General features: G+C 39.2%; 1 protein-coding gene, 1 non-coding gene and 1 pseudogene across 3 annotated transcripts; 1 reads left to right on the forward strand and 2 right to left on the reverse strand.

Annotated features, from left to right (window-relative positions):
• Positions 1 to 15,965: 15,965 nt before the first annotated feature.
• Positions 15,966 to 16,066, reverse strand: LOC119981579 (annotated as a pseudogene).
• An 8,972-nt stretch (positions 16,067 to 25,038) lies between these two features.
• LOC119980510 lies at positions 25,039 to 39,299 on the forward strand. Of its 2 annotated transcripts, none has more exons than XM_038823230.1 (18): positions 25,039 to 25,842; positions 27,393 to 27,641; positions 27,988 to 28,178; positions 28,259 to 28,430; positions 29,767 to 29,904; positions 29,980 to 30,169; positions 31,348 to 31,493; positions 31,924 to 32,100; positions 32,213 to 32,323; positions 33,856 to 33,975; positions 34,094 to 34,250; positions 34,596 to 34,780; positions 34,932 to 35,018; positions 35,858 to 36,186; positions 36,720 to 36,801; positions 37,194 to 37,333; positions 37,732 to 38,005; positions 38,453 to 39,299. In XM_038823230.1, exons 1-18 carry the CDS (start codon positions 25,447 to 25,449, stop codon positions 38,777 to 38,779), a joined length of 3,471 nt encoding a protein of 1,156 aa, XP_038679158.1. In that variant the 5' UTR covers positions 25,039 to 25,446; the 3' UTR covers positions 38,780 to 39,299. The 2 variants fall into 2 exon arrangements, with proteins under 2 accessions (XP_038679158.1, XP_038679159.1); XM_038823231.1 differs by having other exon boundaries at positions 37,756 to 38,005.
• A 3,981-nt stretch (positions 39,300 to 43,280) lies between these two features.
• On the reverse strand, positions 43,281 to 43,385 carry LOC119981591. The gene has a single exon (XR_005464196.1). It is a non-coding gene; the product is annotated as a small nucleolar RNA R71 (small nucleolar RNA).
• Positions 43,386 to 72,089: the final 28,704 nt, after the last annotated feature.

A 72,089-nucleotide genomic window follows, 5' to 3' on the forward strand; every position in this document is an offset into this window, starting at 1 on the left:
AAATGTGGAATGTCGGTGGGCTGTTTAGGGTTCCTATGAGTATGGGAACGTCGGTGGGCCGAGTCAGGAATTCACATGTACTTGAGGCACCATGCGATGATGCAATCTGGCGGTTTAGGCTCCCGATGAGTATAAGGATGCTAGTGGGCCAAGTGAGGATCCCGTATGGTGTTGTTATCTACTTGTGTTTTGGGTGTACATGATGTAAGTTATCATATTGTTGCATTTGTGCTTTTCTATAATATTTTAGCCTTATTATTGATTACTCATTCGTTATTATTCCCTACTGGGCCTTTCGCTCACCCTTTCCTTTCCTTATTCCCTCCTCGCAGGTGAGTCTAGTTCTGATACCAGGGTTGCGGATCAGGAGGAGCGTGCGTGACATGGATAGACCCCTGGAGAGTAATAGGACTAGATGGTTCTAGAATTTGATTTTGTTATTAGTTATTTGTCGTACTTGTTTTCTTGGTTGAGACATGTTATGTGATTCCTCAATTCGATGGTTGGTCGGACGGTTGGAATGGTGCTCCGTGTGATTGGGACTCCCAGACTGGGTTGTGGACTTCGTGTCCTAATGATTGATTATGCAAGCAGGATTGCTCCTTGTGTTGGTTGCTTGATTCCATATGTTATTGTTATGGAGAATTTAAATGTGATTGTTCGGTGGCTTGAGGCCCTGCTTAGATTTGAGAATTTATTGATGATATGATTTGTTAGGTGGCCTGAGGCCCTGCTTAGACTTGAGAACTTATCTATGATATGAATTGTTAGATGGCCTAAGGTCCTGCCTAGGTTGTGAATATATTTGTGATATTGATGTGCGTTTACTCCAGGTTGGCATAGAAGGTGCTGTCGAAGTTTTCGGTGGTTTGATGATTGAATTAATTAGTGGTTTGATTAAAATGGTACCAAAAGTAACGCATTATGAGTCAGGGCGTTACATGCACCCAGCTAAAAAGCCCCTTTTAAGAGCATCTAGGCAGACATAACGCCTTTGAAAGTTGGTTGGTATGTTTCCATAAACCCGTCGTCACTATGCATGTTGAGCCCATGTTGGTATTTATAACCTCTTGACAGTAATCTCTGATCCTGGCATATTGCTCTATGTGACTTCCCTAGCATATTTCCTTACTCTATAAGCTTTTGTCTTAGTGATATCAATCATCAACTTATCTTTCACGCATTGCATCAAAACCTGTAACCTAACATGTGGCTCAGATCTGACCTTATCAACAACTTTGGTAGCCAATCATCTTGAAGAAGCTTGTGAAAGCTTATAAGATCTACCACAAGAATGGTTGTTAGCATAAGTTTTAATATGGTAGGTGGCTTCTTTAGCAATCTTTGAACACCAAATCTTCCATTTGCATCCCATCTGGCATAATACATGACATCATCTAATGGAGTCATTAGTGATAAATCCCTTTCAACCTAAACCTAGCAAGAATGGAGATGGAAAAACAAAGAAGAAATACAGAGAAACATAGAGAGAACACTCACTAAGAAAGCTCTTCATTTGATATCATTTTCATAAAAATTGTTTGATACAAAGCTACTGAGACTAATATTATAACAGCCGCCCCCTTAAGTCCAGTAACACTTTGTCCGCTTTGGGCCTAACTGACCCTCACGACTTTGTCTTCTCAGGAGGTAACTCATCCCAATATTGTTCTTGCAGAAGCATGCTTAACTACGAAGTTTTTATGGAATTTAGTGCCACCACTCCAAGGAAAACCTGTAGTTACTAGTTTGAGAGTTTGGCCTATTATATTTGCACTTCCCCTCAAACATGTTGAATTGGGGATAGTGGACATGCCTCTTGTGCCATGTGCTATACCCCCCCAAGAGCCGCACAAACGTGCTGACATACAGAGCCCACTTCCACCCCTCTTAAAAGGCTCACGTCCCCTTGAGCGCACCCACACAGGACCATGAGTACCATATCGACCCAACTCATCGACTCCGATACCAACTATAACAGCCCGCCCACATAAGTCCAGTAACACTTTGTCCGCTTTAGGCGCAACTGGCCCTCACGGTTTTGTTTTCCCAGGGGAAATGTCATGCCCCGAACCACGGAGCGTGAAAGAAATGACAATTCTAATGAGCACCTCACATGCTATATCACAAGTCATTATGATCACACTCAAAGTTTTGACAGCATCTCCCCAGAAATTAGGGAACCCAACCAATAAACAAAACACATAAGCCAAATAGCATCTGACATTAGCAAAAGTCAACCGACCCTCAGGGTCCATAATCAAGCATGTGTCCATCATAGTCATCAGACACATAGTAGTCATAAGACACCAGTCCCAGCTAACCAAACATAATCCACATCCAAAGCATAAACAGAACTCCCCGTACAATAACTTATTCACACAATTGTGGCATGCAACCAACAAGTCATACATATACATCCATATTTATATATATATATATATATATATATATATATATATATACATATTCAGATACACACATCAAAATAGTAATCCGGGCCACCACTATTACTCGCCCTTCTGTTGATCTGCATCATGTCCACTAGATCCTGTCTTACCTGTGGGGACGGAAAGTAGATAGGGTGAGTAGAAGGCTCAGTAGGGACAAAACAGTAGAGGGCAAGTAAAGATTAATAAGGCTGAAAGAGTAACAACATGTAATCGATGCAACAATATGTAATACAATATAACAAATACTCGATCAACCTAACCGAACCTCCATACACGCCTCCAATGACACCCAAACTGACGCATTAGATTCTCGCCCGTGATGATAAGCCAATGAGAATCCACCCGCTCTACCTCTCTTTATAGCATCCAACCAAATACCAAGAAACAAACACCAATCATCCCATCAACATCAATCTCAAATCGCTAGAAAGAAGGTCGGCACATATGTGGTCGCAACCACTCACTGTTGACCCAACAGTGATATATCAGCCTGTCACGCCAGGCCTAGCATCAGATAACTAGCCAGCATGCAGAAATAAATATCGCTATGGGAATCCTATGGACTAGGACCATCACAAGGCTCATATCCATCATCCACGCACGTGCCCAAATAACATGCATCACCTAACGTGAGCCCGGGTCCATCGTCAGGTTCCATCTAATGTAAATTCTTAAAATTCATGTCATTCATTCAATATACATATACAGAAACACCTATTCATCATGATGCATAAAGAATCAGACAATGCCTGATTTATGACCAAGCATTTCAAGTGTTATATATTCACCAAATTAAATCACCAATAACATTGTCATTGACAAGAATACAAAGAAACAATGGTAAGCCTTCAAGACTTGTTTCCCCTCAGAAAGGATCAAGACGGAAACCAAAGCTTACCATTCAAGCAATTTGGTGGCTTGAAAGTGTTTCAAAATAAAAAGGGTAAGAAATCCTTACCTCGAAGTGAGCTCACAATTTTCACCAAGAAAACAACGTCTACTCTCCAACAATTCACTAACCTATTCAATAAAATAAACTCCATTAAATGTCCATACTCAACAATATACCCGTTTCCACAAAATCCATATTCTACCTTAATTCTCTAAGGTTAAACAATCAAAATCCTATCACAATATTATTTTTCATCCCAACCCAACCTTAATTATAATAATTTGAGTCAATAAACCTTACCTTGAAACTTGCTAGTACCACCAAATCAAGAAAGCAAAGTCTCCTCTTTGATTGGTTCAAGAACCACACTAGAATCTAATAATATAAGAATATTAGAACCTAATTTTGAGTTATTGGACAAATAAAACTCTCCTTGAATCAAAATCCCCAAAACCCATTTAACTTCTAACCCTAGAGCCAAGAATTTATCTTAATCCTTTTTTTTCTTTAAGCAAATGAAGTGGGGGTGTAGGCTCCAACTAAAGAAGAAGACCTTTGGCCGGCCGGAATGCCATTTCAGGTGAAGGTATGCATCAAACCTTCACCCACTTTACTATCTCTCTTTTTTAAATTTTTTTTTAAGAATCCTAATCTTTCTTTATTCTATACCTTTAGCCCCACAACTATTCAAACATTCCTCTAAGCCATTCTAAGTTTTTTTATTCTTCTTTTATAGAGACGGGGTATTACAAATATGTGAGAGTTAACCCCTAGTTAACCAACTTAACCCTATATTATAATAGAATTTACCACGTCAGATAGGTAGGTTTCTATCAAGTACCCTCCCTTCAACATAATCTTTGTTCTCAAGGTTCAAAGAATCATAATTTTCCCAAATTGACTACATAACAAGCAAGATAAATTTCCCACTTGAGTAGTGACGAGGTGCTTTCCTCTAGTCTGTTCCAGTCAAACTACTACTAGCCAACATCTTTAACAAAGGAACAAAATTTCTTGATATAAGTGGCAGTCCCACTACTCTAAACCATGATACTAATTCTGCATGCCTGAAACCCAATTGACTTGCAATGTACTTGCCAACCATATTCATCTTTGGAGTTAAGATCTCTCTAACAGGAGATGGATTGTTGTGTAGATCATAGGAAAGCAAAACCTCCATTTCAATTGCCATTTTTAGCAAAGTATATATGGCCACAAGATAAAGAATACTCATATGCCATTCCTTTCCATTCCAAGCCATGGAAAGCTCGGCACCACTTCCAGTCAATTCAAGTGACTCGACAGAAAGAGAAAAGTTACTTGCAGATTTATACAATACCCACACAAGACAATTCACCCGATTATTTTTTGTTTTAATACCATAAGCTCTGACGACATAAGCTTCATTACTCTTGCCTAGTTGGAAGAAAATAGATAGCCTAAAATCAGTGACTTTCAAAGGTGAATTCTCCTTCTTGTTTGCCTCAATAATATGTAGCTCCTTCATCTTCTTCACTATAACACACACAGGATCTGATGGTGAATAAATTACAGGTTTAGTATGCACATCAATTTTTGTTGACAATGAAGGCTTGAACATCCACTCCCTCAAGGTCTCCATGAAGGCATAACAAGCAGAAAAAATTTCTTCCCCATTGGTGTACCCCTTCAACTACAGCAACAATGACATTACCCTACTCAGTAGCCTTCTCCATTTTGGATATAGCATTATAGAGGCAATTTGTGATATCAAGCAATGCAATAACTTCACCATTCTCCATCATAAGAAGATGTTTGAATTTTACTTGGACTATCTTCTGGAGAGCTTTAATGGCTAAGGAATCTGAAGTAACAAAAAATAAGATTTTGAGTCATGACTTTCGACACTATCGCATGTTCTGGTCTCAATCCCTCTGCTATCATCCTAGTGATAATGTCCTTGTCAATAATAATCTCATAAAGCAAAGCATTGGCATAAGTCAACAACACAACATTTATACCAGATAGTTGTTGTAAAGAAAAGAGGGTTGATTATATAAAACAACTCGTAATTTCGTAAATGGCAACCATGAAATAGTTTTAAGAACTTCACATGTAATGCCCCTAACAACCTATCAAATTCAGCTTCAACTTCAAAACTACTACCTCTCTTATGTAGCCAATGTGGACTCCCAACAGAAAATATAATGACAAGAGCAAGCACTACATCAAGAATTATGAAAGCCCTAAAACAAATGTACCACCACCCTGAAATTTCTTAACAATGATGCTGACAAACATAGCCCCACGAATCTAAGACACGTAGCAATCTAGACAAAGCCTTCATAAATGCCTCTCATTGAAGAAGGATAAAACTCTATTATGCAAAGAGCCATAACAGGTGGTCAAGACCCATTCCAGTCCCAACTAACATTCTTCCCAGAAGCATACAAACGAGGTTTTTGGTTATTGCACTATAAAGCACCATCACCGTGTTATTATCGGCATTCCTGGGTTTTTTTTTGGAAATCCAATAGCAATATATTGAACAATAAGGCTCACCTAATCGGTTATGTCCTTCCCAGTCAGAAACCAAAAAACCCTCAAAACCTAGCTTATCTTGCAAAAATTTTGTCAAGAAAGAATGATCGCCTTGCAGTTTTCATCCATAATAGCTAGAATATGATGCCATAAAATTGGAAACATGCCAAAATAAGCAGTCCATCTTACTCAATTTCTTACAATTAAAATTCTTTCCCAATGACTTGTAGCCACCAGGATCAAACATGACGAGTACAAATCGCCTTTCGCCCTCTTGTTGTACAGATGTGATAAAGAAGATTGTAAAAGATGCCATTCCTAGTTATGGATATACAACAAACATCATGTGTGCACCTGCTTGAGGAATTTCCTCAAACACTTTGATGACAATATACTTCTGCCACTCTTGTTTCGTTACGCTTATGAGATAGCTCGAGAATTGTTGATTGTGAATCAAATGGTCGATATCCTATCTTCTATGTCTCATAAACTCAACAGTCTCCTCTGTCATGATTCTTTTTATAATTGCGTCGACCGCGTGCCCTATCACAAAAATCTTCTTCATGCTCTTCCTCACTAGAAATCCTCTAAACACCTTTTGAATCGTCAACTCTGAATCAAATCTGAGTTATTGTGACTCCATGAATTGGACCAGATTTGAAATTACATTCGGATTCGGAGACCACGATTGTCGTGCTTCACCGATAACAATTTCTTGTTTTCTTGGTAAATTGGAAATCTTGGCTATGGATCTTGATCATTTCGCACCAAATCACAACACACTAGTTCACATCGAATTTTTGCAAAACCAGCAGCCAAACGCATATCTATTTTTTATTCCAAAGAAGCTGATAAATTTATGATAAGAACATGATGCTTTCCTTTAAATTCATCACCAAACTTCTCAACATCGACAATAAGTTTTCTAACTTTTGCTTCAAGAACTGAAACTCTATTTTCAAGATTTGATTCTTGATTGTCCATGGCTGTAAAATGGGTGAAGATAATTATGCAAGAAGGGAATAGTAATAATATCAAATGAAATCAAGATCAAATCAACCTTCTTTCGACCTTAACGTATCTTCGAAAGGGAAACGTAGGAATCACATGAATCTATCAAATGAAAACCTCTTTTGAACCTTAACCTATCATAGGAAGGGGAAACATAGCAATCACTAGCTCTAATAACAATTGATAAACCCCTTTCAACCTAAACCTAGCAAGAATGGGGATGGAAGAACAAAGAAGAAATACATAGAGATGCAAAGAGAATACACACTGAGGAAAGCTCTTCATTTGATATCATTTTCGTAAAAATTGTTTGATACAAAACTACTAAAACTAATATATCAGAGCTAACCCTTAGTTAACCAACTTAACCCTATATTATAATAGAATTTTCCATGTTAGATAGGTAGGTTCTTATCAACTAGTGGTTGGTATACGAATGTATAGGCCTGTTAGGTGTGTGTATGGACGCGCACCTGCCTAGTTCTTAACAATGGTATCAGAGCTGTTCGATCTCTACATATGTAGGTATTTGGATCTCCCTTTGTCCAGGTATAAGACGAGACTAGGCCGCCACGAAAAGGGCTACCATTGGATCTTATGGTACGGGTAAGCACCTACCCAGTGAAAGACCCCCATTGAGTGCAGCCAACATGGGCATCGACTTCGTCTGGGTGTGGGACTGAATTGGGTCACCACGGAAAGGCTACTAATGGATTTGGTGGTGCGTGTAAGGGCCAGCCCAGTGAAAGACCCCCACTGAGTACAGCCGACGTGAGCGTCGGCTCAGTAAAGCGGGGATATTGATACGAATGTCCCACATTGCTTAGATATGAGACTTGTGATCTATTGATAAGGAGGAAAAATGTCTTCCTCAATCAGCCAACAAGTTTTCTAAGGTAGTGGCTTATTGGGCTAATTGGGTTACAACCAGCCCATGTGTGGATAGTGGTTGGGCTTTGGTTGAGGAGTGTATGGCCCTGCTGAGTGTGTGTGTGAGTGTGCACCTGGCCGGGTTCTTGACAATTAGTTACATACCTAAATTGGTAACCTCCATCCATAGGTAGTCTTTAATTGCTTGCTTGAACACCTTCAATATAGCAAATTTCATCCTCACCTCAAATTGAACATCATTCATGGCAGCATTAGTGTTAAATTGAGGCTAAGGTCCATCCCTCCTATTATTTTGCCTCACTGAATATCTTTCCCCATCAAAACCATCAGTTTCAGTATTACCAAGATCTTCTAATATTTCTCATTCCAATCAGGGTCATTGTTATGAATATTCATCTCCAGATTATCTTGTACTCCTACATCAATATGGATTTCTGGCACATTTCCTTCAAGGTTTTCTGGATTTTCTTCTATGCTCTCATATAAAATTTCTGTGTTTACTTCTTCATCCTTATCAAAATTATCCTCTATTATAGAAACCTCATAATAGTCATCATCATTCTGAACTGCATTATCCTTTAAATCTACTACGGTAAACCCAATACTAGGTAGTACTGGAACTTCTACCAATTTAGGTTGTTGGTCATCATGATCCGTCTAAAAAAACAATCTCAAAATTAATACGAGTCGAGCACAATAACCAGATCGAGTCACAAGTTAAGTGAAGCCAAAGAAATTGTGCAAGATTTGTAGTGAAGCAAAGTGAAGCTAGAGAGTATCGAATCGAAGCCACAACAACCAGATCGAACACTATGCAAGATTTATAAATAGCCTCCAAAACCCTACTTCCAAGAGATTTGTGCGAGGGAATAAGACTCTTAAAAAATGATTTGTGACTTCTCAATTTAGGTATGACTTTTTTTGTTATTTTTTAATTTTAATTATATTACATGTTAAAAATTTTATCCACGTCAGATATGCCACGTAAGCCAAATTGGTCAAAATTGAAAGTCAAATGCCACATAAGCAATTTCCGGTAGGTGTCTCATCGAAATTGACCAATTGAAACTAATATGAAAACTGAGTGATGAAATTGAAAATTTTCAAAATGCAGTCACTAAATTGACTTGAGCATGATATTAGAAAGTGTAGGACCTCGATATTAAAGAGGTTGGTAGTTTCTAAACCTTCTTGATGCCATGTTTGTGTGCTTGATAGTTTTAATATTGTTTAGATATAAACTTAGAAGCATGCTAAGATTATTTACAAAAGATTAAAACTTGATCTTGTATGTTTGTATTCCATGTTAAAGTATTGTTTGTAATCAAATAAATTTTTAGACGCATTCTAGGCAAACATACTTGGGTCGTGGTTAAATAGGTGTTGTAGAGCATCGTTCCATTAAATTTTTGATTTGTACCTATGCTAAACCGAACCAAGGACGAATCCACTGCGCGTCTAAAATTGTTTTTCATAACCAACATTATAGTGTATGTGTTTTGATTCATCAATGAGTGAAACACGCACTATTGTTGATATACTCGATCGATTGGGTGTATGCCACTAGGGTGTGGGAGGACACCTATAATATGGTCATTCATGTACTTTCAGGTTACGGAAGTGTAAGCATCCACCTGAGAGGTTTAAATTAATCCACCAAGAAACTATGCATAGTGATCCTTATGGATCAAGCGTTGGTATTTAGTTTGATTGACAGGTCAATCTAATAAGCGTAGTGGATAGATACAAATGAATCGAGAGCATAGAGGAAACATGGACTTTGGAGTGTTTGATAGTACACAAAATCTCTCTCCAACTTATCGGGTGTTGCATGGAGGATATATTCATACACATCTCACAGGCCAGGGACAAGTTTCTAAATAAGAAAAGCCTCGATGTAAGTATGGTACATCTCTGGGAGTTCATCCATAGTTTAGGTGGTGTCAGACGAACATTGGATTGAAATATTATTCTTAGTTATAGGGTTTCGTGGTAAACGATAATATTTTGAGAGCCCAAATTTTTATGTCCTGTGGAGTCCCCTTGGTAGCCCCGCTTTAGTCTCACGTAACGAAAGATCGAGAAGAATCTCAAAGTCACTATTTGCTATGCTCAAAAACTCAAGGAAAGGTTTTGTATAATAAGTTTAATTTTATGGATTTTTGGTTTACCAAAGAAAGCCCAAGAATAAAATTAATTTTGGGCCAAGCGCAAGTGTACTAATAGGGCTATGCATTGGGCCGCACGACCCAACACCAAGTTGTGTTCAGCGGCCCAACTAGTGAGCACGAAAAGCAGCCCCGACTCTCCCTTCCCTTGTTTTCTCTTCTCCTAATTCTAACCCTATTTCAATTACTAATTCTAATTTAGGGATGATTCCTCTAAACCATAGTTTTCTCTATGAAAAATAACGATTATTCTCAAGCTCCAAAAGCTGAAAAAATAGAGTTTTCTAGAGATAAAAAAGAGAGCTTGCTTGAGTGAGTTATGCTCACCCCCTAGAAGATTTTTGTTTTCGTTTGTAGTGAGGCTAATGGGAATACCAAGGAAACAATGTAGGCATTCTTGTAGTGGTGGTTAGTGCGTTCAAGAAAAGAACAAAGTTAAGGACCTCGATATTGAAGAGGTTGGTTATTTTCTAAACACCTTTCATGCCATGATTATGTGCTTGAATGATCTAGATTTAATTTTGTATATTTATAAACCTAGAAACATACTAGAATTATTTATAAGATTAAAAGTAGATATGATGTGTTTGTATGCTATGTTAAAAATATTATTTGTAACCAAATAAATTTTTAGAAGCATACGAGGCAAACCTAGAATAGGTTATGGCCTATACATGGGTTGTAGGGTATCGTTCATTAAAATTTTTATTTGTACCTATGCTTAGACAATCCTAGATAGCTCCTGTCAAATCATTTTTAGTAAGCAACAGTGCGCTCACACGTGTCATCACAACACATAAGCGCCTATTAAGTCACCATCAATTGATATTTATAGACGCAATTAAACGTCTGACAGTTAAGGCGTGACCCACTTATTTATTAGAGACTCATAAGGATCCGAGAGTCCTATTATATGTGAGGAACATTTTAAGCACCCCACAACATCCATTCAAAAAGATTAGTTACAATCCAAAATCTAGGAAGTTTTGAGTTCTATCGCTATTGCAAGAACAATATGTATGTATGTACAATATAGTAAGCATAAAGGGAAAGGGAAAGGAGTCAGTAGAACCAATGTTCCATTCGCAGCCTGTACGACTTTATGTAGAGAGTTCACGTGGCTTTCAAGTAGTGGCACAAAGCCTTTGCTGTAGAAAGTTATTTCGGTATGAGATGTATGCATGATGAGGATGATGGCAGGAGATGAAAATGCGATGTAGGCATAATAAAAGAACCATGAAAGAGTGTTGGTCTCATGAAACACTACATATTCTCGAGTGGGTGAATAAGGGACACAGATGCATGCAATGCTTGTTAGATTTTGTCCACCATAGTGATGTTATGTGTGTGATGTGTAAAGATAGATGATAAGTGCATGAACGATAGAGAAGTCATGAGAAAATGCTAGACTCATGAGACACTGCCTATTTCCAAGTGTAGGATGATTAGGGGGCATTAGTGTTTCAATGATACCATGGCAACATTTATCGTAATGGGAATATGTAACAGGCTGAACAAAATAAAGGTACTATAGTTGCCTCGCTTTGCTCGCCTGTTTTGAAAAAAGAGGCGAGCAAAAGAGTAGTACCGGTTTTTGACGAGAGGAAGGGAAGAATGAAAGAATTTTACTATAGTCACATAAGGTTGCACTATGATCTCATGAGTAAGAATTGGATCGGGCCGAAGAGGTGCCGTAATCATGGATGTGGGGATTGGGGGATATTGGCAATGATTGTTACCGAGTAAAGGACTACCAGGAAGGAGAGTGAAGAGGATAGAGTAGGACTTACGATTTTTGGAGTGTCGAGGGATACTGGTAAAGAAATTAAACGAGTAATGCACTAGCCAAGGGATAAATATCGAGGACACGAGTGGATTGTGTGATACACTTCCCAGACTTTGTTCGAGTGTTTGAACTCAGATTTATGGAGATTAATTCAAGGGATACTGGTAAAGAATTTTATCGAGTAAACCACTGCCTAAAATAAAAGGATATGGGCGACAATAGTGACACTCGTGATGCTCTTCCTATATTTTTCTCATCGATGGATACTGGCAAGGGATTTTACCAAGTAATACGTTGCCCGAGAAATGAGTAGATATAAGGGATACAAGTGAGACTCATGATGCTTTTCCCACACTTTTTCTTTGGGTTTAACTATGGAATTTGTTCTTTGAAAGGAAAACAAGGGATATGAGTTGGACTCGTAATACACTGCATGTTTTTTCCTTAAATTTTGGATTTGAGATGAAAGGAATATGAAGGAGATCAGAGGGATACGAGTGGGATTCGGAATGCACTTCCCAACTTTCATCGAATTTTTCTAAGTTTTCTTGTAAGGAGTTGGAGAGAAGTGTGGTCACATGAGGGTTCATTAGAGCGATACCCACAAGCACCACGTTGGCAGGTCATTTCACTAATAGAGATATGCAAGCATATTATTGTTTTCAAATCCACACCAATGAACCAACTGTCAGGGCAACAATTTCTAATACAAGCATTTATTCTCAAATTTTATCTTTTCCAACGTGTTGATTGGAATGGGATATGATACTTGTATAAGGAGTTTCGAAAGCAACTCAACATGAGTACTATAGCATGTTAGGAACCCTTAGCAAAAGAAAAGCAAGCATCGCGGGATTTTTTTGTGACTCGTGCTATGCTTTGCCTTTTTAATCTTTCTAATTGACCTATGTAACAAGCTTTCGACCAATGACTCCCAATCCAGTTGGTTTAGGGCATTAGGTGTGAAGACACCTCAATGGATCCAATAACTCAAGTCAAAAAGGCTACGCGGCTAGGCGAGTTACCATGGAAGTTTTCTATGGTCTACTTTTTTACGCGAAACTCATTGCTTACCAAGCAAGAGGTCCAATTACTCAATAGAAAACCATGATAAAAATTAAAAAAGAATTGGGCATGCCATTTGAGGAAGTCATTGTGCCTGACATACCATGAGTGCAATACAAGTGTTTGAATTATTGGATCACGCCAGATAAAACCAAATTTGAGATAGAAACACTCAATTGGGTATGAGTCCTTAGCAAAATTCATCAGCACTTCAATTAATCACAACAACACATTCATATTTTCATTCACGAAGCTCATAAGGCATTGTGGTTGGAAATAAAGTGTGGGCCGAAATCTCAGAGAGTTGGTTTTGAGAGAGAAAGGGACAAATGGACTGGGCAATAATGAGTCTGATTGGGGACAGAAGTCCTTTTTATAAAGGAGATGGATGATAACATGGTGACATAGGGGACACTAACAAAGACATACCGAGTGAAAAACTACCTACTCTACGTATGTGAATGAGATACACGGACTGAAGAAGGTCTAGTGAAAACAACCATAGCTAGCAAGACCAGAGTAAAAGGAACAACTCCAGGAACCACCAACAAAGAAAACAACCATATAAACCCATAAAACCCAGCTTCAGTAGCCAGCTCCACAAGAAACCCCATCAATCAATCATAGCAAACAACTGAAACCAGAGTAGAAAACCTAAAAGACAGGCTAGAGCAGAAGAACAAGCAGCCAATAAGACAGGCAACAAGCTCAACCAACTCCCTCAGTAAGCACAAAATCAGCAAACTAAGTATTGGAATGGAAACTGAGGCTAGCAATCCAAGCTGAAGAGTATTCAAGATCTTTAACATGGAAATAAAGAATGGAGAAAAACAATATCTTGAATCTATAAAGGAGAGCTTCCACAGATTTGCTAGCTTTCTCAAAAATTCTTTTATTTCTCTCCTGCCAGACCAGGTAAACCACCAAGCTCAAGGCAACCGTCATCATTCTAGCATCAAGGCTCTTATACCTCTTATTGAATTTCCTAAGAGCAATCTGAGAGTGCTCAAGGAATCAGTGATTTGCAGCCACTCCTTAATCCTTCTCCAGAAATAAAAAATCCAAAGGCATTTGAAGAATAAATGCCTCTGAGTTTCCTCCTCCCTACTACAAAAAATGCAGAAAGTGTTGGTTGGGATGAATCTCAATCTGTCCATAGTCCTTAGCCTTCCTTTCACAACAAACCAGAGAATAAAAGAACATTGATGTGCCGAATATATACATACATTTGTGCATCCTTTACATATAAGTTCATCCCATTTTGAGTTGATTAGGAGTTGATATTTCCTAAGAAAGCTATATTTGCATATTGTAGGTGCCAAGGCAAGAAAGGGAGGAAAAGAGTGCAAAATGAAGATTTGGACTCCAGAAGTGATTTCCAATCGATCGGACCTGCCAAAATAATCTTGAATTCTTGGAGACAGATTTTATTTCCGATCAATCGTAGCAGTGTCCAATCGATCAGAGTTACTATTCACAACACGCGTGTTTCGCGAAAAAGTTTCGGATTCAAGTATTTTTGAGCCAAAACGACCCTAACTTGTTTGGGAAATGATATAAGAGTTTGGGAAAGTATAAAAGGGCATAAAATAGGATTTTGGGGGCGTTCTTGGAGCTAGGATTCATTCTCTACCTTGGAGGCCACCATTGGAGCTTGGAGAAGAAGAGGGTTCACAAGGGGGTTTTCTCTCTCCTCTTTTATCTTAGTTTTTATGGTTGATTTCCATTGTTTGATGATATATCTTGACTCTATGAGTGGCTAGATTTCTTTTCTAGGATCTTAATGTAACAAAATCTTGAAGATTCAATAAACTTGGTTTCCTTATTTCTTGATTTCTCTCTCTTATTGATTGTCTATGAATGTGCTTAATGCTTTTGGATGTTTGATCACCATTTAAATGTTTTGTTGCCTAGATTGAGACCGGAAGGAGATATCTAGGGTTTGCCTCAAGCCATAGATGACATAAGGTGCATGAACCATAGGTATATAGGTTTGTAACTTATGCAATCGCTAAATGATTTCCATAGTTCTTAATGGGTTTTCAATATATTAATTCGATTGTTAGGAATAACAGGGAATTATATTGAAAATATGTTTGATGTATCTAGGAATATAACATTGAATAGGTTGGGAAATTGATTGTCATTATTGAGAGATGAATTAGGGATTAAGGGACCAAGGGAGTTGAATTGGATAGGTTAGGTGAAATTAAGTATCATAGTGCTTCCCATCTTTGATTAGATTTGTGATTACTGATTTGCTCTTTTGTTCTTTGCTTTGGTTTAGTTTAAAAACAAAACCAATCACGAATCCTTTTCCCCAATTTACATAGTTGTTACTTGATTTGACATTGATTTCTATTGCCAACATATCCTCATGGGAATGATAATTTACTCATCTCTTTATTACTTGTGCGATTTGTGCACTTGTAATTAAATCCATATCAAGTTTTTGGTGCCGTTGTCGGGGATTGAGGCAATTGTTTTTTTTTTGTGTCAAATTTGGTTTTCAATTGTGTTAATTGGTTTTTATTTTTCTGCAGAATTCTTTCTCTTGTATGAGCTTGGGAAGACATTCTTTTAATCTGGAATTAAGTGCTATTTATTTGGAGATTGAAAGGACTATTCTCAATCTTAGACGCGAGCGTATTAATAATCAAAGAAGGCGTTGGAGACAATCAAGGAAGAGGGAATGTTGGTGAGCTAGGTGGTGGTTTAAATGCTAATGTTGGTAATGGTAAAGGTGGAGGTGCTAATGGAAGAAATGGTAGTGACGAGGTTGAAGGCCCTCCTAGGCAATTTGATCCTCACTCTCTTGAGGATTGTGCTAGGCCTATTTGGGATACAAATCCTTCAAGCATTCGCTATCCTCCTATCAATGCTACTAATTTTGAGATCAAGCCGGCTATCATCAACATTATCTCTAACTCGATGAATTTCTATGGTCTTCCTAATGAAGAGCCCAATGTCCATCTTCGCTCTTTCTTGCATGTTTGCACGACTTTTGGGATTAACAGAGCTTCTAAGGATGCTATCTTGTTGAGGTTATTCCCATTTTCTTTGAGGGACAAAGCTAAGGGATGGTTGATGTCCTTCCTCCCAATTCTATCACCACTTGGGAGGAGATGACAGAGCAATTCTTGGCAAAATTCTTTCCTTCAACCAAGGTGGTGCAAATTAGGGCAGATATCAAGTCTTTTGCCCAAAAGGATCTTGAATCATTTTATGAGGCGTAGGAGTGCTTTAAAGGAATTATTTAAAGTTGTCCAAATCATGGCCTTCCAGAATGGGTGGTATATCAAGCCTTTTATAATGGGTTGAGCATGCATAATAAGGAGACTTTTGATGCGGCTGCGGGAGGTTCTTTTATGACCAAAAATCAAGAGGAGGCTCGGGAATTACTTGATAAAGTGGCCAAGACCACTAACTCTTGGTCCTCGGTGAGGGGGAATCCAAAGCAAGGGGGAAGTTATAGAGATGATGAGGTTATGTCTACCTTGGCTATCATGGTGAAGAAGATTGATGCATTGACACTAAATCAAGCTCAAGGGGCACATGCTATGCAAAACACACCTTCCAATATGTCTTATGATTATTGTTGTGGACGTCATCCTATGGGGGAGTGTCTTATTGCTTCTTCTTCTAACTCTTTTGAGCAAGTGAATGCCATTGGTGGAGGTAATTTCAATAAACCCCGCAATGATCCTTATTCCAACTTCTACAATCCGGGATTTAGGAATCACCCCAACTTCTCTTGGAACAATACTCAAAATGTGGAAAATCCTCAACATCTAGTGCAACCCCAAGAGAAGAAAAGGGATATTGATGAAATGTTCACAAAGCCTGTTGGAGGCCTAGATACACTCACAACTCATACCTTCCAATTTTTGACAAGGACGGAGCAATACATGAGGAAAACCGATGCCACTCTACAAGCTCAAGCAAATTTGATGCAAAACTATGGAGCTTCCATCCGGAATCTTGAGGCACAAATGGGGCAAATAGCTAACACCTTGTCATATAGAGAAAGAGATACATTGTCAAGCCAATTGGAGGTGAATCCAAAAGGGAAGGAGAAGGAGCAATGCATGGCAATCACTCTTCGGATGGGTAAGGTGATTAAAAATGCTTTTGATCTAGATGCTGAAAAGGCGAAAATTTTGCAGGAGGAGGAGAAGTGCAGAAAAGAAGCTGAAAACTGTCCATGGGACATTTTCGATCGATCGGAGGGGGTTCCCGATCGACGAACCTCTTTGGTGAAAATTTACCCGAGGCAAATTCTGATCAATGGGACCCATCCCAATTGATCGGCCAGCTACAGTAAATGATAAAAAGTTCAAAAATGAGAAAATGTGCCGACGTGGTATGCTGTGGAGCTAGATTGGCCCGATAGTTCTCTTCCTGCACCTCCAGTCAAAGCTTATGTGCCTCCAATTCCATTTCCTCAAAGGTTAAAGAGCAACAAGAAAAAGGATGATCAATTCTCTAAGTTCTTGGAGGTATTCAAAAAGCTTCAAGTGAACATCCCCTTTGCCGAAGCTTTAGAGCAAATTCCCTACTATGCCAAATTCATGAAGGAGATCTTATCCAAGAAGCGGAGATTGAAGGAGCATGAAAAGATTCAACTAACCGAAGAGTGTAGTGTCATTGTGCAAAAGAAGCTCCCAATTAAACAAGACGATCCAGGAAGTTTCACAATCCCGCACACCATTGGAAACACCTTGATTGAGAGATCCTTGTGTGATCTTGGAGCAAGCATAAATTTGATGCTATTGTCGGTTGCAAAGCAAATTAGGATGAAGGAGATTAGTCCAACCACGGTGTCTTTGGAAATGACGAATAGATCTATAAAGTACCCTCTTGACATAGTGGAGAATGTGTTAGTGAAGGTGGGTGAGCTCATGTTCCCTATGGATTTTCTTATCTTGGATATGGAGGCCAACCCTACTAGTCCCATAATCTTGGGAAGGCCAATCTTGAGCACCGGAAGAGCTTTGATAGATGTTGAAAAAGGGAAGCTTACTTTGAGAGGTGCGGGAGGTGACCAAATCACTTTTAAAGTATTTGGCAATAGAAGGCAAGAGGAGGTTTCTCAACAATGCCTCCAAGTGGAGCATATTGACATGGTCATCCCCGACACTCTTGAGAAGGAAGCTCCATATATTCTGATGGAAGTTTTCCTATGCCAAAATTCAAAAGTTGAAGATGAAGTTCCTAAGGCAACGTCCCAAGTTGAAATTAAAGTTCAAAAGTCTCAAGTTGAAGATCCCAAGGAGAAGAAAACGAAGACCAAGAAAATGAAGAAGACCAAGACCAAGAAAATGAAGAAAAATATCTTTTCTAAGGAAACAGTGGTGATGAAAGCTTGTGCTCCTTGCATGGCACCTAAGAAATCAAATGTCATTCTCAAGAAGCCATTAAGGGGAGTCTACACCACAACCCTCAATGATCCCGATTGAATTCACAAAGGGAAGTCGGATTGAAGACTTTAAACCAAGCGCTTTTGGGATGCAACCCAGGTTTTATTGTTCTATCTCTATCTCTTTATTTCTATTTTCACCTATTCTATGCAATGAGGACATTGCATAGTTTAAGTGTGAGGGTGAGAGTTTAGGTTTTTCTAGTTTTTGCTTGAAATAACAAAATTTTGACTTCAGATACCTTATGCCATGTCATTCTTGAGTATATTTGGATGAATTTTGTGATCTTTGAAGCATAGATGGATCTTGCTATGGACATTCTTCCCAATTGAGTTTTCCTATCTTGAAAATTGTTTTGTCCGTTGTGTTTTTGTGATATGGAACACTTGATTGTGGGGTATGAAATATGACTTGACTTTGGCATTTGTGGTTGTTTGAGATCAATTTGATTCTAAGTAGCACTACTTGAGCATTGAAAAGAAAAATATATATATATATGAAAGAAAAGAATAGAAAAGAGAAAAAAATTTATTTTCATGAATAAATGATTTCTTTCATAAGTTTTCTGCTGAGTAACTGGGCCTCTTGCCTAGCAAGCAATGAGTTTCACGTAAAACGGTAGGAAATAAATGTTAGAGTACCTTGGTGACTAGTTTAACCTCGTAGCCTTTTTGACTCGGATAATTAGATCCGTTGGGGTGTCTTAACACCTAGTGCCCTAAGCCAACTGGATTGAGAGTCATTGGTCGAAAGCTCATTACATGGGTCATTTAAAAAGCTTAAGACATTGCACAAGTCACCTTTGAAAAGAAAAGAGAATAAGGAAAAGGAAAAAAATGTGAATAAGAATGAAGTTTGAATAAATGCTCATTGTATTTGCTATTTGATTCTTATTGTTCTTGGAAGACTTCATGGCCTTTGTTTATATTTCTTTGAAGCCAAATATCAAGTGAAATCCATTATGTGCATCAATTTTTGAATTGTTAAGCAAGGTGGATAAGATAAGATTCTTGAAGGAATGCTTTTATTGATTTGATTGCCCTAATGCTTGATTTGTTAGTGTGGATAAGGTTGCAATTGAGAATCCATTTTATACTTTTGTTGATGACATGAATTTTGGCATTGAAGTTGTTTAATGTTTGTGGGTATCATTATGGTAAACCCTCAGGAGACACAACTCCTCCTACTAGGGGCATCTAGGGGTTTAAAGGCTTGTGACACATGCTAAGTGTCATCGTGAGTCCTACGAAAGTGGCATAGATTAGTTTCTTATTTAGAGTTGGTCTTAGCTGTTTTATTTTTCATTTGAATTTAACGAAAAATACTCTTTCCTTCCTTTATTCATTCTCAATTTGCTCGAGGACAAGCAAAGGTTAAGTGTGGAGGTGTTTGATGTGCCAAATATATACATACATTTGTGCATCCTTTACACATAAGTTCATCCCATTTTGAGTTGATTAGGAGTTGACATTGCCTAAGAAAGCTATATTTGCATATTGTAGGTGCCAAGGCAAGAAAGGAAGGAAAAGAGTGCAAAATGAAGATTTGGACTCCAGAAGCAATTTCTAATCGATCGGAGTCATTCTCGATTGATTGGACCTGCCAAAACAACCTTGAATTCGTGGAGACAGATTGCATTTCCGATTGATCGAAACAGTGTCCGATCAATCGGAGTTAGTATTCACATCAGGTGTAGTTTCGAGAAAAATTTTCAAATTCAAGTGTTTTTGTGCCAAACCGACCCCAACTTGTTTAGGAAACGACATAAGAATATGGGGAAGTATAAAAGGACATATAATAGGATTTTGGGGGTGTTTTTGGAGCTGAGATTCATTCTCTACCTTGGAGACTACCATTGGAGCTTGGAGAATAAAAGGGTTCATAAGGGGGTTTTCTCTCTCCTCTTTTATCTTAGATTTTATGATTGATTTCCATTGCTTGATGATGTATCTTGACTCTATGAGTGGCTAGATTACTTTTCTGGGGTCTTAATGTAACCAAACTTTGAAGATTCAAGAAACTTGGTTTCCTTATTTCTTGATTTCTCTCTCTTATTGATTGTCTATGGGTGTGCTTAATGCTTTTGGACGCTTGATCACCATCTTAATGCTTTGTTGCCTAGATTGAAACCAGAAAGAGATATCTAGGGTTTGCCTCAAGCCATAGATGATATAGAGTGCATAAACCATAGGAATATAGGTTTGTGACTTATGCAATCGTTACATGATTTCCATAGTTCTTCATAGGTTTTCGATATATTAATCTGATTGTTAGGAATAACAAGGAATTATATTGAAAATATGTTTGATGTATCTAGGAATAGAACATTGAATAGGTTGGGAAATCGATTGTCATTATTGAGAGATGAATTAGGGATTAAGGGACCAAGGGAGTTGAATTGGATATGTGAGATGAAATTAAGTACCCTAGTGCTTCCCATCTTTGATTAGATTTGTGATTACTTAATTGCTCTTTTATTCTTTGCTTTGATTTAGTTTAAAAACAAAACCAATCATGAATCATTTTCCCCAATTTACATAGTTGTTACTTGATTACACATTGATTTCTATTGCCAACATATGAGCGAGATGCAGACTGGATATGTCAATGAATAGGAGAAAAGTTTTTTGTGTGAGACACTACCTACCTCTGAATAGATGGATAAGGGACATGAATAGTTGACTAGATGGAATAACCCTTTTGAAAGATTTCATCAGAGGGAGTTTGAGGTACGACTCAAATCGTCTAGACGAAGGAAGTGGGCTAAGACTTATACGAAGATGAAGCTCGAACTAGTGTATAAGCGAAGGGGCATATGGCTAGGATTCAACCAGCAATCGAAACGACAAATAAATAAATGACTTGGACAATTTATGGCAACAACACGGTATGCATTTGTAAGTGTGTGAATGCAAATGTGTGTGTGAATGATCGTACCTAATAAGCGTCAAGGACATTCCTCTTCTTGGTGGTAGAAATGGGGGCAACACATCAGTAAGATTCCTTTTGACTTTTTGACTGAAGTCTCCAACCATTGCTCAAGTTTATCGGGTGTTGTCCCAGTTGAGTTCATTTGCGCACATGGCCTAGAAATTGCAACTTCATCCTCATCTTCAAGGACTACCCCAATTTAGAGTTATTATGGAAAGGGATGCCCTAGTTGTGATAATGACAGTGTAACAATATGTGGATACAAATGTATAAAGAATGTGTATGAACAATCTAACAAAAATTAGGAACACTATAAAAGGAAGAGATATTATTTACATGAAATAAAGCAAATAGCAACGGAACATGGAACTCCCCATTTCTCATGGTATGACGGCTTGACCCTTTCGAGAAAGGCAAGGTATTTCCTTGGTCGTCCTTAGTGTCGCAACTATGCGATCCAGCCTGGCGGTCGGGGGCGTGTGCTCACACGTTTCATCACAACACATACAAGTGCATATGCAGTCGTCACCAACTGATATTTATGGACGCAATTCGACGTCTAATAGTTATGGAGTGGCTCACTTATTTACCAAAGACTCGTAATGGTTCGGGAGTTTGATTATGAATGGGGAAGGTGTTAAGTACACTACAACATCCATTCGAATAGAATGGTTGCCATCCTAAATCTAGGAAGTTTTGAGTGCTACCACTGTTGCGAGAACAATATGTATGTATGTACAATATGGTATGCATAAAAGGAAAGAAGTCGGGAGTCAATCAGACAAATATTCCACTCGCAGCATATACAACTCTATGTAAAGAGTGCATGTGGCTTCTAAGTGGTTACACAAAGCCTTTATTGTCGGGGGATATTTTGATATGAGATGTATGCATGATGAGGATGATGGCGGGAGATGAAAATGAGATGTAGGCATGATAGAAGAACCATGAAAGAGTGTTGGTCTTGTGAAACACTACCTATTCTTGAGTGGGTGAATAAGGGACACAGACATGCTTGTGAGATTTTATCCACCATGGTGATGATATGTGTGTGATGTGTAAAGATAGATGATGAGTGCATGAATGATAGAGAAGTCATGAAAGAATGTTGGACTCATGAGACACATTTTGTTTTTGATTGTAGACTAAATAAAGGACACAAGTGTTTGCAATGCTACCATAACAACGTCTATCGTAATGTGAATGTGTAAGATATGGGTAAATAATGATGCGTGAGATATGATTGAATGATTTATGCATGGTGTGATGATGTGTGAAGCATGAGAGGTAGAGAAGACATGAAAGAAAGTCAGGCATGAGACACTGTCTATTTTCGAGTGGATAAACAAAGGACACAGGCATATGTAGTTCATGTGATACGTTATCAATCATGATGCAGATGGCGATGCAGGCAGATATGAGCCCTTACCTCTTATTCTTTGTTTTTGTCATTTTCTTTTAAGATCTCACTTCACTCCCTGGTATGCTTTTTATGCAAGTGGAGATGTAGGACCAGATGATTTCTAAAACAAGATGACCTAAGACGCCTATGGTTCTCCCTGACTTTGGGAGGATCGAGTGAGGATCTTTACAGTAACATATTATCTACCACTGAAAATGATGGTAACCAAGGTATTTGATAAAAAAAATTTCATTGCTTTTGTGATTCATGTTGTTGTTTCAGTGTTACAGTTTAATGTTATTGGCTCCGTTTGGTAGAACGGTTGGGGTGATTTTCAATGCTAGCGCCTAACGGAAAAACTGTGGAAAAAACCTTGAGCTTAAAGGTATAAAATATGTTGTGTGGTGTTTGGTGAACTAAAAGCTGACACTAGTGGAAAAGTTGTTGAATTAAAGTATTATCTTAAATTTTATTACATTAGATTTTATAAAAATTTTTGTTATTAAATTAAATTTAATAAACATAATTAATTTTAAGTATAAATTATGAATATTTTTAAATTATAAATTTTTTTATGTTATATGAGTTTAAAAAATGTTAAGTAAAAAACTAATATAAATATTTTAAATTAAAATTAACGAGGAAATGTTAATAAAATTTTTTAAAGTAAAATAATAATATAAATATTTTTCAAAGTAAAATTAATAAAGAAATTAATATATGCAATAAAAGTATTTTTTAAACTTTATAATATTATATTTTATGATTTTTATAATCAATTTTTTAATAATACTTAGTATAAAGTAAAGTACATGAAAGACCCTCTAAGTGTATAGTAATTTCCAAAAAAAACCCTTTTAAATTTGTTCCACACAAGTTCTTAGCCCTTGGATCCCCAAATACTATTACTAACCATTGGACTTGTTTACCAAAAATAAGGTTAATTGACCAAAATCAATCTCTCCTCTTTAGTCTTCTACATCCTTCGCACGGCAAGGAGCCTCGAAAATCGAAATGGGGGAAGCACCGAGAACGTCACTAATCTTTCTCTGAGTCGATCGATATGATTTGTTCATATACCCCGTTGCTTCTGTCTTGTTCTCCTTGTAGATTTAGGTATGTGATATGCCATGTTTGACATTTGCTTATGGTTGGGGTTAGGGTTATCAGTTATGGGTTTTTTTGTAACCATCTATCCATCTTATTGTTGGCATAGATAGAATCAATTATCAAATTGGTTTTTGTGTTTGAGTTGATTCTGCTGTAAAGCTAATCAACCACTTTTTGACAAATAGTAGTTTAATTTTAGTGACCAAGTGGCAAGTATAGATTCTAAATTATTTTTATGTTGCTTGTTTACTTGTTTTTATTTGGTTATACATTGTCCACTGATTAGCCTTTTTTCTTGGGGTTTTGTATTTTTACAATTATAGGTATTGAGTCTTTGGACACCTATACTTCATAGTTCACAGTATTTAAGTAGATAAGAGAAAATATATTTAAATAAATTCCCTAAAACTTGTATTATTGTGTATCTTTAATTCTCTGAAGTGATAAAATACCGATTAAATTTTGTGCACAATATTTTTAATTTGTCAAGATTGATAAGTTTATCAATGGATAAATTTGTCACCAAAGTTAAGCGTATAATGGATGATCCATCTTCATCCATGACATCAAAGAAATGTAGTGTAACGGTCCATCCCGCAGGATCTAACTGGGCCCATGGACCGCTACCCCCAACCCATCGCCAAGTCCGTTAGGCAGGTTGTTGATGAGAGTCGAACACGCTACCTCTCACCCTTTAACATAGTGTCATGGCTTAGTTGGTGACATAGGTTGCCATGGGCACTATGTTAAAGGGTGAGAGGTCGTGTGTTTGACTCTCATCAACAACCTGCCTAACGGACTTGGCGATGGGTTGGGGGTAGCGGTCCATGGGCCCGGTTGGATCCTGCGGGATGGGTCGTTACAGGGTGGATAAGTGATAACTACCCTCTTTCTTTCTTTAAACCTTATAAATAATATTTATAAGATTAATAATATTATAATATTGATAATATCAAATTATTTTTCCTTTTTTTCTTAAAAGGGTGGATAAGTGATAACTACCCTCTTTCTTTCTTTTAACCTTATAAATAATATTTATAAGATTAATAATATTATAATATTGATAATATCAAAAGTGATCCATTATCTACTTCGTAATAATAAAACAATATTGATATGGATAAATTGATAACATTGAAACAAATGACAAGTGAAAAGTAAAAATTCTACTAACTTTCGACTTATCAATTTATCATTTGTTTTGAATAATAAAATAATGTAATTTATTTATGTTTACAAAGCTGTGCCGTTTCACTCATTAGACCAATTGGGCTACATGAAATAATATTGCTTAATGAGCCCAATCTGAGAGATCCAGTAACAAGCTAAGGCTGCGACAATCCAAAGCCCACCAAAGAAGCCTCATATTATTCAATCACTACTGCACGAGATAGGGCTTTGAAGAACAGAAGCTTCTCGAAGAAACTCCAAACCAAAGCGAAGAAATCAAATCTGACGAAGACAACCAGGCTGCTGAAGACGACGACCTGACGACCTTCAAGCCTTCATAGCTTAACAAGTCAATTTCTTCACTTGAGTCGAGGTACACGAAACATCCCAAAATATCCTGACCAGGTCAAAGCCAAATACAGTGACGACGAAGAACCAGCAAAGGCATGGCGAAGACCCATCAGACGCGAAGCTACTGAAAAATAATGGCGGAGATGCAGCGAAGCTCGTAACTCCTACAACGTCGTCTCAACCGCAGCCGTGTCCAGATGAATTTTGCCGGATCGGACACAGATCCCATACCAGCACCAGAGTCGTGTCGTGTCGACATCCGTACGGCAAGGTGAGATGAAGAGTCCGGGTAACGTAGTGCATGAGGGGACATTGGAGGGATCAAACTCAATTAGTAACTCCACCAAAAAAGATCTGGGTTTGAAGTTTTGTATAGAAGAAATGCAAGGGTGGAGATCCACATTGAGATTAACGACTCTTATAGCTATTACGCTGTGGATCGGCCTTGTTGGGTTGTATGGTTTGTTAAAGCCCATTTCAAATGGATGCATCATGACATATATGTATCCAACCTATATTCCGATTCCCACTACAGATGGTGTATCATATGCAAAGTATGGATTATATTTGTATCATGAAGGATGGAAAAAGATTGATTTCAAGGATCACCTTAAGAAGCTTGCTGGTGTTCCAATTCTCTTCATACCAGGCAATGGTGGTAGCTACAAGCAGGCAAAGTCCTCCTTATTCTTTATCATCACGTTCTATATGAATGTGTTTGTAGCTTTGTTGAATTTCTTAGCTTTCTTTTTTGTTTTCTCCTTTTTTTGTGTTTATTATTTTGTGTTGGGAAATTAAGAATTGCTATGGCTAACAAGTAGAGTGATGGAAGAATAAAAAAATCTCTCACACAAGAAAGACACTGCATTTGAGCTGTCCAAAAACAATGCTTACTTCGGTACTTCGCTTGGAAAGGAAACTGGGAGATTCAAAGACAACTTCAATGGGTGTTAAAGTTATAAATGACTAAATTCAGTCAGGCTGGAAACACTGGAGTTGGAGTTGGATTTGGAACAAATTTTTTTAATGGAAAAGATATTTATTTGTGCACCACGGTGGTGAAGAAAGGAGAGTTACAACTAGGCTAACCTAAAAGCTTTAAAAATACGGTTACAAAGACCTGAGCGACTTAGAACAACTTAAATAGAACATTCTAATAAAACATTTGTAGTTTTCATTCAGTTTTATTTGCAAAAGTGAGAATATATATATTTTTCCATTAAAGTTTAAGGAAAAGAAAATGTAAGACATGCTTTTCTTAACTTTTGATAAAAATAGACATAAGATGTATTCATTTAATTCTTACTCCATTATCTAGTTTTTTTTTTTTTGTTTGTTTCTCATTTAAAGGAAGCACAAAAAGATTTTTGGCCAATGGCTTTGTGGATCAACATTTGAACTTAATTGAATTCTGATCTCAGTTCAAGTAACACCAGTTCGTATATTCGATATGATATTTAGGCTCCATTTGGGACTTTGTATAAGATAGTATAATATTGATATCTATGTATAAGTTAATCACTATATAGGTTGGTGTATAATTTAATCTTATCCAATGTTTTGAAAGAACCTGGTATTAGGCCTGTATAGTAAATTTCTTAGACGATACATTGTTTAGTTTGTTGTTGGAACAAAATGATAATATAAGATTTATAGTAGACTAGTAGTATGTCTGAATTACCCCTAGCTAAAACAATAATTATTTTTTAATCATTTTATTCTTATTGGTGTTTCTATGGTAATCTAGTGTTTCTATGGTAATCTAATAATAAAAAATACCAAACCTCATCCTTACATAATATCATTACAAATAAACTAATACATATAAAACTTATCAATATCCTTTTCTCTCGATATATAAAATGAGGGTGATTTTTTTTTTGTTATTTTACATGTTACCCTCTTATCCTAAGTGCTTCGTATAAATAAAAATTGGAGGTTTTTTTTTAAAAAAATATTATACGGCCTGCAGTATATAAGAGCCCATTTTTTGCATATAGTTGTACTATCTTGAGTTTTTTTAAAAATCAATCAAACATACAATAACATCATTAAATGATAATTTTATACTATACGGAGTTTATCCTCTCCTCCAAACGGACCCTTAAAGTAAAAAATTAATGATGGATAAACTTTATATGTATCCAGATATATACGTGTTTAGAGTACTCTAACTTCAAATTGTGTCCTACTTAATTCTTGTTTCATTTATATTGTAACAGGTGCGATCATTGGCCGCAGAATCTGATAGGGCATATCAACAAGGGCCACTTGAACATACATTTTATGAGGAAGCTTCGTTTACTATTGAGGAGGGAGGGGCAGATATGGATGTAGCTAGTTTTCGATTACCCAGTCAATATACTAGTATGCTGGATTGGTTTGCGGTGGACCTTGAAGGCGAACATTCTGCTATGGATGGCCGTATACTTGAAGAACACACTGAATATGTTGTAGATGCCATTCACAGGGTATCACTTCTATTATATTCATTTTATTGTAACAACATACTCAAAATTGGATGATGATATCAGTTGTATCTCAAATGTTATATCTCAAATCTTGTAGCACTTCAGCTTCCATCATTCCACATGTTATATCTCAAATCTTGTACTTCATGTTCAACCTCCAAGTTTCAGACATTATTTTATTGACACCTTACAGGCTTGTGACTAACTCTCAATTATTGTACTCCATTTTTACCTTGAGTTTCGTCAGAAACATTTAGTGCTAAGATTTTTTACTTTGAAAGAGCTTTTGTCCTTCATTCTCATTGTTTCAATTTGATACTATAACCTATTCTGCTAATTATTGCAGATTCTTGATCAATATAAGGAATCTCGTGATGCTAGAGAAACTGAAGGTGCTGCAGTCTCTTGGAGTTTGCCGAAAAGTGTCATACTGGTTGGTCACTCTATGGGTGGTTTTGTTGGGAGAGCTGTGGTTATCCACCCTCGGTTGAGGAAGTCAGCTGTTGAGACTATTCTTACGCTTTCAAGCCCACATCAGTGAGCCCCATGGATTTTTTCTTTAAATCTCAAATTTTATGCTGATTGGGCTCTTATAAAATTCACCTCATTGTATCCAGATTGCCTCCTTTGGCATTGCAGCCATCCTTAGGTAACTATTTTGCACATGTGAATCGGGAATGGAGAAACGGATATGAAGTTCAAACCTCTCGGATCGGTCATCATGTTTCTGATCCATTCCTCTCGCATGTTGTCGTTGTTTCGATTTCTGGTGGTTATAATGATTATCAGGTATTTTTTTGGCTTTTGAATTTTGTGCTGCAGAATATGGTAGATCTTCTTCAAGAATGTTTGGTTGTGTCAAACAAGACAACTAGAGTTAGCTGTCTGCCTGTCTTATGCCTACATTTGTGCAGATTTGGCTTGAAAGTAGTTTCTCTGTGTCAGTGATAATGCATTGAACATAGTGAAATGAACAGTAATTCACTCCACTTTGGCTTGGATGATTCCATGTGATGTAGCCTTCTATACTAAAATATTAGCCTTTCAAGCTCAATTAGTGTCTAGCAGAAGACGTCAATATTTATTCAGTTACTTTTTGTTGAGGAGTTGAACTCCTATTTTATTAGTAGAATGAATGCTATGGAATCTAAAGTAAACATTAGATTTCTGAAATTTTATTATCTGTAGAATCAAGTAAACTCTTACTTAGGAGTCAAATCTCTCACTGTGATGTGTTGTTTAGGATGGATTATTGCTTATACCTTTGAGTTTAAACATTTGATGTGTTATAGGGTTGGTTATTCTTTCATTCAATCAAGCATTTGGCGTGAAGTGCCTGGTTTGTTCTTTGTTTACAATTGAAGAAAATTGATACCACCGTTTTTTGGTGGGTTAAGAAAATAGTACCACCTCCTGTTAAGAAATTATGGACAATTTATGCACATTGTCAGTACTTTACTCACAGAGCAACCAGTCTTTAATTGTTAATCTGTACCACAAAATTTTTTGTCTGTAGTTACTTTATACAATTCCTTCAAGTCCTTGTAGTTCTTATGATCACCCTATGATACTCTTAGATTTTTGCTTCTAGTTAGAATGTTGAGAATTTAACTAAATGGTTGTAACCTGTCTTGCTTCTTGATGTCGGAATTCGGTTGGTCAAGGAGCATTGCCTATTTCAATGGCGGTAGCTGAGTTGAGGCTCTGGAGAAATATGGTGATGAGCTGAGAGGATAAATGTAATAGAACTAGCTAGTTAACTATCAGGATATTTTTAAGGCTATGAAAGTCTTCTCTACTCCAGAGTTGCCGTTTGTTTTCTTTCTTTTATCTTTTTACAATGCATTCTATTTATGTGTCTTATTATAATCGACCCAGTGAATCATTGTTGATTCTCCCTTAAAAATGAGTTTTACCACATTTTGCAGCAAGAGCTAAGAAATCCAAATTTGCATTCTCTTGTTATCTTACAATTTGTATTGTTCTTGTTGTTTCATTAGTCACTCCCTTTTGCTTTGTTGTTGTTAAAGTTGTTTAGTATTTCTTATATGTCCTGTCTTTCCGCTTTTACTTAATATATGCTAGTTCTTATCTAGATGTTACATATTTTTCATTGCCTGTTTAGGTACGGTCAAAGTTAGAATCCCTTGATGGTATTGTGCCTCCAACTCATGGCTTTATGATTAGTAGCACTGGGATGAAAAATGTTTGGCTGTCAATGGAACATCAGGCTATTTTATGGTGTAATCAATTAGTTGTCCAGGTAGGTTTATTCTCTCCTTTGGAACCCTTGTGTGGTGCTGCTATAACCAGTTCTAATTGCGTTTATTCTATGTAGGTGTCGCATACTCTCCTTAGTTTGATTGACTCAAGAACAGGTCATCCGTTTGTTGAATCCAAAAGAAGACTTGCAATATTTACAAAGATGCTACGTAGTGCAGCACCGCAGAATTTCAATTGGATGACACAATTGCGCTTATTGCCCGGATCCAGTCATGTTCCCGCAAAGTATACGAAAAATGTTCCAGGTATTGATATGTTTTCATAATTATTTTCTATTGGCTGAATCGTATGGTAGATTCCTCTTTTGATTTTGTGGAAGTTGAGGTAGCTTAAAATAATTGAATTTGATGGTAAATTGGCTGTCGGGTAATCTTCACTTAGTTTTGATATGTATGTGTCAAATTGGTGGGAGGTTACTTGGGAAGCCATTTTCTATGTTGTTTAATTTCTAGAATAACCATTTCTTTGAATATCAATTGGGAGACATACTTTGTGATTGTTAGGAATCTAGAATAACTGTCTCTCTAAGAGCTGCAAACTATGTATGGATCGTAAGTTTCATATTTATTCCTCTTATGGTATATGTGAACTAACTTACAAAAATTTGTTGGAAGGTCGTTTATATCCCCCCATCCCGATATACACACACTCCTCCCCTGAATTCCCTAAAAAGAAACCGAAAAAGAAAATCATTCTATGTGATATATTCAAAAACAGGTGCTTTGAGATCAAAGCTCATGATGTGTACTGTAAAACTCTTCAAACAAGTAATATACCTTTGAATTTGTGAAAGAAGACTGAGGAGTAACTGAATATTCATGTGTGATTTCCAAATGAATAATGGAATTTGATAGTAAAATTTCTATAGCTGTTTCATTAAATGTTGTATATGGTAAAAAAAAAAAGTAAACAACTCCCGTGCACATGGCTCCCGTAGTGGGCAAGGTCGGGACAAAAAAGATATACGCAGACCTTATCCCCAATATAATTTGTGGAGAGGCTGTTTCAAGAAATTGAAGCTGTGACCTCTAGGTTAAATGATGAATATGGTGTCAACAATTTTATGCTCCCTAATTCCGTAATGAGATACATGCTTGGTCTCTTACTCATGAACCAAGAGTGTGCTAGCGTCATTGGCAATTGACTCTGAAGGGGCTTGGAGGTTGCAACTATGCTTCCCAAAATGGCTTATATGTCCAGTTGACCTGGGCAGATTGTAGTATTACATTGGATACTTAAAAGACAAAATGACGGTGAGATGAATTAATGTTCTTGTTGCGATGAGAGAGAGGGAGAGATGTTTATTAGTTATGGACATATACTAATTATAGTTCTTATGGAATTTCTTTTTGGGAACACTTGACTTCATTAGTTACTATAGCAGAGCATTGTGTTCTTGTGTATCATGCATTCATACTTGCAGGTTTTGAAGGGTATACTTTGTCTGGTTGTCCCAACAATATTCAGTGGAATGATGATGGTCTTGAGAGGGATCTGTACATTCAGACAACTACAGTGACTGTTTTGGCCATGGATGGGAGGAGGCGTTGGTTGGACATACAGAAATTGGTTAGTGTAGCAAACTAGCTTCCCCCTTATATTTTTGAGTGATATTATGATTGATTGTTTTATATTCAATATCATTCTTCATAATGCTTGGACTGCTATTTTTTGAAATTCACTTTAGACTTATTTTCTATTTTTACTTGCTTTTAGAGAACCGTGATGTATTTCCAACTGAATTTAGTGTATAAGGAAATGTGAACCTTGTTTAGGCTAATCCTGGCCTTCCTTGCAAGTGGATCTAGTTATTGAACTTTGCTGTTCTTTATCTTTTAACCTCTGATTATTCAATCTTGTTGGGATTTAGAATCTTGGCAGATTAGTTTTACCAGTGGTGTGTTTAAGATCCGTTTGCTTTGGTTTTTATGTTTATATTTTCACATTTACTTTCTTTTTATTGATATGATTAAAATAATGATTCTATCTGTATGCGTAGGGATCAAATGGGAAAAGCCATTTCATATTTGTGACAAATCTTGCTCCTTGTTCTGGGGTTAGACTTCATCTATGGCCTGGAAAGGGAAAACCTGTTTTAGATTTTCCTGCAAGGGATGGGGTTCTGGAAGTGACATCAAAGATGGTGAACATTCCATCGGGACCAGCACCAAGTCAGGTATTACATGTGGTCAGATGATCTTACAAATCTGTTCATATCATTGACATTTTGGTTTTTATTATGGTTGTTTTTCTCACCTTTACGTGGTTTCCCAACTTCATGTTTATAGCTTGAACCTGGCAGTCAGACTGAACAAGCACCTCCTTCTGCAGTGTTACGGTTGGATTCGAAGGATATGCACGGTTACAGATTCCTAACAATCTCGGTTGCACCTCGACAGGTGCTACTACACGCTATTTCTCATGGTCATTTTTCCAATCTCTTTTTTATATTCATCTCATAAGAGTCACTTTCATGACATACAGCCGGAACCTATTCATGCCAGTTTTTGCCTCATTTTAGTTTGCTTTGCAATTTGTAAATTTTCTGTAAAATTGATGCTGTAAAGGGTACAGAAGAGAAAACTGAATGCCTCTAGTTGCATATGACTTCAGCTGTTCAAGAGCCACTCTGCCTTGCAACTACAAATTAAAGAGAGCAATGTTGTGGGAAGAAAAATTAAGAAAATTTAAGCAAGGGATAGAAAAAAGAGGAGGGACTGAATACTTGGATAAAAGCAATAGAAAAGGATTGGTGGATTAGTGTGATAGAGTCCCACATCGGTTAGGAGAGGGGAGGAAGTGCTGTATATAGGTGAGAGGTATTCCCTCTCCTTAGTAACCAAGCTTTTCCCATAGAAGGGCTTGGCCACAACCCCCTTGGGCCTTGGACTGCATGGTATGGGCCAGGCCCAATGGCCTGTGGATGGGTTGGGGCTTGGTTATTGAGTGATGGTCCTCTTGTTCTATCATTGGTATCGGAGCCCTCGTTCCCACCCTGTGGGGAGCTTTGGTATTCATGGGCCTTGTGCCCCTGGCCCTTGGGGCCGCGTCTGCGGAGTGGCCGGCCTTGGTGTTCTGTTATATGGGGCCGAAAGGATAGGGATAGGGAAGGGTCCCGAGTCCTGAGTCTGAGTACCCTGCCATGGCAAACCAAGGTGGTCGACCAACGTGGACGTTGGTCTTGAAGGGGGGTGGGTATTGATAGAGTCCCACATTGGTTAGGAGAGGGGAGGAAGTGCTGTATATAGGTGAGAGGTATTCCCTCTCCTTAGTAACCAAGCTTTTCCCATAGAAGGGCTTGGCCACAACCCCCTTGGGCCTTGGACTGCATGGTATGGGCCAGGCCCAATGGCCTGTGGATGGGTTGGGGCTTGGTTATTGAGTGATGGTCCTCTTGTTCTATCATAGTGGAGAGTAGGTCTAGATAGGAATGCATGGAGAAAGAGATTTCACAATCAATTCCAATTATGGATTCATGTAGCGACCCCAAAATGTTTGGGAAAGGTTTTGACAATGATGATAAGACTGATAAGTGATAACAACTTGTGGTTGTCGCTTTGATAGTTGTGATTGACTTGTTGGTCATTATTTGCCAATATCTTATTCTCTGTTTGAGGAGCTGGAGTGTTTCATCTTTATTGCAAGTATCATCTATTGAATAAAAAACCAGGTTCATATTTTTTTTCCTCGGGTTCATATTGTTTACTTGCTGTGACTTTCGTTTGAGTATAAATAAACCAATCAGTTAGATAACTGAATATTAATTTTATGTTAACGAGTTACTTGCTTATCAAAAAAGAAAGTTGGGGTGTTTCAACACAGTGTGTCTTTGCTTTTTGGTTTCTCTATACTTTAAATATATAGCCTTGCTCTATTGATGCCTTTTGAAACCGTTAAAATAAATGATGCCATGATGGCTTTTTTGTTTCAGACTGTTTCAGGTAGACCTCCACCAGCAGCTTCCATGGCAGTTGGGCAGTTCTTTAATTCGGATGAGGGAGAGATAAACTTCTCTGCTCAGTCAATGCTTTTGTCTATCTATTCTCAGAAGGTTAGTTTGCGCATGAAGCAGTTGACTTAGTTTCTTGGGTTTCGATAATATTCGAATACCTATAATTGTGTAAAAATAATTTCCCCTAACGTGAATTCTGCTTTTTCTGGTTGCATAGGACATATTATTGAAGGAAGATCATTCCCTTGCTCTTAATCTGTCATTTTCTATTAGCTTGGGCCTGTTGCCTGTTACGTTGTCTTTGGAAACTACAGGGTGTGGAATAAAAAAGTCTGGGCTTCCAGCTGAAGAGGCTGGGGACATGGCAGGCGATAGTAAGTGTTACATCTTTTCTCTTTGAGTCAGTCTATCCTACATAGACTGCGATGGCATTATTCTGATTACCATGCATGCTCTTGTGGAGTAAGAGAACATAAATAAGACTTCCGGTCATTGCAATGCTGGCAATGGTCCTGGAATTTTTTTATGGTGATTTTTTTGCTTTAAAATACTTTTATTTTTGTAATAGTAGTTTTTAGAGTAACCATGCACAGAGTAGATTTCTCATTGTTGTTGTGCTGTCTGACTTGGCTAGAAATGATAATGAATAATTTATTGTTTTATTTTTAATCTTCACTTAATTATCTTAAAGTTTTCTTTCCTTCCTATTCTATGTGAAGCTGTCATTCCTGGCATGTCTGGGCTTTGCAAATTGCGATGTTTCCCTCCTGTGGCACTTGTTTGGGATCCTACATCAGGACTTCATGTATTTCCCAATTTGTACCATGAGACAATTATTGTCGATTCTTTGCCGGCTATCTGGAGTTCTACTCAGGGTTCTGAGAAAACCACTCTTCTTCTGTTGGTACGGAGTTATATACCTTAATCAGCAAAATGCACCACCACTACACTGCCTAACTCCAGCATTGTGGAGAGGCTGTTTGTATCACAGCTTATTATTTGCATAATTTACTTACTCCACTTTCAAAACTCAAGGTCTTATGAATACTCTGCAGATTGATCCACACTGTTCATATAGAACGAGTGTATCGACTTCAGTAACCACAGCTGCCGGCAGATTTTTGCTCTTGTATAATTCACAGGTTAGAAAATCCAACGGTTCTGGGGGGGAACAATTTTGTATATCAATGTTATGATTGTTTGCAGGCATGCATGTGTTGCTCTCTAGTACCCAGCCCATTTGACCAGTTCTTGATATAGCAACTGCATTTGAAGCATATTTAAACTTAGCTTGTCCATATAAGCATTGGTCAACTCCTAAGAGAGTTAACTGAAGTGCATGTGGAATAATTTTGGAAAACTTCATGCTGCAATGATATTACCTTACTTTTGGAGAATTGAAGAGCTAAAACGCTATCATTCATTACTTTTGGAGAACTAAAGAGCCAAAACGCTATCATTCACCTAGTGAATACAAATGTAAATGCATATTCCTGTTTTTTTTCTTTTCCTTTTTCTTTTTCCACTCTAGAACATAAACTTATGGGAAAATGGTACTTGGCAGCACATGCTTGCAATCAATGACATACTGTAGACGAACATATGCCAAGCATTTTTAAAGATTTTCTATCACGTGCAAAATGGTGTCACGTTGGGTATCCAATTGAAGTCATTGACTGTAAACTTTTGTTCTAAAATGATTGTAGCCACTATCCATGATTTCTGAAATTTACTGGTACAAATAACGGTTGCAGCAAAAATAATTTTCAAATGGATCTAAACCATGATGAACTGCATGATACTCATTACCCACAGAGTGATATTTTATGATTATCCATCTGGCAAAATAGTTACATATTATGATTTGTCTGATTAATTGCACTTCTGCATCCATGTCGTTTTCTCTTAAAATTATATTTCCAAATGAAGACATTATTATTTTCGCTTCATAATGCATATAAGGTTTTTTTTTTTGGTGCAGATTGTTGGTTTTTCTGTTGCTGTTGTATTTTTTGCTTTGATGCGGCAAGCATATGCATGGGATCATGATCTCCCAATACCTTCTGTTTTAGCAGCTGTGGAATCCAATCTGAGAATGCCATTTCCTTTTTTCCTTTTGGCATTTGTACCGATTTTATTATTGCTATTCCTTTCCTTGTTGATGTCTCAACCGTTTCCTCCATTTGCAAGTTTCGCCATCGTCTCAATTATTTGCTATCTATTTGCAAATGGGTCCATAATTCTAGTAGTATTGGTTTCCCACATGGTCCTTTATGCGGCTGCCATCATGCATGTTTTCATCAAGACAAGGTTTGGAAGTTTCTTTCACGTTGAGTTGTGACTTTTGTACCCATGGTGCACTGAAGATATTTGGGAAAAGTAGGCATTGAAGATAGAATGAAAAAAAGTTTTTTTATATATTAAATTTGTGATAAACCTCTGAAGTTGCGGTGATTAGTGTAGAATCTCCTTGTATGCTTTCAAGAAGTGTTTGATAAATCAAGGTATTTTTCAAAGAAGCTGGAAAGTACCAAATGTTGATGAATAGATTAAGTACCAGTAACTTTTCGAATTTAAATCGACTAATATTATTGTTGTTTCCAATTTTTTAAAGAACTATGGTCTGTAGGTTTTAGGTTGCCTTCCTTTCTTGATCTTAAAGATGAACATGGGAAATGCTAGTCATAGTCTTAAATTGAAAACTATTAATTTTCCCTTGATGAGTTACATTTAATATCATTTACTGTTGTCCTTGGGGTTTTATCTAGCATTGCCTTGTGGATTATACTAGCCATTCATTTGGTGGTATATATTATTGAAGAAGCTTAGTTATTTCTTTGCAGGTGGCAAGCTAGGGATGTATGTTTTGGCATTACATTTGTCCGTTGGTTTTGCAGTCTTCTGTCCAGTTTCTTTGTGCTAAAGGTAAAACTCTTTTCTTGGCTAAGAGTGTAAGGGTTACTGCTTAGGAATCGTATATGGAGTTGGAATTGTCGTGTAATATGGTTGATCCAATTTGGGATTAGACATAAGACTGTTTGCCTCGCTCTATTCTCTTCACCCCATAAGTTAAATAATGAACTTGTCCTTTTTGATGGGGCACTTATGGCTTTAGTGGCATTTCGATTACAGTTTATTTGTTTTCATATCATTGGGAGACTTCTTTTGTTCACTTTTTTATTTTGATATTTTTTAACCTTTTTTTTTTTAATTTCCAAATGCTCGGGGGTCTGGGCAAATGTTGACTGCATTGATTTTCTTTTTACTTGATCATGTCTCTTAATTATTATTAATATTATTTTCTTAATTAAAAACAGGTGCCAAGGGCTTTGAGAGACAATCCTTTACTTGTTACAGCACTAATTGCAATTACCTTAGCATGCTTTGTTCATCCAGCATTGGGTCTATTCATACTCCTCTTGTCTCATGCTTTTTGCTGTCACAATGCTCTATGCAGGTATGTTTTTTGGCCTGATAGATCCCATGATTACCTGTCTCTTGCTTTTTCTTTCACAAACCATTAGATTAAATCCATTGACTGGTTAATGTTGTGGCTTAGTGGGGCTTAGTGTGGTTGCCGTACCTGCATTCTGCTATTCTGTAGGGGTGCACTTCAGTTCACTGCATTTTGTATATACATTTGCGTCATAACAGGATCACCGACAGTAAGGAGATTCAACTGTTGCTGTACCTTTGTATGTGGGAAAATATCAGATGGAGTTGCTTATAGCATAAATTTTTAAGTTCCTTAATAATAACTTTAGTTTGTGATGACAAATTCTTGAAAAGCCTCATTATTTTATGCTATTGAGTGATCAAGCTGATCCTAAGAGTTGCTCTATGTTTCTGTAACAGTTTTTTGACGGCTTCCTTTCGCAGCCATGCAAGGAAGAAGGATGTTTTTGATTATAAAAGTGACGGCAGTAATGGATCTGAAGAATTAGCATTCAAACGGCAATGTATAATCAACCAGAATTTTCCTTCAGCTGATAGCAGCTCATCCAGTCCGGACACTTCCAAAAGTTTTGTCGACACTCAGTTGGAGATTTTTCATTATCAGCATGGTTTGCTGATTTTGCATTTTCTTACAGCACTCATGTTCGTCCCATCAATGGTGGCTTGGTTGCAGGTACGATGATATCCTCACGTCTTTTTTTTGGAATGAAAAACTGCATTATGTCATTATGATTATTGGATGCTCTGTGTATATTGAAAACTGTCTATTCCTGCAAATTTCCTTCAGAGATGTAAAACCCTTCAATGTTGGTCTGATTGGTCTTGTATTACTGAAGGAATATGTTTGGGATCGTCATTCTATAACCACTTCCTGGTCGGACAACTAATAGGGACACGTTTGACTTTGCCCTTATAATGCATATATGCAACAGATCCATGGACTGCAAATTGGTAATTTACATGCATGAACGACATTAAAACTTGCAGCTTTAGGGTTTTCCATCTCTTAGATCCAGATGCAAATATATATGTGAACTCCTAAACAAAATATCATTATTGGTCTTCCATGCATACATTTGAGTAAACGGCTTGCCTTTATCTTGAACTCATTTGATTGCAGAGAATCAGAACGTGTCATAGCTTTCCATGGTTCGTAGATTCATGTCTCTGTATTGGTGTCATCTTCCACGGCATCATTATTTCAAAGCCCGAGCTCACTTCCATGTTTTCCTTCCTTGGCATCTGGGGCCATGTGGCGAGACTGAACGTCATCTATCTGATTGCTGGATACTATTCCTATCTCTCTGGTCTGTCCCTGGTTCCATACAGAATATTTTATGCTGTGGCTGCTATAGGGGCAGTCTCATTTGGCTTGTCGATCTTAGAGAGGAATAGGGAGAAGGGCGATCCTCGTTTTGGTGGCAGAAAGCATTCTCATAGACACTAAGATTATTTTGAAGGTTTTAGATACACAGTTTCAAAGATTTTGAAGGGCATCAAATAATCTGACTGGTCAGAGATTCACAGCTGCCATTGACCCTTTAAGCTGCTATGGTTTGTGATATCCCTTATTTCCCTTTTTAAGCAATTATGCATTGCGGATGATGCAATATGGATGTTGCTGTGGAAAATCTGCGGGGTTCTCTTATGTGGCATTGCAGGTGATCAAGGATTTATGTGCGTCCTGTGTTGATATCAATGAGAGAAGCAAGAGTTGAGGCGAGGGATTAGCTGTTCTCACATATTGGAGGTACTGTCATAACGGATCATGATCAGAATTAGATGAAACTGACTTTGTATTATTTGATGTTATACATGGAAACGTCGAAGTATCTTTGTCGATATTATTTGTTATTCCATGGTTTTGGCCACTGGCCGACATTTTTGTACCAGTTGAGGTGAACTAGTTTAAATCCCCAACCCTGTTGAAGGGTTAAAAAAGTAATTTACTTGATGAAGTTATCACATGCATTGATGGAAACTAGCATAAACAATCACAGTTATACTAGAAAATACAAAATGCAAAAGTGGACAATGAGAGTTAATGAGAATCACTCTTGGATTTATATTTATGGAATCACTCTTGAAAGAGATCAAAATAACATGTCATGACTTCCACTAATGCAATACTTACAAAGATGTAATAGTCTTATATTGAGATTGTGTATTTTGGTGTAGTTTTGTTGGGGACAACATGGAAGCATGTAATGTTGTTGGCTTCCATGTTGGGTGGGAAGGGATAATGTATAAAAATTTGTGTTTTGTTGATGTGACTGTATTGGGAGATATGTTTTGCTGATGTGACTGTATTGGAATATGTGATTAGCTTATTTTTTGTGTAATAGATGTGAGATCGAGTTAACATTTTTGTTGGTCTAGCAAATAGGACACCATTACAGTTGCCCTAACTAACTGTCATAATAGCTAAACTTCAGCCACTAAGAGTGTCCTCATTCTTCAAATTAACTTGCTATGGACGTGTGTTGGCTGGCACATCACTAAGCTTTTATTAGGGGCTACCTTCTTGTTAATGACCACAAAATTACGTGGGAATTGTGTGAGCCCATCGTGTATCCACATATCGATGGGCTGGATTTCGGATCCCCAATTGCTTGCCCCGTTCTTTGCACCAATTTCCGCCCGCAACAAAAGATTAGCCTATGGGGAATGTTGTTGACAATACTGCCCGAGCAGACTATGTTTTATCCATGCCAATTCTTCAGCAATAACCACGAATCCTCAGACGTGGGCTTGCCCGCAAAGTGAACAAGAAACTTATGGTACCCACCTCTTCTGGTAGAGACCAACTGATGATCTAGAATGCTGTCAACTAAGTCATTCACTTCTGGAGTTGGGGGAACACTGGGGTTTGTCTCTGGACCATCAGCACCATTACTGTCAAGGTCAGCATTGTACCTGATTAAATCAGTGACATTTAATACAAGATGTAGTCGCATAGTGGGGGTAGTAAAAGGTGGTATGCGTTGACCCAATACGCTCACACCAACCCTCCGATCGTGCAGTTTATGATAACTTCCTGGTGGAAAACGTTCAGCTCGCAGACGCACCAGTACCATATCTTTGACAACGAATGTTTCTTCCCTTCTATGTTGATTGGCCGCTCTGCGATAAATATCATTTTGCATAGCAATCCGTATGCAAACTTCTTAGTCAATGCTCTTAAGTTGATCTACTGTTTCAATAGCCTCTGCGCTATAGTGTTTTGGAAGTGGTAAATGAATCAAATCAATAGGTGCTGCAGGTTGCTTGCCAAACACAATATCAAACAGAGTTCATCTAGTGGCACGGTTGACAGACGAATTGAATGCAAACTCCACTTGAGGCATAGTTGATCCCAAGTTGAAACATGAACTCGTACTAGGCAACGGAGGAGATTGCCCAAGCTGTGGTTGGTCACCACCGTAAGACCATCTGTTTGCTGACGAAAAGTTGTTGACTGCAGCTTGGCACCCAATTGTGCCCACGAGGATCGCCATAAATGACTTACAAATCACGGATCCCGGTCTGATGTCAGGGAGTGGGGAACACCGTGGAGTCTTACTACCTCACGAAGGAAGAGAATTGCCACATGTGAGGCATCATTTGTTTTGTGACAGGGAATAAAGTGTGCCATTCTAGAGAATCTGTCAACTACATCTAATACAACATCATTCCCTCTCACGGTTTTCGGCAAGCCCAGGACGAAGTCCCAAGTGAGCTCCTCCCAAGGGTTTGCTGAATTGGATGTGGGGTGTACAGCCCAGTGTTCCTTTGGGTACCCTTCCCTAACTGACATACAATGGTCGATTGCGCGATATACATCGCGTCGTAGTTTTGCCCAATAGAAACGGGTGCTAACAAGATGAACTGTTCTCTCCGTTCTGAAATGACCTCTGATATGCCAATTATATTCATATAATTGTGCATCATTTTACATGAAATCTTGCATTGTTTTATAGTTATTTTGGATTATTTATGCCTAAAGAGTGTTTAATTGTATAATTCAGGTGTAAGGGCGAATATGGAAAAAAAAGGAGCAAGTTGGAGAGAAAAGAGCCAAGAAGTGAAGACAGAGAGAAAATCCGATCAATCGGCCTGATGGTCCGATCGATCGGACGTCAAGAAAACAGAATCAGACAGAAGAGAAGTCCGATCGATCGGACCTCTGTCCGATCGATCGGCCAGAATCGCGCAAGGATTCTGAAGATTTGCAAAATGACGATCTCTCTCTAAATCCAAATGGTCCCACTCAAAACGGCATAGACTTATTAAATAGAACGACTGAAGAGTTATGAGGGTATATAAGCTTAGATTTCTAGGGTTTTTGGGGACTTTTTGACCTTTGGAGCAAAACCTAGGGTTTTGGGGAGAGCTCTCTACAGCAGCCATTGTTGCAAGCGCAGGGGGGTTAAGGGGTTTTTCCTTCTTTTCTCTTTATTCTTGTATTTAATGACTGCCATTTCTGATTTTGTATTGTATTCCTTAGTTATGAGGAACTAATCCTCTAACTAAGGGTCCTAATGGAACCCTTCTTTGAAGATTAAATGAAATTGGTTTCTTGTTCTTGAATCTCTTTTTATGTTGTTGATTTTCTGTGGATATGCTTATTGCTTTCAAATGCTTGATCACCATTTGAATGATGTCTAGTCTAGGTTGAAACCGGAAGGATAAACCTAGGGTTGCAAGAGTCCATAGAAGACATAGGTTGTATGAACCATAGGAATATAGGTTCAAGACTTATGCAATCATTAATTGATTTCCATTATGCTTAAGGGATTTTTGATATGAAACCGAATGTTAGGAATAACAGGGATTCTATTGAAAATACTTTCAGTGTATCTAGGAATAGAACATTGGATAATTTGGGAAATCTATTGTCAACAACTAAATTGAGAAGTGAGAATTAATGAACCAATGGAGTTTAGTTGGATAAGAAGTGGTGAAATTAGGAACCTTAGTGTTTACTTTGCTTGAAACAAAATTTTTGGTTTGTTGCTTTGTTAATCATTTAAGTGTCATTTTCTTAGTACTCTTTCAATTTACTTGTTTAGCATTAGGTAAAAACCAAATCAACAATTCGCTTGCCATTTTAGTGTGTTAATTGCTTATTTTGTCATTGATTTGAAATTGCCAAAACATCCTTGTGGGACGATACTCTATTCACTCTTTATTACTTGTGCGATTTTGTCCGCTTGCGAATATTTCACAACAAGTTTTTGGCGCCGTTGCCGGGGATTGAGGCAATTTTATTTTTGGTGTCAATCTAGGTAATTTTTGTGCTAATTTGGTTTTAATTTTCTGCAGAAATTCTTTCTCTTGTATGAGCTTAGGAAGATGTGCTCTTAGCTCGGATGTGATTGATTTTGATCCGGAGATTGAGAGAACGTTTCGTATGCTTAGACGGGAACAACATAATAACCAAATCGAAGGCATGGGAGACAACTTGGAGGGAAGAAATGGTGGGGTGTCATTGGTGGAAATGGTTTGAATGAAAGAAATGATAATGGCGGAGGTGCTTATAATGTAAATGGTGGAAATGGAGTCAATGAGGTGGATGGTCCCCCAAGGCAAATTGATCCTCGTTCTTTGGAGGAATGTGCTAGACCAACTTGGGATACCACTCCCTCTAGTATCCGATATCCGCCTATCAACTCCACTCACTTTGAAATCAAGTCGGCTATTATCACTATGATCTCTAACTCCGTTGTGTTCCATGGCTTTCCTCATGAAGAACCAAATGTGCACATTGCTTCATTCTTGCACATTTGCGCTACATTTGATATTCATGGTGCTTCACGTGACGCAATTCTCTTGAGGTTATTTCCATTCTCATTGCGGGATAAAGCTAAGGCGTGGTTGATGTCACTTCCTCCGAACTCCATCACTACATGGGATGAGCTTTCGGAGCAATTTCTATCTAAATTTTTCCCTCCGACAAAAGCGGTTCAAATCCGGAATGATATCATGACTTTCTCTCAATTCGATCTTGAGTCTTTCCATGAAGCTTGGGAGCGTTTCAAAGCCATCTTGAGGAGTTGTCCCAATCATGGACTTGCGGAGTGGATTGTTTATCAAGCTTTTTATTCCGGATTGAGTATGTCAACGAGGCAAATGTTAGATGCCGCCGCGGGTGGTTCTTTTATGACTAAATCTCAACAGGATGCTCGAAATTTGCTTGAGAAGGTTGCTAAGACGAATACTTCTTGGCCTACGGAGAGGCTACCACAAAGGCAAGGTAATCCAAGAGATGCCGATGTGATGTCCGCCTTGGCTGCTATGGCGAAAAAGATTGATGCTTTGACGGTGAATTCTTCTCAAGGAGTGCATGCAGTTCAAGGAATGCCTTTCGTATCTTGTGATTATTGTGGTGCTAGCCATCAAACCGGAGAATGCTTGATTACTAATGCATCTTCCTCTCAAAGTGAGCAAGCTAATGCTATTGGAGGTGGGCACTATAATCGGCCAAGAAATGATCCATACTCAAATTTCTACAATCCAGGATTTAGAAATCATCCAAATTTCTCTTGGAGCAACAATCAAAACGTGCAAAACCCTCCTCCTCAACAAATGCAGCCCCAAGAGAAGAAGAGGGACATTGATGAAATGTTTGCTAAGATGGCCGGGAGTATGGAGGCATTAGCCAACAACACAAACAACTTCATTAGCAAGACTGATTCTGCATTACAAACCCAAGCATCACTGATTCACAATCAAGGGGCTTCCATTAGAAATCTTGAGATACAAGTGGGACAACTAGCTAATGCTTTATCTTCTAGATAAAAAGGGGGACTTCCTAGCCAAACAGAAGTGAATCCGAAAGGGAAGGATCATTGTTATGCTATTACTCTACGGAATGGTAATCTTGTGAAAACTGCTTCTGATCTAGATGCTGAAAAAGCGAAAAAACTGAAAGATGAAGAATTGCAGAAAAATGCAGTTGAGGAGGGACAGAGCCCAACTCCGATCGATCGGACCTCAGCCCCGATCGATTGGACCACTATTCCAACAGAAATTGAAAATGGGACAGAGCCCAACTCCGATCGATCGGCCCCAATTCCGATCGATCGGACCACTGTAGACCAGAATGAAAAAGTTGAAAAAATACAGAAAAGCAAGGATGTGCAGTCTCGATATGCAATTGAAATGGATTGGCCCGATAGTTCATTGCCAGCACCTCCAGTTAAAGCGTATGTGCCTCCAATTCCTTTTCCACAAAGGTTGAAAAACGCCAAAAATGATTCTCAATTCTCAAAATTCCTTGAGGTGTTCAAGAAATTGCAGATCAACATACCTTTTGCAGAAGCTTTGGAGCAAATGCCTAGCTATGCCAAGTTTATGAAGGAAATTCTTTCTAAGAAGCGGAGGTTGAAGGATTATGAGAGTGTCCAATTAACGGAGGAGTGTAGTGCCATCGTGCAGCAAAAGCTTCCAATTAAGAAGAAAGATCCAGGAAGTTTCACCAATCCTTGCACCATTGGTAGTACGGTAATTGAAAGGGCGCTATGTGATTTGGGAGCTAGTATCAATTTGATGCCACTATCAATAGCCAAGCTCATTGGTTTGCATGAAATCAGCCCCACTACAATGTCTCTTGTCATGGCGGATCGGTCAGTTAAATATCCCCGTGGTATCATTGAGGATGTTCTTGTCAAGGTGGACAAATTGGTATTTCCAGTGGACTTTGTTATTCTTGATATGGAGGAAGATGCCAATACTCCAATTATTTTGGGGAGACCTTTCTTGCGTACGGGGAGAACTCTTATTGATGTTGAGAAGGGAACTTTGGTGTTGAGAATTGCGGATGAGCAAGTCACATTCAAAATCCTTGAAACTACCAAGTATCCGGAGGATGGGGAATCTTGTTTTCGTATAGACACGGTGGATCATATAGTAGCACATACTTTTGCCATAACTTCTTGCAAAGATCCTCTTGAGTCTTGCTTGGTGAATGAGGATGCTATAGAATGTGATGATGATGATGTGGTGGAATTCATGAATTGTTTAGAATCTATGAAAGACTCTAAACCAAGAAGGTTCCAGAAATTTGAGCCTCTTGGTGTCTTACCTTCTAGACCACAACCAAGTATTGTGGAAGCTCCAACACTTACTTTGAAACCTCTTCCATCTCATCTTCGCTACGCTTATTTGGGAAACTCTAATACCTTGCCGGTTATTATCTCTTTGAATTTGAATATGGAGGAAGAGGACAAGCTTTTAAGAGTGTTGAGGGAGCATAAAATGGCTTTAGGGTGGACAATAGCGGACATTCGGGGAATTAGCCCCACTATGTGCATGCATCGTATTTTGATGGAGGAGGATTACAAGTCTTCGGTGGAACATCAACGCCGACTCAATCCTAATATGAAAGAGGTGGTGAAAGCTGAAATTTTAAAACTTCTGGATGCAGGAATTATTTACCCTATCTCGGATAGTTCTTGGGTAAGTCCGGTGCAAGTAGTTCCCAAAAAGGGTGGAATCACGGTGGTGAAGAATGAGAAGAATGAATTGATTCCCACCCGAACTACTACCGGTTGGCGAGTTTGCATTGATTATAGGAAGCTCAACAATGCCACTAGGAAGGATCACTTTCCTTTGCCCTTTATTGATCAAATGCTAGAGAGGCTTGCGGGGCATTCTTACTATTGTTTCTTGGATGGTTATTCGGGGTACAATCAAATCCCCATTGCTCCGGAAGATCAAGAAAAGACTACTTTCACTTGTCCTTTTGACACTTTTGCCCTTTCGGTTTATGCAATGCACCGGCCACCTTTCAACGGTGTATGATGAGTATTTTCAGTGATATGGTGGAGCACACAATTGAGGTATTCATGGATGACTTTTCTGTTTTTGGCTCATCATTTGATTCTTGTTTGAAAAATCTATATATGGTACTTCAAAGATGTGAAGAGACCAATCTAGTGCTTAATTGGGAGAAATGCCATTTTATGGTGCAAGAAGGAATAGTCTTGGGGCATCGGATTTCTCAAAAGGGCATTGAAGTGGATAGAGCTAAGATTGAACTTATTGAGAAACTCCCTCCACCAACTTCGGTTAAAGAGGTGCGAAGTTTCTTGGGGCATGCGGGTTTCTATCGGCATTTCATAAAGGATTTCTCTAAAATCACCAAACCTTTGTGTGAGCTATTGTTGAAGGATGTCAAGTTTCATTTCACAAAGGAATGCTTGGAAGCCTATACCACTCTCAAGCAAAGGCTTACTACAGCCCCTATTATTACTTCTCCGGATTGGAACATTCCATTTGAGCTCATGTGTGATGCTAGTGATTATGCTATGGGAGCGGTTCTTGGTCAAAGGAAGAATAAAATTCTGTATGTTATCTACTATGCTAGCCGCACTCTCAATGATGCTCAACTTAATTACACAACAACGGAGAAAGAACTTTTGGCGGTTGTCTTTCCTCTTGACAAGTTCCGCTCATACTTGATTGGCTCCAAAGTCATTGTGTATACCGATCATGCAGCCTTGCGGTACTTATTGACGAAAAAGGAAGCCAAGCCAAGGTTGATTCGATGGATTCTTCTTCTACAAGAATTTGATTTGGAAATTCGAGACAAAAGGGGATCTGAGAATGTGGTGGCGGATCATTTGTCTAGATTGTTGGAGGGTCGGGAGGAAGCCAACATCCCTATCAAAGAAACATTTCCGGATGAACAATTATTTGCTATTCACTCATCTACAACTCCTTGGTATGCTGATTTTGTCAATTATTTGGCCAAGGAGATCCTTCCTCCGGACTTATCTCACTCACAAAGAAAAAGATTTCTTTATCTTGTTCGGTTCTATTATTGGGAGGAGCCTTTCTTGTGGAAGCAATGTGCGGATCAAATTATTCGTCGGTGTGTTCCGGAGGAAGAGATGGTTAGTATCTTGAGACATTGCCACTCATTTCAATGTGGTGGTCATTTTGGGGGAAACAAGACAGCGGCTAAGGTCTTGCAATCCGGTTTCTATTGGCCTACTTTATTCAAGGATGCCCACTCATTTGTTCTTGCTTGTGATGAATGTCAACGTACGGGGAACATTTCCAATCGAAATTAAATGCCCTTGACCAATATTCTTGAGGTGGAACTTTTTGATGTGTGGGGGATAGATTTTATGGGGCCATTCCCTAACTCTTTGGGCAATTACTATATCCTTGTGGCTGTTGACTATGTTTCTAAATGGGTGGAGGCTATGGCATTGCCCACCAATGATTCCAAAGGGGTGTTGAAGTTTTTGAAGAAGAACATTTTTACAAGATTTGGTACCCCGGGGGCGATTATTAGTGATGGGGGTACCCGCTTTTGCAACCGGCAATTCAATTCCTTGCTTGCCAAATATGGCATTACTCACAAGGTGGTCACTCCCTACCATCCTCAAACAAGTGGCCAAGTGGAGATTTCTAATAGAGAGTTGAAGAAAATTCTCGAAAAAACGGTCAATGCCTCAAGGAAGGATTGGTCTTTGAAGCTAGATGATGCTTTGTGGGCTTACCGTACAGCTTTCAAAACTCCTATTGGCATGTCTCCCTTCCGCTTGGTATTTGGGAAAGCTTGCCATCTCCTGGTTGAATTGGAGCACAAAGCCTTTTGGGCTATTAAATTTCTGAATTTTGACATGGCTAGTGCGGGAGAGCAACGGTTATTGCAATTGAATGAGCTTGATGAAATTTGCCTTGATGCTTATGAAAATGCAAAAATCTACAAGGAACGGACCAAGAAATGGCATGATAGTCACATTGTTCGGAAGGAGTTCAAAGTCGGGCAACAAGTGCTGTTTATTCAATTCAAGACTCCGTCTATTTCCAGGCAAGCTCAAATCAAGATGGTCGGGTCCTTTTCTAGTTATCGCGGTGTTTCCCCATTGCGCCGTTGAGATAAAGCATGGAGCAATGGGAACTACTTTCAAGGTGAATGGGTAGAGATTGAAGCCTTATTATGAAGCTGCATTTTCTGGAGGGAAGGTCACTCTTCCTCTCCAAAATCCACAACAATGAGCAAGCAAGAGTCGGGCCATCGACTATAAACTAGGCGCTTGTTGGGAGGCAACCCAACCGGGGTACTTTCGTTCCCTATTTTCTTTTGCATTGCTTTATTTTATGTATATATTTGTTTTGCTTGTTTTTTAAAACTGTCTGGGTTGGTTTGGAAGTGTTTTGGTGCAGGATATGCAGGTTTATGAAAAATTTGGACAGAGGCAAAGTCCGATCGATCGGACCTAAAATCTGATCGATCGGAACAGGTATATTTCATGTGGATATAGTAGAAATCCGATCGATCGGATGTGTATCCGATCGATCGGAGCAGCTGGGTCACAAAATGACCCGAGAGCAAGGCCGATCGATCGGGACTACAGTCCGATCGATCAGACGCGCGGGCCAGGGTTTTTAAAGACCTAGCCCGCGCCGCGCCCCCTCCTCCTTTCATTTTTTTTTTCTCTCTTCTATTTGGTATTTCACGCGAGTCCGGCCACTCCTCACCCATTCTTCTTCCATTCGCTTCCATTTCACTTGCATTTTCTTACTCTCCTCAATTGGGTTACTCTACATCTCAGGTATGAATCTTTTTCCCTTCCCTCGCATTTTAATTTTGATATTGTGTGCTACCAATGTTGATTTTTCTTGATAATTGGAGATTTGTTGGAGATTGGCTGTGTGGGTTGATGGAGAATGGCTTAGAAGTGTATGAATGTTTTTGTTTGATCTCATTCAGTCTTTCTTTATACCATATAAGGGAAGCCATGGAGATTTTACATTCTTTACTTGAATTGTATTCAATGTGCACACAACGTGTTCGATGAAATGTCTCAACCATGTGTGAGTGCTTGGAACTATCACGTTTAAATTCTAATAAGCTCTCGTGACTTGTATGATTGTTTTCTGGCCAATTTGAATAGTTCTTTCACTATTGAAATATGCCCGCACTCAAATTCTCATTCTCATGCATAACGTGTTTGGAAAATGCCTCACCCAACGTTCTTTGTTTGAAATTGCAAACTCACACACGTTTCTTTGTACGCTCGCATCCATAGTCCCATTATATACATATCTATCATGTTGGGTCGTGCATTGAGTGATTTTGGTGTTTATTTGCCAATTCTTAAATTTTGCGCAAAAATGCTATTGCGTGGGGTATTTGGTGAGGTCATGTCCTGAAAATTTACGTGTGGGGGTTTAATTGAATGCTATTACTACTTTGGAAATGGGTACCTGTGGGGACTTAAGCATGCTGAATGTGTCGGACCTTGTTGTCTTTGTGTTTTCTCTATTTTTGCATTATGCTCTCAATTGTTTTCGTTTCTTTTACAGAATGGGACGACGCAAGGCAGCTGAGGCATCCGGTTCCACTACACCCCCACCATCACCCAAGAGAGCGTGGGGCACTAAGAAAAAAATGCTGGCACCTCCGCGTCCTCGGCCTTCGGAGGATAACTTTGCTTCTGCCCGCATTGAGCCAGATTGGCGGATCGATGTTGTTATCATGATCCAGTAGCTGAACTTGTGGGCCAGAAATTATTTACATCGTGCCCAGTTGGATTTCTTATGGGACATCAACCATCTTGCCCTTGATGTCTATTCTACCTTGGTCCGTGCCTTTTACCGCACTCTGCGCACGGTTGATTCCACCGAGGGCGATGATGGTCCCGCAAGTTATACTGTGAGAGTACCTATGATCGACCGAGGAGCAATTTAATATACATTCACTACTGCTGATATTTGTGATGCTCTTGGCTATCCCGCTTCTTATTCAGAGGATCTTCCAGTCGGCCCTCCGGTAGACGTGGACCACACCACCATGTTCCACACATTGGTTCCTGATCCAGCAGTCCGGTAAAAGAATAGACATGCTGCCACGAGGGGTTCCATACCCTCTCGTCTATGGATCATTGACAGTATGGTGAAGAAAAATTTATGGCCCCATGGCCATAAATCTGAGCGGCGCGGTCCCGCCTTGGAGTTACTCTATTTCTTCCATCAGGAGTGCTGGTTTGATGTTGGTTATTATTTTGTACGCGCCATGCTGCAATGCTCTTTAGAAGTGCGCAAAGGGAAGAAGATGCGGTTGTTCTTTCTCCGGTTGATCACTCGGTTGCTCAAACATTTGGGCCACCAGCTACCAGCCACCGGAGATGCTGATCCTTTTATTGCTGAGCTTTCAAAGGCCGACTGGAATTTGCGTACTGGCCACCTGCCTCCAGCTGATGATTCTGATGTTGAGCCAAAAAACCCTGGTGCTCCATCCAGTCCTGCGGCTCCACCTCATATTCGTTCTACTGAGGAGCGTTTGGAGGCTATTGAGTTGTTTCAGATAGAAACCCGTGACCAGCTGGCTGCTATTCGTGCTCAGCAGTCAGAGATGATAGATCTTTTGCGCCAGCTGTCCATGCAGTCTACTTCCACCCAACCTGCTCCTGCTTCTGCACCTGCTTCTACTGCGCCTTCCAGAGATCCTCTTCCATCCAGGCGCCGTTCTTTTTGAGCTCTCCCAGGTTGTGTTGTTCCTCTCTTCCCTACTGTGTAGTCATCGTTTGAAACACTGAGGACAGTGTTCACATCCAGTGTGGGGGTGGGAAGGAAACCTTTTATTAGATTATGTTTTCCTTTTATTTTCTTTTCTTTTGGAACTTTTGAATTTTATGGTAGTGTAACTTTTTCTTTGAAATTTTTAGTGTTGCTTTCCCCTTCTATGATGCTTACTATTGATGTGTTCATTGCATTGGAGATGAATTGATGAATTGTGGCTTAGTAAATTGATATTGTTGCTTTTCAAAAACTTTTGGCCAAAGGATCAAATTGAAAACTTTTTGGTAGTGCACATCCATTATTTAGCAAAATGTGGAGACTTGAACCAATGTGAGTTTTGAGCCATTCGTTTCTCAATGAGTGATATAAATCAATTCTATTGTTTTTATTCTGCTCACTATAATATTTGCTTGATCTCATTATTCTTCATCTTGGTTGCTTGCTAAGTACTCATTACATGACATTACATCCAAATCACTTTCATGTGGGAAATTCAATAGTGTTCTTGAAAGATGAGAGTAAGGCCATCTTTGGATCTATAAATACATTTCTCATCATATCTTATACATGCTATCCATTGCACCCTTTTTGAAGCCAAACACTAGCCTTTTATTCATAGCCAATTTCCCTGCTTCTTATTGTGGAGAAAGAATTATTTATGTTAAATGAGAAATTGGGATGATATATGTTGAATTTCTTTTGGTCATTGAGGGAGTGTGGATGTATGTTATAGTTTTCTTTTGGAAGAAATGTGGGGGGTATTGACTGATAGAAAAGTGGAAAAAGGAGCATGCAATTGAATTGGTTTCTTGAAAAAAAAAAAGAAAAAAAGAGACCAATTGCATTTGCATGTGACCCTATATTTTGAGTTGATTGTAAAGGAGAAGGAATGATGAAAGAATGGAAAGATAGTGAAGAATGGAGAAAAGTTGAATGACATTTCTTTATATAATGGTTCTCCACTTATTCAAAATTCCATACCCTTTGCCCTTCTCTTCTAGCCTTTACCCTACATTACAAGCTTAAAAAGTCCCACTTGATTTTGAGAATACTTTGGATTTGTACACAAGTTTGTGAATGAGGATGTTGGTCAATTGCTTGGTTAAGTGACATCCATTCATGAGATCATTTCATTTGTTTCTTAAGCTTTCATTGCATTATTGCATGTGGGAATTCTGAATTCTTGTTTACAAAATTCCGCCCACATGCACTTGAGAGAAACACTTAGCCACTTCAGTGTGATTGTGCTTGTGAGTGAATATCTGTGAGGCTTGAAGTTGAAGCTAAGAACTTTGGAATGTGCTGTGTTTTCTGCTGGAGTTTGATTTATGATCCTAAGGCTGCTTGACATTTTATAAAGATTACTGAGCTACAATTTTGTTGATGATTCTCCTTTGTCTTTGAATGACTTTCATTCCTGAGATTGTGGGAAAGTTTTTAAAATTCCTGTTCTTCTTGACTCTAGAGTTACTCGAGGACGAGCAAAGATTAAGTGTGGGGGTGTTTGATATGCCAATTATATTCATATAATTGTGCATCATTTTACATGAAATCTTGCATTATTTTAGAGTTATTTTGGATTATTTATGCCTAAAGAGTGTTTAATTGTATAATTCAGGTGTAAGGGCGAATATGGAAAAAAAGGAGCAAGTTGGAGAGAAAAGAGCCAAGAAGTGAAGACAGAGAGAAAATCCGATCGATCGGCCTGATGGTCTTATCGATCGGACGTCAAGAAAACAGAATCAGACAGAAGAGAAGTCTGATCGATCGGACCTCTGTCCGATCGATCGGCCAGAATCGCGCAAGGATTCTGAAGATTTGCAAAATGACGATCTCTCTCTAAATCCAAATGGTCCCACTCAAAATGGCACAGACTTATTAGATAGAACGACTGAAGAGTTATGAGGGTATATAAGCTTAGATTTCTAGGGTTTTTGGGGACTTTTTGACCTTTGGAGCAAAACCTAGGGTTTTGGGGAGAGCTCTCTACAGCAGCCATTGTTGCAAGCGCAAGGGGGTTAAGGGGTTTTTCCTTCTTTTCTCTTTATTCTTGTATTTAATGACTGCCATTTCTGATTTTGTATTGTATTCCTTAGTTATGAGGAACTAATCCTCTAACTAAGGGTCCTAATGGAACCCTTCTTTGAAGATTAAATGAAATTGGTTTCTTGTTCTTGAATCTCTTTTTATGTTGTTGATTTTCTGTGGATATGCTTATTGCTTTCAAATGCTTGATCACCATTTGAATGATGTCTAGTCTAGGTTGAAACCGGAAGGATAAACCTAGGGTTGCAAGAGTCCATAGAAGACATAGGTTGTATGAACCATAGGAATATAGGTTCAAGACTTATGCAATCATTAATTGATTTCCATTATGCTTAAGGGATTTTTGATATGAAACCGAATGTTAGGAATAACAGGGATTCTATTGAAAATACTTTCAGTGTATCTAGGAATAGAACAATGGATAATTTGGGAAATCTATTGTCAACAACTAAATTGAGAAGTGAGAATTAATGAACCAATGGAGTTTAGTTGGATAAGAAATGGTGAAATTAGGAACCTTAGTGTTTACTTTGCTTGAAACAAAATTTTTGGTTTGTTGCTTTGTTAATCATTTAAGTGTCATTTACTTAGTACTCTTTCAATTTACTTGTTTAGCATTAGGTAAAAACCAAATCAACAATTCGCTTGCCATTTTAGTGTGTTAATTGCTTATTTTGTCATTGATTTGAAATTGCCAAAACATCCTTGTGGGACGATACTCTATTCACTCTTTATTACTTGTGCGATTTTGTCCGCTTGCGAATATTTCACAACAACCTCCCAGGCCGCTTGCGTGTATCTCTTTGATTACCAAATCCCGCAAGGACCCACGTGGTAAACACAATTGTACTCCTCTGAAGAGATAGCCATCATACAGAGTATAAGGAGTTGAGGGACCTACTTCATTGTTAATCAATTTTTGCCAGACATCTTTGAACTCTTCATTAGCAGCATATTGGTCTCGCTCGCAATCAAAGCCCACCACACTAACCACCAAATTAGTCAACAAGTGCGCGCGATGGCTTAGAGCTTCAGCGACCTTGTTTTTAATACCCTTGCGGTGTCGTATTACGACAGTAAACTATTGTAGGGCTGCTATCCACCTAGCATGCCTGAAATTGAGCTATTGCTGGGAGTTCAGATGGTGCAAGGAATCATGATTGGTCACCAAAATGAACTCGTTGTGAACCAAATATGGCCTCCAATGTTTGATCACTTGTACCACTGCATAGAACTCCAAATTATAGGCAGAATACCTACGACGCGCCTCATTTAGTTTTTCGCTATGGAATGCAATTGGCTTCCCTTCTTGGCTCAAGACTCCTTCTATTCCAACCTGCTAAGCATTACAAGACAATTCAAATACTTTATTAAAATCGGGTAACCACGGGATAGGGGTTATTGTGAGTGCTCTTTTCAACAATTGGAAGGCCGCATCTGCTTCTTTCATCCAAATGAAACCAGTAGCTTGGAGACATTCATATGGGGGACATAATGGTGTTAAAACTCATATATCACTTTTTTTTTGACAGGGACTTGTTCCTACAATAAAACTTTACTGCCAAGAGTTGAACACATATTTTGCGCTAGGCACATTTATTGCAATTTTAGTCAAAAGTTTAAAGGCAAGCAATACAAGTAGATCTTGTATAGATGTGTGCAAGCTACAACCATGGCTGAATTTGAAGAAGAGATAGAAAATTTGAAACAGTTCAACACAGAGGCTTGGGAATACCTCAACAAAATATCACTAAGACAATGGTCTAGGGCTCTATTCTAGACTCATTCCAAAAATCCTGCCCTTTTGAACAACATGTGTGAGAGTTACAACTCAAAGATACTACAATACATAGACAAGCCCATCCTCTCATTACATGAGGGTTTGAGAACTGAAAGTATGAGCAGGGTTGTTAGGATGAGAATGAAGATGCTAGAAGGCGTGGTGTACTGGTTACTAGGGCAGATAAGTTAGAACATGGGAGGAAGGCTTCTAGAGATTGCATAGCTCGATAGACTGGTGATAGACAACATTCTTTGTTTGAGGTAATAAAGATGCCAAATCAATACATAGTTGATGTAGATCAAGAAGCCCTCCTCTTCATGGAGAAATATGAACGAGATAATATTTGATCTGTAGCTTCTTCCTTTTGTATGTTTGTAATCTTGTTGTTTTGGGCCTTTAGGCCTTTAGCTGTTGTCTTTTGTTTATTTTATTTGGGCTGAATTTCTTTTAGTTTGGGGTCTGTGTCTTTGTGGCAGCCCATGTCAATAGGGTTATGTGGTATGTTTATCGTGTTGTTCATCAGTTGAATGAAAATAGAAGAGAAAGTTTTCTTTGCCGCCGTTCATCTCTTGGCATTCTGTGTGAATCAACAAGATTTGAGGGTTGAGTTTACATCAGTTGGTATCAGAGGTAGGTTCGCTCTTGAAATACCTCTTGTGATCTCACATCTATCCACAATATGCCACCCCGAAAACGTAGCAGTAAAGACTCTGTTGAAGGAGAATCCAGCAGCCGTGGAAACGTAGCGCGTTTGACTGAACAAGTCGCGGTGCTAACAAAACAAATGGCCGGAATTTCGACAGCCTTATAGGAGTTACAGTTGAATCAGCCTCCAGATTTAGAAGAGACTTTGACTGAAGGTTCAGAAGATGATCTTGACAATCCATTTGCCCCAGTAAGGCCTAAGGGACAAATTAGAGGACACAATCGGGTGGTTAATACAAATCGTTGGGAAGCCGAGTTACGGTGGATATCCCAGAGTTTGTAGGAGGCTTACGAGCAGAGGAGTTCATGGATTGGTTATATGCTGTGGATGAAGTCTTAGAATTCAAAAAGGTGTCGTTACACAAGAGAGTGCCGCCGGTGGCCACACGGCTTCGAGGTCGCGCCGTGGCTTGTTGGCAACAATTTAAAGTGAATCGAGCACGACAGGGAAAGCAGAAGATTGATTCTTGGGAGAAAATGAAGAAATACATGCGAACGACCTTCCTACCCCATAATTATGTTCGGACCCTCTATCAACAATTACAGAATCTTCGCATGGGGACTCGTGGGGTTGATGACTATACAACTGATTTCTATCAACTAATTGCTCGAAATGATTTAGCGGAGACTGAAGAACAACTAGTATCGAGATATATTGGCCGAATGCGAGTGCAATTTCAAGATGTCTTAAACATGTTTGATTTGTTTACTGTTGCAGAAGCATATCAACGAGCCAAACAGTTGGAGGCAAGATTCAATAGGAAGGGAACTGACTCTGTTTGGGGTAGTGGTAACGTGGGGCGAGGAATAGGTGGTAACACTGGGGGTAAGGGGGAACCCCCTAGTTTGGGCAACCCAGTTCAACCCGCGTCGTCTAATCGCACAGTTGGTTCGAATGTGAAGTGCTACGAATGTGAAGTGCTACGAATGTGGAGAGCCAGGACATCGCGCCTTTGAATGTCGTAAAAGCGACCGTGGGGGAAAGGCTCTGTTAGTGGAAGCTGATGAAATCCATCAAAATGTGGCAGAAGAGGATGATGAACATGACTCTGGAGGTGAAGTTGCACCAATTGAAGAATTTGTTGAAGGTGACCAGGGCACATCCTTAGTAGTACGGAGGTCATGTTACACTCCTCGAATAATTGAAGGAGAAAGCTGGTTGCGCAGTGCTGTGTTCCAGTCCACTTGTACCATTGGTGGTAAGGTTTGTCGCTTTATCATCGACTTGGGGAGTTGTGAGAATGTGGTTGCCGAAGAGGTTATAAAAAAATTGAAGTTGCAAACAATAGACCATCCGAAGCTTTATCGATTGGCAAGGATCCAAAAAGGGGTAGAGGTGCGTGTGTCCAAGAGATGCTTGATTTGTTTTTCAGTCGGATTGAAGTACCGGGATCAAATTTGGTGTGACGTCGTTAACATGGATGCGTGCCATTTATTGTTAGGAAGGCCTTGGCAATTCGACCGGCATGCCGTACATGATGGGCAGCAAAATACATATAGTTTCGTGTTTGATTCTCTCAAGATTGTTCTACTGCCAAGCCCGGAGCGGGGTCCTACGGGGGTTGGGGGTTCAACTGAACACCCAAATTTGTTGTCTTTGAGTCGTTTTGAAGAGGAAATGGGTGAGACAGGTGTGGTGTACATTCTGGTGGCAAAAGAAATTACAAAGGGCAGTGGTATTCCAAGGGTGGTGCAAGAAATTTTAAATGAGTTTAATGATGTTTTTCCAGATCAGTTGCCCGCTGGCTTACCTCCTTTACGGGACATTCAACATCGAATCGATTTGGTGCCAGGAAGTATTCTCCCTAACCGACCACACTATCGGATGAGTCCCGAGGAACACGAGGAACTCCGTCGACAAGTTGAAGAATTATTGGAGAAGGGGTATATTCGTGAAAGTCTTAGTCCGTGCGCGGTCCCAGCATTGTTAACATCGAAGAAAGACGGTTCTTGGCGTATGTGTATTGATAGTAGAGCGATCAACAAAATTACGACTCGCTATCGATTTCCCATTCCAAGGTTGGATGATCTCTTGGACCAACTTTCTGGTGCTACAACTTTTAGCAAGTTGGATCTCAAGAGTGGGTATCACCAAATCCGCATTCACCCCGGTGATGAATGGAAGACGGCTTTCAAAACACGCGAGGGCCTTTATGAATGGCTTGTAATGCCATTTGGGCTATCGAATGCCCCAAGCACCTTCATGCGGTTCATGAACCAGATATTGCGCCCCTTTATTGGCAAGTGTGTCGTCGTTTATTTCGATGACATCCTGGTTTATAGTACGGGACCTGAACAACACCTTCACCATCTTCGGGAGGTATTATCTGTTCTTCGGAAAGAGCGGTTGTTTGGGGTATTCAAAAATGCTCTTTTATGGAAACTGAAGTTTTATTTCTTGGGTATGTGGTCTCTGCACAGGGGCTTGCTGTAGGTGAAGCCAAAGTGGCTGCCATTCAGAGTTGGCCTTAACCAAAGTCTCTCTTTGAGGTGCGTAGTTTCCACGGATTGGCTTCGTTCTATCGCCGATTTATTACCCACTTTAGCTCTATTATGGCACCAATTACTGAATGTATGAAAGGGAAGGTCTTCAAGTGGACTACAGCCGCTGCTATTGCTTTTAAAAGGATGAAAACTGTGCTGACCAACGCACATTTGTTGGTCCTCCCAAACTTCTCTCAACCATTTGCACTTCACTGTGACGCTTCCAAGGTAGGGATCGGGGCTGTTCTCAGTCAATCCAACCGGCGGTTACCTTTTTTAGTGAGAAGTTATCTGGAGCTAAACTCAACTATAGCGTATATGATGTGGAATTTTATGCAATTGTGAGAGCATTGCGGCATTGGTATTGTTACCTTATCCATGATGAATTTATTCTGTATTCTGACCATGAGGCTTTGAAACATATTAATAGCCAATCCAAGTTGTCCTCCCGCCACGCGCATTGGGCCAATTATCTGCAGCGCTTTACGTTCACAGTCAAACATATGGCGGGAACTTTGAATCGCGTTGCCGACGCCTTGAGTCGCCGTACATCTTTGCTCAATGTTTTACAAGCCTAGGTTCTTGGTTTTGACAATATTCGTGACTTGTACACTTCTGATACTTATTTTGCTGCTGTCTTAGAAGTCATTCTGGCCAAGGAACCTTCAGAATTCCATCTTCAGGATGGGTTTATTTTCCGTGGCAACCAGCTATGCATACCCGAGTCTAGTTTACGACTCCAAATTATACGAGAGGCACACAATAGCAGCCATATGGGCCAACTGAAAACATTTCCTGCCGTGTCTAGCTCCTATTTTTGGCCCAGCATGCGCCGTGAGGTCTATCGATTTGTTGAGGGGTGTCGTACTTGCCAGATTTCAAAGGGAGCCTCCTCTAATGCTGGGTTGTATATGCCACTGCCAATTCCTTCCCAACCTTGGACGGACGTCAGTATGGATTTTGTCCTAGGACTTCCGCGTACCCAACGGGGGTTTGATGCAATCTATGTGGTGGTTGACCGCTTTTCTAAGATGGCCCATTTCGTGCCTTGTAAGAAAACCACAGATGCCAGCCGTGTTGCTGATTTATACTTTCGCGAAGTGTTTCGTCTTCATGGTCTCCCTCTTACCATTGTGTCCGACCGAGATACACGCTTCCTCTCCCATTTCTGGCGGAGTTTATGGAAGCTCACAAGGACTGAACTTAAATTTAGCAGTGCATATCATCCCCAAACGGATGGACAAACCGAAGTCATTAACAGAACCTTGGGCAATTTATTGAGAAGTTTGGTAGGGGATCACTTGAAGTCTTGGGACCAATGCTTGTGTCATGCAGAATTTGCCCTTAACAACGCTGTTAACCGCAGTACTGGCTTCACTCCATTCTATATTGTCTATGGGCAATCTCCTAAGACCCCCTTGGACTTTCTTCCCACACCAGTTCTACAGCGTGTGCATGGTAAAGCAGAGGCTTTTGTTGATCAGCTTCAGCAGGTCCATCGGGTCACACAAACAACGCCTCCTTGAGTCAACCAGTAAGTACAAGCACGCAGCTGATAAGAAACGTCATCACCGTGAGTTTGACGTTGGCGATTTTGTGTGAGCTATTCTCACCAAGGATAGCTTTTCTTCGGGAGAGTATAACAAGCTTTCTGCCAGAAAGGTTGGTCCGTTGGAAATCATTGCCAAAATCAATCCTAATGCTTACCGCCTCAAACTTCCTAGCCATCTTCGCACCAGTGACGTTTTCAATATCAAACACCTCCTTCCTTTTGTGAGCAATTCATCTGACGACGAGGATCATCATTCGAGGATGAATTTCTCTTCACCTGGGGAGGATGATGTAGATCAAGAAGCCCTCCTCTTCATGGAGAAATATGAACAAGATAATATTTGATCTGTAGCTTCTTCCTTTTGTATGTTTGTAATCTTGTTGTTTTGGGCCTTTAGGCCTTTAGCTGTTGTCTTCTGTTTATTTTATTTGGGCTGAATTTCTTTTAGTTTGGGGTCTGTGTCTTTGTGGAAGCCCATGTCAGTAGGGTTATGTGGTATGTTTATCGTGTTGTTCATTAGTTGAATGAAAATAGAAGAGAAAGTTTTCTCTGCCGCCGTTCATCTCTTGGCATTCTCTGTGAATCAACAAGATTTGAGGGTTGAGTTTACATCAATAGTAGACATTTACAAAGAAACATGCACATGTAGGAGGTGGGATCTAGCATGGATACCATGCTGCCATGCTATTGCTGCCATTGGTTACAATCATTTGTTGTTGGTATAGTTTGTAGATAAGTGTTTTACAAGAACAAGATTCTTCAAGTATAATTGACACACTGTCCAACCTATCAACAACAGGAAGTTGTGGCCAAAGATAAATAAATATCCAATAAAACCACCAGTGATCAAGACAAAGCCTGGTATACCAAAGCAAAAAAAGGAGACAACATGATGAGCCAATGACGCAAACAGGGCTAAAGAGAAGGTACCCACATGTGAGATATTGCAAATACAGAGGGGAGAAACACAATAGAATATCTTGCAAATTTGTCCCCATTGGAGAGGTAAACATGTAAATATTGTTATAGTGTAACTACTACAGGCTGGGCCAAGCTCTAGAGCAGGACATGGGAGCTCTGCTGGTATCAACCAAGAGACTAATAACCATGCTATTGGAGATAAAATATGTGTCACAGGGAGTACAAATTCTGGAGTGGGTAACAGGTCAATTGACAAGGGTAAAAGGAAAGTTTGTACAAGATACAATCAAATGGTGTCCAATTAGATTCTAATGGTTGGTGGACCTGCCAAGAGGACAAGATATGCATCAATGGTGCATCAAAGTCAGGAATCCAACAACATAGGACGTCCTAGTGCAGCCTGATGACCCGATATATGCCATGATGGAACTTAATCTCACTACCTAATTTTGTACCCACTCAAATGTAGGGTATTTAGTAGTATGGTTATGTCATGACGTATTTTTAAAGATATGTTATGTAATAGATTATTTTGGATGCTATTTTATGGTACAAAATAAGGTGTTGTTATGTTATGAAAATTTGTCCAGGTTATATGCCATTTTAGATGCTATGTTATTTTGGATATTATGTTATGCTATAATATCAGGTGTTGAAGTCTCAAGCACATAGGACATGGAGTAATTTTCACAACTTTGAATAGGGACATGCATTGAGTTTGACATTAACACAAACTGGACAATACATTAGCACAAACTGACAACCATTAACATGGGTAGTTTACATGCTTCAAGTAGTTAACAAAATCATACTGCTTCAAGATTCTATACCAAAATACCCTATGCACTACTTCACCTGATTCAATATATAGCAAAATACGATATTCACATCCATAATTCCATCATCCTTCAACGGATCCATCATCACCTGCTTCAACATCAATTAGCTCTATGTTAGCTCAACATAGAGCTCATTCGGAGCAACACTTCTTGGTTCAGTATGCCTTATGTATATGTGAAGCTTTGATTGATCTTTCACAACAAACATCATGTCATGAACATCATCATTAGTGCACATCTTCTTTAGCCCATTCTCTAAGTCATTACTAGGCAAAACATAGTAGCGTTGGTGCCCACCTTGATGCCCCAACTGCTTCACAAATTTTGCCACCACAAGAACCGACATAAAATCTGGGTCATAGCCCTTCCATTCGTCAGCATAGCCACCCACGTACTTTACCCTGGGTGTCAAAAAAGGGAATAATTGAAGACTTTCGGAGTGATGGATCATGAGATTGAATTTGTCGATATGCCTTTTCTCAGTGTCGACCTCCCTCCCATCAATCTTCGGATCCATATGCAACCTTAATTGATATGCCTTTTCTGAGATATCGAACTCGCAGACACTGTTTGCCAAGAAGAAAGCTCAATCAGTCGTCAAAGTCGAGCCAACAACCTCCCTTCTCAGGTGAAAGACATATGCAACCCTAATTTCTCTGAAGTCTGAACTTTGCGTGTATATATGTGCAAATTTCCACCTTTTTTAATTTTTTTTAAAAAATTGACACGTCAGTTAGTGGCTGAATTAAATAATATACGTAGCGCTCTGGCGGCCATGCCGCAACTTTTGGTGATTGAGTGACCTGTTGTGAGAAAAAAACAAACGATCAGCGACAGATTTGAGAAATTTAAAAATTTGGTGATTGATTTGAAACGAGTCATATCCTTCGATGACCTAGTTGGCTAATTACTCTATGGGTGGTTGTTTGCATAGACTATATACTATGGATAGGCTGGTAAGCTTTGGTCTTAATGTTTCAGCTATATGTTATTGTTTATCGTCTTATGCTCTGGACAGGAGACATCACAATACTTATTGCTTCTGATACTCACGTCCCACTAGGTGTGCGAAAAATATGTTTTCTATCTTCTACTCTAGACAAAAGACCTCACAATTATGGCTGTTGGGAACAAGAGTTTTGTGGATTTGGATGTTGGATTTGTAGTTGTGCTAGGGTTTGCTGTCAGGCCAAAGAATTTGATAGGATGGTTTTGTTGGGAGTGTATACTAAAAGCCCGGATTTTATGTATACATTAACTATTTGATTTTATGAATAACATGTTTAGCTATAATTTTCAATTGAGAAAGATGAATGGCATATGCGTCTATTAATATAGTATATGAATTAGTATGTAGAGCTATATGCGTGCATACAGAAGATCAATTCATAGGTTCTTATTAAATATGAGATTAGGTCACAACCTAGATGGAGTTGGACACACCATCGGTATAGTTGTGGTGCGATAGTGTAGTCGGCTTATCTTGGTGACAAAAAGCGAGAAATGCTTTACCCTATCATACTAGCACACTTTGCATGTATTGACAGGACCAAATACAAATCAATTGTTTTAGCTGACTTTATGAGCAATTGTACATTTGTATATTTGTTATTGAATTGTTTACGCTCTTCCATTTATTGTTGATTATCATTACGTGTGCACATGGTGTATGAGATTTTGATTTTACCAAAGGATGAGGTCTAGATTAAAGGCCAATAATTCCAAGGAAGTTGGGTCACTGCATTGTATGTATGATAGAAGATAATCAGTCGATAGAATTCACGTCCCTATCAGGATTACAAATACCCTCTTGAGGTGGCTTATAAGGTTTGGATTTGTGCCTAAGTCTTGCAAGCAGATTTTAATTAATCTGGCACAAGCAAACAAGTTAAGCGGATGATGTCAGTGACATGTATTTAATTGATGGGTATTTGATACTTAATGTGAGGAGGCGAATTAAACAATTATTACTTGAGGGACTCAAATTGTAATTTGAGCTAATATGGGGAGTTATTCAATATTAATTTTTTTTGGTGAAAAATATTAATATTCATATTTAAAAGTAAAACCTTGTAGGATGGGTTTGAACTTTTGAATATGGTGTATCCCATATATTATTTCCCTTGTAAGTCCCCTACTTAGCCCAAATAAGAACTGAGTTAGACCAAATGGGTTATGAACTATACAACAGATAATTGGGCTTGTTGTAATAAACAAGCACATAACCGGGGTCGGCCAAGGGTGTTATAAAACACCAAGCTTGGCCGGCCATACGAAAGAGATAAAAAAAAATTATTCCAAGGTATTCTCTCGTTCTTAGTTCATTAATTTGGTGCTGACGATCTTTGTTGTAGAGACCACTCTCCACATCAAGAATTGATTCTAGGGAATAAGGAGGAAGATTTACAAGTTGTAGAAGTCCGAATATCACCTACAACACACGGCTAGTGAAGTTTTTCGGATTTGGAATCAAGTTTTCAAGGGTTACAATCAATAGATTATTGAACTCTCCTTGTGGATCTTCATCCGGAAAATCCAAAAGGTATTTTTCTAATCACATAACTAGTATTCTGCAACTTGCTTCTATTGGGATGACATGAAAAACAATGCATTGCGGGAATGCATCAAGATCTTCATTAAAATGAGATGCATCCTGGGATGTAGGCATGCTTTACAAGCTTAAACTAAAAACATAGCCGCTGAGGCTTTTAGAAAAGTAAATCTAAATAGTAGTTGGCGTGGAGCCATGCTAAATAAAAAGATAAATAGCTGGAGCCATGCCTAAGAAAGCAAATAAAGGATTGAAGATGTTGGGTCTGTGTTTGATGCGGGGTAGTTGTTGCCTAAGATTTCCAGCGAGGTTCATTTGAATGCTCCTAGTAACTTACTGGACTTTATGTTTTTATGTTTTGGGCTTCTTGGCGGTGCATTTTTGGATATTTTCTGACTTTTTCTGAATGGTGATGGTAGAATAATTTGGATTTTGGCTTGGTCTTCTGAATGAAAGGATTTTATTATTGATAGGGTAGAATGGATGGAATTTTATTCTAGGTAAAGGTACTTTTTCGCTTTTTCTGCAGGGAAGAAGGTTAGCACAAAACAGACTTATCCATAGCTTCTCATAGAGTAGGATAATACCTCTTGAGATACTTTTCATTTATAGGATGTTTGTGTTGGGTCCCATCAAGATCTTGTAACCAGTAGACGCCTCATTTCTTCACCTTTGTCACCTGATAGGGTCCCTCAGAAGATGATGACTATTTGCCATATGTTGAATCTCTTTGACCAATGGGGAGAACAACTTTCCAAACCAGATCAGCAACAACAAATGTCTTCTTTCATACTCTCATGTTGTAAGCCTTCATGACCTTCTACTTTTGAATTTGAAGATGGTCATAAGCAATGTCACGCCCCTCTCTCCTAAGGTACACCGAAGAGTACTTATACCCTCAAGGATGTGACCGGTAGGGGACCCCATCCCCCGAACCGATTCGCAACCCAATAAATAAACTAAATGTAATAAATATAGTAATAATAACTCCTGAAACACAATATGGAAACAATCTCTCCAAAATACCATATATATACACCCATCGAAACCATCGGAGTATCTATACAACAGCGGAGATAGGAAAACATATCTACTCGAGATCAGACTGAGTAAATAAGTAATATATACAAAGTACGATACCAAAATCCCTATGTCCTGCTAAAGAGTCAGCCCGAGGCTACCTACCAGCTCATGCGTCCCGTCGCTGACCATCGTCACAAATAACCAACTCACCTGAAAGGGGAAATAGGAAGAGGGGTGAGCCAAAAAGCTCAGTAGGGCATAAAAAGGGAACACCGATATCCAAAATAAAGAAATCAAGGAATATGATAAAGAATATGAAGTACGATAACAATACAATAACCAGTAATCAAACCAAGTAACATGGTAGTCGATCAGGCTATACAGCACCGTAACCACAAACACCGGTCTCTAGTAATCCATAATCCATACACCATAATCCATGATCCACAATCAGAAATACATGATCCATAATCTACCCCTAGACCCACCCTAATCCCCGTAGGGTGTCTCCCAGTCCAGGTTCACACCGAAACTGGATGAGGATAATATATTTTGATAGCATAGCCTACACCAAAGGGCGTCCCCTATGATGCACCTCATCTCAGACGGTCTACAGGTACATACCCGATCTACATATATTATCCATCATAAATCCATATCAAATGGATTGGGCTCCTATATGGGCCCCACAGTCTACATCAACCACATCCAATCACCCCACTCCTAAAAACATACCAACAATGATAATCAATAGGGAATATAAATAAAACATGCAGACAGCCCATATTTTCACCCCTGAAAATCGAAACTTTAGAATCACGTGCAAGAGACAAGGAAACCCCTACCTGGAAATCAGCATGCGAATACCAAGTGTGGTCAACCATATACGTTTAAAATACATCTGGTCAACTATGGTCAATGGTCAACCAATGAATAGTGCTAATCCTTGTCAAACCAGGTCAGACCTATCAAACAGTGTCAAATCGGGTTAGACTAGTCGAACCGGTCAACACACCAATCAACTGAGTCAACTCGCCCAGACTCGATCAACTCGGCCAAACGATGTCACCGGCGATCCGACTAACTCACACACCAAATTGAAGAGCTCGAAGAGAAGAACTCATACATACCAAAATTAGGTCACATCGTTGCTAGTATCGGCCAAATAGACCAAGAAAACCCACGGTGGTCGAAACTTCAATCTCTGATTTTTCCCTAATCGTAGCTTCTTTTGGTACAAGTTGTGATCTTCACCGGCGTCGAGATCGAAAATCGCCATGAGAGAGAAACACCCACGTGAGAGAGAGAAAACCATGTGAGGGTATTTTTATAAATAGTGAAAAATCTGGGTATTTGACTTATTAATTTAAGATTTCACTGTAGTCCTTGCGGTTTTACGAAAATGCTACTCGTAGAATTTTTTTTCCACCAAAAATCCTTATAATTCTGAAAATTCATATTAAATCCAATTTAAATCCGATTTGAATGATTTTTGAGCAAAAAATTTTCTTTTAAAATCCTCTATTTATTTAAAATATTCATATTTTTATCTTAATTTAATTTTTAATATCTCCAAATCCCCATTCGCGATTATCGAGGTTCACCCCACCTTGATCAACGCATCATAATACTGTGTATAATGTAAAAATCAGGTCAGGATATTAGAAGCAGCAAGTTTGACTTCATCAAGGCCTTCCAGCTCTGTCATCATAGCTTGATAATAGTCTATAGGAGATAATCGATTTTGCAAGGCTACCCTTGTTGATCTAACCACCATCTCCATAGGAAGAATTGCATCCTGGCAAGTCAGCATAAAAGGTGTAGCTCTTGTTGCTGTCCGTTTTGATGTCCTGTAGGCCCAAAGAGCTTCATGCCAAGCCCTTGGCTTATTCTCCACCATTATTTTGATAATGTTCTTCAAAACTTTGTGAGTAAACCCTGCTTGACCATTGCCTTGAGCATAATATGGTGTAGAATGTGAAATTTCAAATCCATATTTCAATGTAAAAGCTTATACCTGATCTCCAAAGAAAATTGGGCCTCGGTCTGCCATAATGTGTTAGGGCAGACCGAATCTGTGAATGATATTCTTCTTGATAACCTTTATCACAACCTGTAGAGTTACTGATTTTAGTGGAAAGGCCTCCACCCATTTTGTGAACTAGTATGTGGTTACTATGATGAAATGATGTCCTTTGTTAGAAAGTGGGAAGATCTTCCCAATGAGATCCATACCCCATCCTCTGAATGGCCATGGCTTCACAACTGTTTGCATGACACTAGCTGGCACATGTTAAATCTGCTCGTGTATCTAACAAGGCTGGCATCCCTTGGAGTATTGGATATAATCTGCCAGGATAGAAGGCCAAAAGTATCCATACCTTTTGATGAGCCACCTCATTTTTCTGCCTGCTTGATGAGCTCCCCAAACTCCTTCATATACTTCCGCCATTATCTTTATAGATCCCACCTAGCTCAGACATCTCAATAGCAAATCATCTTCTGGACTCTTCTTGTAAAGTTCTCCGTCCATCAGGACGTAGTTGAGTGCTCTTCTTGTGGTCTTCTGGTCTGCCTTCAAATTTGGATACTTTAGGAACTAGATCAGAGGATACCTCCAATCTGACTCTTAGATATCCACATGAAACCCGTCTAGAACAGCAAGTGTCCTCCTTTTTGACATAAGACAGAAGCTTCTTGTGTACTGTAATGGTTCTGTCATAGGCTCTTTAGGGAATTTTGACTCTTGTGGCCACCTGTGCAAGCTCGTTTGCTTCTGCATTGAATCTCCTTGGGACATGATATACAATTGCATCATCAAAGTCTTCTAGAAGCTACTTGGCCGCCATGTAGTATGGTGCAAGGTCTAGACTATGACATTTGTATGCGCCTCCCAAGTGGATGATCACCAATTAGGAATCCCCAAAGATTTTAATGTTTTACACGCCTTGCTTTCTGATGATCTCCAGTCCAATGATATGTGCTTTATACTCTTCCTGGTTGTTAATACAATCAAAATCAAACTGAAAGGATAGAAGAGTTTTCTGACCTTTAGGATAAATGATAATGATACCGCATTTTGGCACATAGTCTGTTCTGGATCTGTCAAACAATAGCATCCATGGAGTATAGTATATTAGGTATGTCCTCAACTTTTGGACTCTCTTTCTTTAATGGCTAGACAAGGATGATTAGTAAGAAAGTCTACATGTGCCCGTCTCTTCACCGTCTTCTGAGGTACATATTGGAAAGAAAACTCTGACCATTTGCCAATTCTTCCCCTTATAATCAGTATGGACATCAAGTATTTGATGAGGTCAATATAAGTAGCAAAACTATGATTGACACCATATGGTGTATGAGCTTGGTAGCAGCAAAGAACAAGCTTAAACAAAGCTTCTCAATAGGAGAATATCTCTATTCTATAGGAGATAGGAGTCTGCTGAGATAATAGACCGCCTGCTCTTTCCCGTTCTCATTTTCTTGAGCTAGGAGATAACCAATAGAACCTTCAGCTGTTGAGATGTAAAGTTTCAATGCCTTCTTGGGTAGAGGAAGAGTAAGGCTATGAGGTCTTGCTGGATACTCCTTGATCTTCTAGAATGCTTGTTGATGTCTCTCCTCCCAGATGAATCCTTCTTCTTGTTTCAGTTTTAGGAGCTCAGAGAATACTTGGACTTTCCCAACAAGATTGGAGATGAATCTTATAAGGAAGTTGATTTATTCCAGAAATCTTTGAAGTTCCTTTTTGTTGCTAGGAGGTAATGCTTCGAGAATATCTCTGGCTTGCTTGTCCATGCCTGTAACTCTAAGGTTGCCAATGTCTTCGTCATAAAGCCTGATATAGTAGCATTAGTAGAAATGAATTCAGACATTTGCCTACGAATTTTGTGCACGGTAGACCAAGGCATAAGATTTGCTGCTAATCCATTATCCACAAAGAGTCTTTTGACCATCATTCCATCCACATGTCCTAAAAGGTAGATAGGCCGCAGGTGCTGAATCATGTTGAGTGTTGGCTTTTCAAACATGACGCCCGATGCTGTCTCATCTTCTGAATTTACAGAAGCTTCCTCTTGAATGATCACCACTGGCTGGTTCCCTCAAGACTTTTCTGGAGAATGTCTCTGGGATTCATCTTTGATGGATTTCTAGCTTTGCTTTTTGATTAGTTGTTTCAAAATAGTAGCAATTGCTGGCTGCTCTGTGATAGATATCCTTGTTACTGGTATTGCTTCAACATTTGTAATATCTCTAGGCAGAATATAAGTCATATTGCATGAGAGATCTTCGAAATACCTTGAGTGTAACGCCCCAACCCGGAATGCGTTACTTTTGGTATCCTCTTAATCAATCTCCTAATTAATTCAATCATTAGATCACCCAAAAATTTAGACAGCACCTCCTCATAATACGGAGGATGCCAACCTGGAGTAACACGCAGCAATCTTAGAGAAATGTCTAGCACCTCTCAATTCATCAAACAAATCATTTATCCATGGCAACAGATACTTGTTCTTTACCGTAACCTTATTTAATTGCCGATAATCTATACACATCCATAACGAGACATCTCTCTTCTTTACGAACAATATCGGTGCTCCGCACGGGGACACACTCGGTCTAATAAACCCCAAATCTTGCAACTCTTCCAACTAAGTCATCAATTCCTTCAATTCTGCCAGAGCCATCTGATATGGTGGAATCGAAATTGGTTTAACATTTGGATGCAACTCAATGGTAAAGTCAATCTCCCTCTTCGGTGGTAATCCAGGTAACTCATCCGAAAATACATCCATGTACTCTTCTACCACACCTGTCGGAGTAGCTACATCACCCCTAGGTGCCGATGTAATCAAACTCGTGATTTTACAATTTTGATATGAAGGGTTGTCCATGAAGTGAGGACATGGAACACCCTTTGACCCGTGTAACTGTATCACCCCTTTTTCCGGTACATTAAGAGTGACCTTCCTCTCCCAAAAGTCCATCAACGCATAATGCTTTGTTAACCAATCTACTCCAAGGATTACATCAAAATCCTTGAAGTCTAAGACATACAAATCAGCCTTTAGGGCTATACTACCAAACCGGCACACACAATCAAGAACTACACCCTCCAATGAGGTGAAATGCCCAAAAAGAGTGTCTACCGTAAACATTCGCCTCATTGGAGAGATTTTCAAACTCAATGCATGTGTAAGGGACGTAGAAATGAATGATGTTGTAGTTTTTGAATCAAATAACACCTTTGCCCAACAATTTGAAATGAGAAAGGTACCTCAAATAAAGTTAGGATGCTCAGATGCCTCATGGTGTCCTAATGCAAATGCTCTCCCCTGAGTCAATGCTGTATGCTGCTTAGCCCCACCTTGCCCCCTTCCTCCTGACGGAACAATAGAAGGAAGAGCTGGAGTAGGAGCTGGTGGTGGTAAACCCGGTGCCTGTGACTGCTCTGAAGCTCTGCCACCCTGTGGACACTCATGCTTCCTATGACCGACCATACCACACCCATAACACTTGACTCCCATGACGGTGCACTGATTCTTCTTATGGCTCTCTTGACCGCACTTGTAACACACAATCTTGCCATCCCTTGGCCCCGAAGCTTTGCCTTGCTCAACCTTCTAGCCCCTCAAGCCCTGAAACTCAGTACTCGGTTTCTTCTGGCTACCTCCTCCACTGCCACTAATTGTTGAACCTTTATGACCTTTCTGCACATCCCAATACTGGCGGGAGTTGCGCTCTCCTCGCTCTAACTCTAGTGCCATATCCACCGTCCCCTCATAAGTCTTCACCCTAGAAGCAATCACCATCCTGCCAATGCTCGGAAGTAGACCATCTTGGTATTTCTCAGCTTTGCTTTCATCATCCGGAGCATACTTCTTGCCATACTTATAAAACTCCTCATACTTCTTGGTATACTGTGACACTATCATCTCGGGTGTCTGCACCAAATCAAGATACTGTTTGGCCTTATCCGCCTGGAAAGACCGTGGCACGAACCGCTACATGAATAGTAACTCAAAGGACACCCAAGTCAAATCATTATTCCTTTGATCCAAGGAATCCCACCACTCAAAAGCTGTTCCCCTCAAATAATATGAGATCAACATCATCCTCCTATTGTCCGGTATAGCCAAAGTCTCCAATCGCCTGCTCATTTGGCGCAACCACTCCCCAGCCTCAAAACCCTCCCCCTCTCCAGAAAACTCCGGGGGATTTGTCTTACGTAGCTGCTCCATCTCATATAACTCTCATCCAGACCACGGCACAACTCTATCCTTAATATCAGCTCTTGAAATCTGCCCCTCACTACGGTCCACTGGTGCCCTAACCATCTGAGTCTGTACCACCTGAGCTAGTGACCTTACTATCTCCACAATGTCCCTCATGGATGTTGGTGGCTCCTCAATAGTAGGAAGGGTCACCTACACTCCTGGGGTCTCCCGCGCCTGCCCTAGTGGAACAATCGTGGTCATCGCATGCTAGCCGCTCCCTGTATGTGGGTCATCCTATACAATCCCCTCCTCCCATGTCCTAGTATCAGAATCAGGTACTGACTCCTGTGTACTGGAAGTACCCCTACTAGTACGTGTCGTCCTACCACCCTCAACTCGGCCTCTCGGTCTCCCTCGCCTGCCCTCAACACTAGGGGCCTCCGTAGTACGAGAAGATCGAGTCGTCCTACGAGTATCGATCTGCATCACCACAGATTGTGCAATTCAACAACAAACTCAAACAAGAGTTTATAGAGAAAGAATACATACCGAATAAGTGGAGGTCGTGACATGGCCTGGAGACTCACTAACATTCTACACACACTTCCCTGGACCCATACACTGATCTGTAACGCCCCGACCCGGAATGCGTTACTTTTGGTATCCTCTTAATCAATCTTCTAATTAATTCAATTATTAGATCACCCAAAAATTTTGACAGAACCCCCCATAATACGGAGGATGCCCACCTGGAGTAACACGCAGCAATTTCATAAATATATTCACAACCTAGGTAGGGCCTCCGACCATTTAACAATTCATATCATATTTTAAATTCTCAATTTTAAGCAGGGCCTCAGGCCACCTAACAATCATAGAATCAATCAATTCTCACATCTAAGTAGGGCCTTAGGCCACCTAACAGTCACACATAATTTATCCGCACAACAACATATATAATTAACATCCAACACAAATAGCAATCTAGCAAACATAAGAAGTCATTAGGACACAAAGTCCACAAACCCGGTTCGGGAGTCCCGATCACACGGAGTACCCTCCCTACCGTCCATCCCACAGTCAAGAATGGGGATATCACACAACGTCTCAA

This window comes from Tripterygium wilfordii, chromosome 16, assembly GCF_013401445.1.
Source record: "Tripterygium wilfordii isolate XIE 37 chromosome 16, ASM1340144v1, whole genome shotgun sequence".
Classification (NCBI taxonomy): domain Eukaryota; kingdom Viridiplantae; phylum Streptophyta; class Magnoliopsida; order Celastrales; family Celastraceae; genus Tripterygium; species Tripterygium wilfordii.

Bases quoted from the DNA above. Each gene is read 5' to 3' on its own strand.
- LOC119980510 (XM_038823230.1), top strand. From the start codon at position 25,447: ATGAAGAGTCCGGGTAACGTAGTGCATGAGGGGACATTGGAGGGATCA. The intron at 29,905-29,979 runs GTAGGTTTATTC...TATTCTATGTAG, and splicing joins GTAATCAATTAGTTGTCCAG to GTGTCGCATACTCTCCTTAG. The intron at 35,019-35,857 runs GTTAGAAAATCC...TTTTTGGTGCAG, and splicing joins TGCTCTTGTATAATTCACAG to ATTGTTGGTTTTTCTGTTGC.